General features: G+C 47.4%; 3 protein-coding genes and 1 pseudogene across 5 annotated transcripts; all 4 read left to right on the top strand.

The window, feature by feature from the left end:
• Positions 1-5,030: 5,030 nt before the first annotated feature.
• LOC117073044 (putative uncharacterized protein FLJ44672) lies at positions 5,031-6,782 on the top strand. The gene has a single exon (XM_033193537.1). It carries the CDS (start codon positions 5,537-5,539, stop codon positions 6,761-6,763), a length of 1,227 nt encoding a protein of 408 aa, XP_033049428.1. The 5' UTR covers positions 5,031-5,536; the 3' UTR covers positions 6,764-6,782.
• LOC117072226 (putative uncharacterized protein FLJ44672) lies at positions 6,770-7,972 on the top strand (the record flags this gene model as incomplete). The annotated part of the gene is given in 3 exon segments (XM_033192134.1): positions 6,770-7,192; positions 7,224-7,751; positions 7,753-7,972. Coding segments are annotated over 3 exon segments (1,041 nt in total), but the record flags the coding sequence as incomplete, so codon positions are not given.
• Positions 7,973-17,987: 10,015 nt separating this feature from the next.
• LOC117072225 lies at positions 17,988-18,361 on the top strand (annotated as a pseudogene).
• Positions 18,362-25,110: 6,749 nt separating this feature from the next.
• On the top strand, positions 25,111-64,097 carry TMEM248 (transmembrane protein 248). Of its 3 annotated transcripts, none has more exons than XM_033193372.1 (7): positions 25,111-25,398; positions 46,776-46,952; positions 49,899-50,184; positions 53,724-53,874; positions 56,450-56,633; positions 58,724-58,867; positions 60,996-61,658. In XM_033193372.1, the coding sequence occupies exons 2-7, from the start codon at positions 46,794-46,796 to the stop codon at positions 61,014-61,016; spliced, it is 945 nt and encodes a 314-aa protein (XP_033049263.1). In that variant the 5' UTR covers positions 25,111-25,398; positions 46,776-46,793; the 3' UTR covers positions 61,017-61,658. The 3 variants fall into 3 exon arrangements, with proteins under 3 accessions (XP_033049263.1, XP_033049265.1, XP_033049264.1); XM_033193373.1 differs by lacking the exon at positions 25,111-25,398 and adding an exon at positions 31,598-31,707 and having other exon boundaries at positions 60,996-64,097; XM_033193374.1 differs by lacking the exon at positions 58,724-58,867 and having other exon boundaries at positions 60,996-64,097.
• Positions 64,098-70,288: the final 6,191 nt, after the last annotated feature.

The following is a 70,288-nucleotide window of genomic DNA, read 5'->3' as shown; positions in this document are numbered from 1 at the left end:
CTCGCATCTCAACCTCCTGAGTAGCTGGGAATTATAGGTACATGCCATCATGCCTGGCTAATTTTTATATTTTTTTGCAGTGATGGGGTTTTACCATGTTGCCCAGGCTAGTCTCTTACTCCTGGCCTCAAGTGATCTGCCCACCTCAGCCTCCCAAACTTCTGGAATTACAGGCTGAGCCACTGTTCCTGGTCTTCACCAACATTTGTTATTATCTGTTTTTTTTTTCTTTGTACCTTAAAGTAGTATAAGAGCAAGTGTTTTCAATTATAGTAAACAAAAAATATAATCCCAGGGCATTTGGATGCTGAGACAGGAAGATCTCTTGATCTTTTGTTCGTTTGTTTTTGAAACAGAATCTCACTGTGTTGCCCAGGGTGGAGTGCAGTGGTGCAATCTCAGCAGACTGCAGCCTTCACCTCCTAGGTTCAAGCGATTCTCCTGCCTCAGCCTCTTGAGTAGCTGGGATTACAGGTACACGCCACTACTGCCTGACTAATTTTTGTATTTTTACTAGAGACGGAGTTTTGCTTTGTTGGTCAGGCTGGTCTCAAACTTTTGACTTCAGGTGATCCCCCCACCTCAGCTGTCCAAAGTGCTGGGATTAGAGGCATGAGCCACTATGTCCGGCCTGATGCCAGGAGTTTTAGACCAACCTAGCAAGACCTCATCTCTACAGAATATTTAAAAATTAACCAGATGTGTTGTTGCCTGCCTATAGTCTCTTTTACGTTTTGAGACATGGTCTGGCTCTGTCAGCCAGGCTGGAGTGCCTGGTATGATCATGGCTCACTGCAGACTGAAACTCCTGGGATCAAGTGATCAGTCCTCCCACCTCATCCTACCAAGTAGTAGGGACCACAGGTGTGTGCCACCTGGGTCCTGCTGTGTTGCCCAGGCTGGTTTTGAGCTCCTGGCCCCAAGCAATCCACTCACTTTGGACTCCCGAAGTGCAAGGATTACAGGTATGAGTTACCATGCCTGGCCCTACCCTGCCTATTGAGAACCAAAAGAAGGAACCAAATTCTCCTTAGCTCAACTCGAGCCATTTCACGATTGGTTCATCAGCAAGGAGCTGGTTATTGAGCTGTCCAGGCCTCCCAAGCAGCACAGAAATGAGGTGAGGGAGTTTTCCTGTTGCTCCACTCTGTGAGGAGTTAGAGGATGATGTTTACTCGTTTGCAGAGCTCTAGAGATGCCTTGTAGGCATCTTAGGATGGAGGGGACCCTGATTCCAATGTCCTTTTGTTTTTTTCTTTAGAAGCAGGACCTGGCTTTGTCACCCAGGATGGAGTTCAGTGGTCCAATCATGGCTCATTGTAGCCTCAAACTCCCAGGCTCAAGTGGGAGCCTCCTCCCACCTCATCCTTCCCAGTAGCTGGGACTACAGGTTAGCACCATGACACTCGGTGAATTTTAATTTTTTTTTTTTTTGTAGAGATGGGGCCTCGCTATGTTGCCAAGGCTGGCCTTGAACTCCTGCACTCGAGGGATTTTCCTGCCTTGGCCTCCCAAAGTATTGGTAATACAGGCATGAGCCATTGTGCCCACCGTCTCTGGTTCTTAACCTTCTGCCTCCCTCTTCCGCATTTAAAGAACCCTTGTAATTACATGGGCTCACCCAGATACTGCTGGATAATCTTGTTTTAAGGTCGGCTGATTAGCAACATTAATTTCATCTGCACTCTTAATTTCCCCTTCCTATGTAATTGGGCAGTGTAACATAGGACATGAACAGTTGATGGGGGGTGGGTCATTACTTTGGCCACCACAGTGACTATTTTGTGCCAGGTACTGAACTAAGCACTGGTGAATTAAACATGAATAACACACACTCCCTCATCTCCGTTCATTTATGGGAGGAGCACCTCGCTTCCCGTGCTCCTGAGAATCAGGGGAGTCAAGGAAGGCTTCCAGGAGGAGGTGGTGCTAAAGCGGACAAGTGACAGAGGTGCCAAAGCTAGCCAGGAAGAGAGTAGAGGTTGAAGGGGAAGCGTATTCTAAGCAGAGGGCATCACCCACTTCAGAGGCTCCCAGAGGAGTGAGAGTGGGCATTCAGGGGGCAGATAAGGCTCAGCTGGACTCCACAGCAGGTAAAATGGAGAGGGGTAAGCAGTGAGGCTGCCTTGCAAGGCAGGCCAGAGCAGGGGCTGTTAAGGAGTTTGGACTTAATCCCAAAGAGTGATGTACACAGGGGAGTAACGTGATGAGATTCATGTATTAGAGACATGGCTCAGGCTGCTGTATGGAGAAGGCACCAGGGGGAGCAGATGGCTCAGTGGGTATGCTGGACCTAAAGCAGGGGACACACTGAGTTTAGGGAGAGTTTTTTAAAATAGAAGAAATTTGAGTAATCTAAATGCTGGTGGGAAGGAGCTAAAAGCGGGGGATAGGTTAAAGGTACAGGGAGGTGGGAGGAAGAACTGACAAGTGAGGTTCCAGAGAGGGCAGGACAAGAGGAGAGTCTCATAGGGGGATTAGCATTCTCCCCTCCCCTCCCCTCCCTTCACTTCCCCTCCACTCCCCTCCCGTAAGACAGGTTCTCACTCTGTCACCCAGGCTAGTGTGTAGTGGCATGATTTTGGTTCACTGCCGCCTAGACTTCCCAGGTTCAAGGGATCCTCCCACCCTAGACTCCCAGGTAGCTGGAACTACAGGTGTGCACCACCACCACACCTGGCTAATTTTTTTTTTTTTTTTTTTTTTGTAGACACAGGGTCTCACTAAGTTACCCAGCCTGGTCTCCAACTCCTGGCCTCAAGCAGTCCTCCTACCTAGGCTTCCCAAATTGCTGGGATTACAGGCATGAGCCACCATGCCTGGCCTCTGCTAGTTTTGTATTCTCCAGAGTTGTCTGTAGTTTGTGCTAGTGTGTCGCTCATTATGCTGATCCTGTGTTATAATTAATACTTTTTATTTTAAATTTACTTTTTTTTTTTTTTGGTACTGGGTCTCAGTCTGTCACCGAGGCTGGAGTGCAGAGGCACAATCTCTGCTCACTGCGACTTCCACTTCCAAGGCTCAAGCAATTCTCCGTCCTCAGCCTCCCAAGTAACTGGGATTACAGGTATGTGCCACCACGCCTGGCTAATTTTTGTGCTTTTTGTAGAGACAGGGTTTCACCATGTTTCCCAGGCTGGTCTCAACTCCTGAGCTCAAAGCGATCCACTCGCCTTGGCCTCCCAAAGTGCTGGGATTACAGGTGTGAGCCACTGTACCCATTCAGTTTAAACTTTTGAGTGGTTTATATTTTCTGATTGGGCTCCTAGAAATACACAATTGATGCTAGGAAGGGTACCAGGAAATAGACCCACACAGATGGGATTTGAGCATAGGTTTGGTTATCCAAGGAGCACTGCTGAGCTTCTTGCCAATGGGACATGGGATGCTGGTGATTTCCAGGAAGTAACCTCACAGTGACTCAAGCTACCACTTACTTTTGATTGTGATGAAATGCCAGCCAAGGCATGTGCCATGCAAGCTAACAGATGTTATGCTTCACCACTGCGGCAGTAAGATGACTCTAAAGAATGGCATGGGACGGATCCTTTCCAATGCACCTGAGCAGGGGTCTCCACCACAGGGCCACAGAGCTGGAGAGGAGCAGCGGACAAGTGAGGGGAAACTTCATTTGTGTTTACAGCCCCTCCCCATGGCTCACATAACCACTTGAGCACCATGTCCTGACAGGTCCAGATCCGACCTTTCAGTGACCTCTTTAGGCTCATCTCATGCCTTACCACGACCTCACCAAGCCAGGCTCCTGCCTTTCGCCAACCTCTGCAGCAGAGACCCAGCTCTGCGTCCTGATGGCCTCTTTAGACCCAGCTCATTTCTCACAATGGCCTCTTTAGGCCCAGCGTTTCCCTTTTGGTGACCTCTTCAGGCCCAGTCGGCCTCCCGCGGCCCAGCTGCAGCCTCCCGGCCTCCTTTCCAGGCCCAGCTCTCTCTCGCGGTTGTGCCTACAGGCCCAGCCCCTGCCTCCAAACAGCCTCTTTTGACTCGACTCCTGCCCAGCTCCTGGCAGCCTTGGTAGTCCCGAAACCTCCTCCTGTCCAGATCTCCAGGCCTAGCTCTTGCCTCGCAGCGGCCTTCCCAGGCCCAGCTCTTGCCTCATGGCTGCCTTCCCCAGCCAAGTTCTTGCTGGGTTCCCGGCAGCCTCAACAAGCCCAGCTCCTGCCTCACACTGGCCTCTCTAGGCCTGGCTCCTACCTCACAGTGGCCTCTCCAGGCCCAGCTCCTGCCCACCCCGACAGCATCTCCTGGACCAAGGCTTTCTCAAATCGGCCCCTCCAGGCCCAGCTCCTGCCTCCCGCCGATGGCCTGTGCAGGCCCAAAGCATCCTGAAGTTGGCCTCTCCAGGCCCAGCTCCTGCCTGTCGTCGGCCCCTGGAGGCACGGCCTCTGCCTCCTCCCAGTGGACCCCGCAGGCCCAGCTCTTGCCTCAGCGTGGCTACCTCAGGCCAAGCTCCTGCCTCTTGGCAGCCTCCACGGGCTCAGCTCTTGTCTCTCGGCATCCCCTCCAGGCCCAGAACTGTTTTCAGCCGGCCTCTCCGAGCCCAGCTCTCCCTCCTGGCTGCATTCTGGCGGCCCAGCTCCTGCCTCACAACAACCACGTTCGGCCCAGCTACTTCCTAGCTTCTGGCAGTCTTTGTAGGCCCCAGGTTCCTCTAAGTCAGGCCTTCCAGGCCTCACCTTCGGCTCCCCAGCGGCCTGGAGAGGCCCAGCTCCTGCCTGACAATGGCCTCTCCAGGCCAAGCTCTTGCTTTGTGTCGGCCTCCCTGGCCATGTTTCTGCCTGCCTCGTGGCAGCCTCGACACACCCAGCTCCTGCCTCCCGATGGCCTCTTTAGGCTCATCTCATGCCTCACCGTGGCCTCTTGCAGGCCAGGCTCCTGCTCTTCAGGGGCCTCTGCAAGCCCGGGTCCTGCGTCCTGATGCCTCTTTAGGCCCAGCTTGTCCCTCGCAATGGTCTCTTTAGGCCCAGCTTTTCCCCTGTGGCGGCCTCTCCAGGCCTAAATCGGCCTCCTGCGGCCCAGCGGCTGCCTCCCGGCCTCCTCTCCAGGCCCAGCTGTCTCTTGTGGCTGCGCCTACAGGCCCAGCCTCTGTCTCCAGCCTCTTTTGACTCGGCTCCTGCCCAGCTCCTGGCAGCCTTCGTAGGCCCGAAACCTCCTCTGGTGCAGATCTCCAGGCCCAGCGCTTGCCTCGCAGCAGCCTTCCCAGGCACAGCTCTTGCATCACGGTGGCCTTCTTTGGCCACGTTCCTGCTGGCCTCCCGGCAGCCTCAACAAGCCCTTCTCCTGCCTCACACTGGCCTCTCTAGGCCCAGCTCATGCCTCACGGCGGCCTCTCAGGCCCAGCTCCCGCCCACCCTGATGGCGTCTCCTGGCCCAACGCCTCCCGCCAATGGCCTGTGCAGGCCCAAAGTGTCCTGAAGTCGGCCTCGCCAGGCGCAGCTCCTGCCTGTCGTAGTAGGCCCCTGGAGCCTCAGCCTCTGCCTCCTCCCAGTGGACCACCCCCAGGCCCAGCTCTTGCCTCATGGCGGCCTTCCCTGGCCACATTCCTGCCGGCCTCCTGGTAACCTCAACAAGCCCGGCTTCTGCCTCACACTGGCCTCTCCAGGCCCAGCTTCCGCCCACCCCGATGGCGTCTCCCGGCCCAAGGCTTTCTCAAACCAGCCCCACAAGGCCCAGCTCTTGCCTGTCGGCATCCTCTCCAGGCCCAGAACGGTTTCCAGCCAGCCTCTCCCAGCCCAGCTCTCCCTCCCGGCTGCATTTGCTGGCCCAGCTCCTGCCTCACAACAACCATGCTCAGCCCAGCTCCTGCCCAGCTCCTGGCAGTCTTTGTAGGCCCCAGGCTCCTCTAAGTCAGGCCTTCCAGGCCCCACCTTTGGCTCCCTGGCGGCCTGGAGAGGCCCAGCTCCTGCCTGACAACAGCCTCTCCATGCCTAGCTCTTGCCTCACGTCGGCCTCCCCAGGCCATGTTTCCCCCTGCCTGGCGGCAGCCTCGACAAGCCCAGCTCCTGCCTCCCGATGGCCTCTTTCGGCTCATCTCGTGCCTCACTGCGGCCTCGCACAGGCCAGGCTCCTGCCCTTCAGCAGCCTCCGCAGGCCCGGCTCCTGCCTCCCAATGGCCTCCTTAGGTTCATCTCGTGACTCACCGCGGGCTCCTGCAAGCCAGGCTCCTGCCCTTTGGCGGCCTCCGCAGGCCCGGCTCCTGCATTCCGATGGCCTCTTAAGGCCCAGCTCGTCCCTCACAACAGTCTCTTTAGGCCCAACTTTTCCCCTGTGGCGGCCTCCCCAGGCCCCAGTCGGCCTCCTGCGGCCCAGTGGCTGCCTCCCAGCCTCCTCTAGAGGCCCAGCTCTCTCTCGCAGCTGCGCCTACAGGCCCAGCCTCTGTCTCCAAACAGCCTCTTTTGACTCAGCTCCTGTCCAGCTCCTGGTAGCCTTGGTAGGCCCGAAACCTTCTCCGGTCCCGATCTCCAGGCCCAGCTCTTGCCTTGCAGTGGCCTTCCCAGGCCCAGATCTTGCCTCACAGCGGCCTTCCCTGGCCACGTTCCTGCCGGCCTCCCAGCAACCTCAACAAGCCCGGCTCCTGCCTTACACTGGCCTCTCTAGGCCCAGCTTATGCCTCACAGTGGCTTCTCCAGGCCCAGCTCGCACCCACCCCGATGGCATCTCCCGGCCCAAGACTTTCTCAAGTCAGCCCCTGCAGGCCCAGCTCCTGCCTCCCACCAATGGCCTGTGCAGGCCCAAAGTGTCCTGAAGTCGGCCTCGCCAGGCCCAGCTCCTGCCTGTCGTTGGCCCCTGGAGGCATGGCCTCTGCCTCTTCCCAGTGGATGTCCCCCAGGCTCAGCTCTTGCCTCAGTGTGACCACCTCAGGCCAAGCTCCTGCCTCTTGGCAGCCTCTACGGGCCCAGCTCTTGCCTCTCAGCATCCTGTCCAGGCCCAGAACTGTTTTCAGCCAGCCTCTCCGGGCCCAGCTCTCCCTCCTGGCTGCGTCTGCCGGCCCACCTCCTGCCTCACAACAACCACATTCGGCCCAGTTCCTGGCAACCTTTGTAGGCCCCAGGCTCCTCTAAGTCAGGCCTTCCAGTCCCCATCTTCAGCTCCCCAGTGGCCTGGCTTGACAACGGCCTCTCCAGGCCAAGCTCTTGCCTCGTGTCGGCCTCCCCTGGCCACGTTTCCGCCTGCCTGGCAGCAGCCTTGACAGGCCCAGCTCCTGCCTCCTGATGGCCTCTTTAGGCTCATCTTGTGCCTCACCATGGCCTTCCGCAGGCCAGGCTTCTGCCCTTCAGCAGCCTCCGCAGGCTCGGCTCCTGCATTCTGATGGCCTCTTAAGGCCCAGCTTGTCCCTCACAACGGTCTCTTTATGCCCAGCTTTTCCCCTGTGGCGGCCTCTGCAGGCCCAAGTTGGCCTCCCGCGGCCCAGTGGCTGCCTCTCGGCCTCCTCTCCAGGCCCAACTCTCCCTCGCAGGCCCAGTCCCTGTCTCCAAACAGCCTCTTTTGACTCGGCTCCTGCCCAGCTCCTGCCAGCCTTCGTAGGCCCGAAACCTCCTCCAGGCCCAGCTCTTGCCTCACAGCAGCCTTCCCAGCCCCAGCTCTTGCCTCACGGCGGCCTTCCCCGGCCACGTTCCTGCCGGCCTCCTGGCAGCCTCAACAAGCTCGTATCCTGCCTCACACTGGCCTCTCCAGGCCCAGCTCCCGCCCATTATGGCGTCTCCCGGCCCAAGGCTTTCTCAAGTCAGCCCCTCCAGGCCCAGCTCCTGCCTCCCGCCGATGGCCTGTGCAGGCCCAAAGCGTCCTGAAGTCGGCCTCGCCACGCCCAGCTCCTGCCTGTCGTAGGCCCCTGGAGGTATGGCCTCTGCCTCCTCCCAGTGGACCCCCCGGGCCCAGCTCTTGCCTCACATTGGCCTTCCCAGGCCATTTTTGTGCCTTCCTCTTTACAGCGTCTCCAAGCCCTGTTCATGCTTTTCATCAGTTTCTAGAGGCCCAACTCCATTTTTCCAATGTGCTATTTAGGCCCTGCTCTTGCCTTTCAGTTGTCTCTCCAGACCAAGAACTTTCTCATGTCAGTCTCACCAGGCCTAGCTCCTGTGTCTGGTAGGCCTTTAAAATGGCTCTGCTTTTGCCTCATGGCCGCCTTCCAATACTCAGCTCCTATTTAACGGCAGCCTCCCATGTCCCACCTTCTGTCTTCCTCTGGCCACTCCAGGCCCAGCTTCTTCCTTGGTGCCCTTTTTAAGCCCATAGTTTTTTCCAGTCAAGCTCTCCAGGCCCAGCTTGTGCCTCTGAGTGTCCTCTAGGATCTCAGCTTCTGCCTAACAGTGACCTCTTTAGACTCAGCTCATCCTTACTGGGATCTCTTCAAGCTGTGCTCCTGCCTCTTGGCAACCTCTAGTGGCCCAGCTTCTGCCTCACTGCTGCCTCTCCATGCATGCCTAGCGGGGCCCTTACAGGCCTAAAAGTTTCTTAATTTGTCCTTCTCAGGCCCAGCTCCTGCCTTCTGGTGGCCTCTACAGGCCTGGCTTCATCCTTTCAATGGCCTCTTTAGGCCCAGCTCCTTCCTCCCATTGGCCTCTCCAGGACCAAAACGTCCTTAAGTCAACCTTACCAGGCCCAGCTCCTGCCTCCTTGCAGCCTTCAGAGGCCCAGCTTTTGCCTGCCAATGGCCTCTTTAGCCCTACCTCCTGCCTTTCACCAGTCTCTCCAGGCTTAGCTCTTTTCTCTTTACAGCTTCTGCAGGCCTAAAACTTCCTCAATTTGGCATCTCCAGGCTCAGCTCTTGCCTCCTGGCAGCCTCTGCAGGCCTAGCTTAAGCCTTACAACAGCCTCTTTACCCCCAGCTCCTTTCTCCCAGTGGTCTTTCCAGGCCTAGAACTTCTTCATGTTGACCTCACCAGGCCCAGCTCCTGCCTTCCAGCAGCCTCTACAGGTTTAGCTCCTGCCTCCCAGGGATCTCTCCAGGCCCCAGACTTTCTCAAGTCGACCTCATCAGGCCCAGCTTCTGCCTCTCGTCAGCCTTCCAAGGGCCAGCTTTTGCTTCACGTCTGCCTTCCAAGTCCTAGCTCCTGTTTTACGGTGGCCCCCTGAGGCCCAGCTCCTGCTTCCCAGTGGCCTCTTTTGGCCCAGCTCTTGCCTTACCACGGCCTTCCAGACCAAGTTCCTGCCTTTTAGCAACACTACAGGCCCAGCTCTTGCCTCCTTTCAAGAACCAACTCCTGCCTCATGGCGGCCTCCCGAGGGCAACTTTCTGCCTCATGTCAGCCTCTCCATGCCCTGGTCCTGCCTGCTAATGGACTCTGCAGGCCCTGCTTCTGCCTTACATTGGCCCTTTTATAAAGACCCAACTCCTGCCTCACAACAACCTGTTTTTGCCCAGCTCTTGCCTCCTGGCAGTCTCCTTAGGCCCCAATTTTCCTTCAGTTGACCTCTCCCAAGCCCATCTCCAGCCTCTCAGCGCCCTCTTTAGGCCCAGCTCCTGCCTTAATAAATTGGAATAAATTATTATTATGTGATTTTTATGTGAAATCTTTTTTCTGCAAAAAGTAATGAAAATTGAGGTACAGTATAAAAGTCTAACATGTAATTTCCTCCACTGTCACCCCTTGTATTAGTAACAGTTCTCTAAAGGAGCAGAACTATTAGGATGGATGTATATATACAAGGGAGTTTCTTAAGGAGTATTAACTCACAGGATCACAAGGTTCCACAATAGGCTGTCTGCAAGCTGAGGAGCAAGGAAGCCATTCTGAGTCCCAAAGCTGAAGAACTTGGAGTCTGATGTTCTAGGGCAGGAACCATCAAGCATGGGAGAAAGATGTAGGCTCGGAGGCTAAGCCAGTCTGACCTCTTTATGTTCCTCTGCCTCATTTTTGTTTTTGCCACACCGGCAGCTGATTAGATTGTGCCCACCTAGTTTAAGGGTGGGTCTGCCTTTTCCAGTCCCCTGACTCAAAGGTTAATCTCCTCTGGCAACAGCCTCACACACACACCCAGGAACAATACTTTGCATCCTTCAATCACGTTGACAATATCAACCATCACAAGTTCACCCCTTGTCAACTTTAACCCATACACATCTTCTGAGATTATACATAATCTTCAAATAAAGACATAATAATGTCATAATTATGCCTAACATAATACCAAGTATCCTTCATACAACTGGAAACGCACCAATCCTCAACTCAAATGCTATTATATAAAGCTAACACTTAAATGCTTATATGAAGTCAATAAATTTTATTCATACGATAAAGGAGAAAGGAAATAAAATGAAGATATTTCTTAGTACAATCATATATGTGCACAAACATGTTTTTAACAAAAGAAGGAGGAAATACACTTGACAATTACAGTACTTGTTTCTGCAACTGGTCACATGGTCATAGCTGTTATTGATGACTACCTTCTTCTACTACCCATTCTGTATTCTTTTTGCCTTCAGCAAGCATCTCAGCAGGTTTTTTCTGGAGTGACCCAAGCCTTCATTCCTGAAGGGTCTGGGCCATTTGTAGTCCTGCCTGGGTTAGGCTGTTATAGTTTCCTATTGACCTTAATCACAGGGCATGGTAATACTAAGAGACACCCTAAAGGATCTCCTGTGTTGCACACATTCTCTTCCTTACCTCCATTGTGGAGTAGTAGACTGATTTCATCTTGATAGTCCAGGTGAATCATCTCAGAAGGTTGTAACTCCCTTCTTAGCCTGTTTACTTAAAGGTGGCAGGACTCCAAAGTGGTGGCAGCATTCTTCCCTCTGGAACTAAGACCTCTAAGCCAGCAGAACGTTATGTTGTGGGAACAGGAAGCCAAAATTTTCTAGTGGATCACTAGGGGTGATGGTGAGTGATGCCACTTCCACTTCCACCCTTTGATTCCTGGACCATGAATCCTGGCTATGGGATACACAGTACCATGTATTGGATGCTGATTCCGAGCAGACATGACCTTCTGGAGAATTTTGCCCCAGCCCTGCAGAGTATTATCACCTAGTTGGCATTGTAATTGTAACTTCAAAAGGCCATTCCACCTTTCTATCCAACTGCTTCAGGATGATGGGGAGCATGGTAGGATCAGTGAATTCCAAGAGCATAAGCCCACAGTCGCACTTCTTTAGCCGTAAAGTGAGTGCCTTGGTCAGAGGCAGTGCTGTGTGGAATACCATGACGGTGGATAAGGCATTTCGTGAATCCACAGATGGTAGTCTTAGCAGAAGCATTGTCTGTAGAATAGACAAACTCAAATCTGGAGTGTTTATTCCAGGGAGGACAAACCTCTGCCCTTTCTGTGAGGAAGAGGTCCAGTATAATCAACCTGCCACCAAGTAGATGGGTGATCACCCAAGGAATGATGCCATATCAGGGCTTAGTGTTGGGCACTGCTGCTGGCAACTTGGGCACTCAGCAGTGGCTGTAGCCTGGTCTGCCTTGGTGAGTGAAGTCCATGTTGCTGAGAAAGTCCATCCCTGCCACCATGGCCACTTCGTTTATGGGCCCATTGGGCAGTGGCAGAGGTGGCTGGGGAAAGAGGCTGAGTGGTGTCTACAGAATGAGTCACCCTATCCACTTGATTATTAAAATCCTCCTCTGCTGAGGTCACCCTTTGGTGAGCACTCACATGAGATACAGATATCTTCACAGTAAGTATCTTCACAGTTTTTGACCACTCAGAGAGGTCCATCCACATACTTACCCAAATTTCTTTGTCACCAGTTGTCCAATCATGCTTCTTCCAAGTCCCTGGCCATCGAGCCAAACGATTGGCTACAGCCCATGAATCAGTAAATAATCACACACCTGGCCATTTCTCCTTCCATGCAAAGTGCACAGCCAGGTGCACTGCTTGGAGTTCTGCCGACTGGAAAGGTTTTTCTTCACTGCTGTCCATAAGGGGTGTCCCAGAAAGGGGCTGTGGTGCTGCAGCTGTCCACTTTTGGGTGGTGCCCGCATATCATGCAGAACCACCTGTGAACCAGCCCCTAGTCTTCTCTTCCTCTGTCCACTGATCATAGGGAACTCCCCATGAGGCCATTGGTGCAGGCTGGGGAAGAGAAGGCAGGGTGGCAGGAGTGGAGACCATGAGCATTTGAGCCACTTCCTCATGTAACTTACTTATGCCTTCAGGATATGCTGGAGCCCGATCACATATATACCACTTCCATTTGATAATGGAATGCTGCTGTGCACGACCCACTTTATGGCTAGGTGGGTCAGAAAACACCCAGTTCATGACAGATAGTTAAGGTCGCATGGTGACTTGATGACCCATAGTCAAATGTTCAGTTTCCACCGAAGCCCAGTAACAGGCGAAAAGCTGTCTCTCAAAAGGAGAGTGGTTATCTGCAGAAGATGGCAGGGCGTTGCTTTAAAATCCTAGAGGACTATAACACCATCCCTATCTGCCACTGACACCTCAAGCACCATTGGATCCGCTGGGTCATATGGCCTAAGTGTCAGAGCAGCTTGCACAGCAGCCTGGACCCATTGCAAAGCCTTCTCCTGTTCTGGACCCCACTTCTGGTACCAAAATCTGTATTAGGGTCCTCTAAAGTGAAAGAATTAATAGAATATATATATATGTGTGTGTGTGTGTGTGTGTGTGTGTGTGTGTGTGTATGTATGTATGAGTTTATTAAGGAGTATTAACTCACACAATCTCAAGGTCCCATCATAGGCCATCTGCAAGCTGAGGAGCAAGAAAGCCAGTTTGAGTTCCAAAAGAGTCTGATGTTTGAAGGCAGGAACCATCCAGCACAGGAGAAAGATGTAGGCTTGGAGGCTAAGCCAGTCTAATCTCTTCATGTTCTTCTGCCTGCTTGTTGTTCTGGCCTCGCTGGCAGCTGATTAGATGGTGCCCAGCTGGATTGAGAGTGGGTCTGCCTCTCCCAGTCCACTGACTCAAATGTTAATCTCCTTTGGCAGCACCCTCACAGACACACCCAAGAACAATACTTTGCATCCTTCAATCAAGTTGACACTCACTATTAACCATCACACCCCTCCTCCCTTTCCCAGTTCCCATCACAAAAGCATAATAATTTGTCCAAAGAGTCCTACACTTAGTCCCTCTCTAAACAAAATGCCGGGTGGTTGTAGGCTGAATGTCACTCCTTTGTCACGTCTCCTCATTTTTTTTTTTATTTTCGAGACAAGGTTTCCCTCTGTTGCCCAGGCTGGAGTGCAGTGACACAATCCTAGCTCACTCTAGCCTTCAATCCTGGGTTCAAATGATCCTCCCACTTCAGCCTCCTGAGTAGCTGGGACTACAGCTACTTAACCACTATGAACGACTTTTGGCTCATTTTTAAATTATTTATAGATATGGGGTCTCACTAGATTGCTCAGGCTCATGTGGAACTCCTGGCCTCAAGTGATCTGCCTGCCACAGCCTGGTTCAAGCGATTCTCCTGCCTCTGCCTCCCAAGTAGCTGGGATTACAAGCGCGCACCACCATGCCCAGCTAATTTTCGTATTTTTAGTAGAGACGGGGTTTCACCATGTTGGCCAGGATGGTCTCGATCTCCTGACCTTGGCCTCCCAAAGTGCTGAGATTACAGACATGACAGTGTTTTATTTGCCCATTTTAATTTTCTGTTAACCTGAAACTTCACGAGTGATAAAGAATGTGATAAATCCATTGAATGTGCTGGTTCTTTGCTCATTATTGTTCGGCATGGGCTGTGGAGTGAGTGTCTTGATCTGAGAAAATGTCACTGAGAGTGCCAAACAAACCAATATGGCTGTTCAAAGCCAAACAGACCAGGTATGATCACTCATGCCTGTAATCCCAGCACTTTGGGAAGCTGAGGCAGGAAGATCACTTGAGCCCAGGAATTTGAGACCAGTCTGGGCAACATAGTGAGATCCCATTTCTACAAAAAAATTTAAAAACTTAGCCAGACTTGGTGGCATGCACCTGTAGTGCCAGCTACTCAGGAGGCTGAAGTGGGAGGATCACCTGAGCCTCTCAAGTTGAGGCTGCAGTAAGCTGTGATTGCACCTCTGTACTCCAGCCTGGGCAACAGGTGACACCCTGCCTGTAAAAACTAAAAAAAAATAAAAAAATAAAAACAAAGCCAAACTCAGAGTATGCATGCAGACCTGTCAATATCCATTTAATTTTTCTTGGAAAAATGGGTAAAGGGCCAATATCATCTACTTGCCAGCTGTGGGCTGGACTTCCTCCCCAGGAAATACTCTCAGAGCTAACCGCAAACATAATATTTTCTGTTGGTAAACAGAGCAATGTTTAGTAACCAATTGAACTTCTGCAGGGAAAGTACTACATAGTGCTCAGTCCCTCACTTCATGGCATGCGTGCCCCAGGTCCACTCATTTTATTATGGACCCACATTGCTACTTTATGAGATTGAAGTAGGGCAGGTGTAGTGGCTCAAGCCTGTAATCTCAGTACTTTGGGAAGCTGAAAGGCAGTAGAATTGCTTGAGGCCAAGAGTTTGAGACCAGCCTGGGCAACATAGCGATACCTCTTTTTACCAGAAAAACCCCCAAAAATTAGCTGGGTGTGGTGGCACATTCCTGTGGTCCCAGCTACTTGGGAGCCTGAGATGGGAGGATCCAAAGCTGCAGTGAGCTATGATGGTTCTACTGTACTCCAGCTTGGGCAACAGAGCAAGACCCTGTCTCAAAAGTAAATAAATAAATAAAATGAACTAAGGGGCCAGGTGCAGTGGCTCATGCCTGTAATCCCAGTACTTTGGGAGGCCGAGGCAGGTGTGGGTCACTTGAGGTAAGGAGTTTGAGACCAGCCTGGCCAACATGATGAAACCTTGTCTCTAGTAAAATACAAAAATTAGAGGGATGTGGTGGTGCATACCTGCAGTCCCAACTATTCAGGAGGCTGAGCCAGGAGAATCACTTGAACCCAAGAGGCGGAGGTTGCAGTGAGCCAAGATCGCTCCACTGCACTCCAACTAGGTATTTGCTTGTTAATTCTGGCCACCTTCAGACCCTGGCATGAGACTTATTTTGGTGAGCGTTGACATGCCCTGCTTTGATTTGCCTTTTATTTCATTTATTTTATATATATTTTCAGAGACAGGGTTTTGTTCTGTTTCCCAGGCTGGAGTGCAGTGGTGCAATCATAGCTCACTGCAGCCTCAACCTTCTGGACTCAAGCGATTCTCCTCCCTCAGCTCCCCAAGTAGCTGGAACCACAGGCATGTGCCATTGTACCTAGCTAATTTTTTTTTTAATTTTGTAGAGATGGGGTCCTGCTATGTTGCCCAGGCTTGTCTCCAACTCCTGGCCTCAAGCAATCCTCCCACCTTGGCCTCTCCAAATGCTGGGACTATAGGCGTGAGTCACTGCACCTGGTCTCGCTTACCTTTTAAATTCCCTTGGAGGTTTCCCAAGAGCAGTAGTCCACACGGGGATACACTGTATTCTCCAGTAATGTAAGAACCCATTTAAGCCACATTGCAAGTCCATTGACAAAAGTCAGTCTACGGCCAACCAATGCGTCCTTTATCTGTGTCCAGTTCATCAATTACTGCGCTGAATATAGTCCCTGGGTCAGCTTGTGTTTGCCAATCTCCTGGACTCAGGTAGCAGCTCTCCGTGTTGATCTATGGCCTATGATTCTGGAACTGTCATCTGTGGGCCAACCAGTTGCATGGAATCCTCTGGCAATTGGTTGAATAGAGGGGTACATATGGCAATAGTAGCAGGCAGGTCCCTGGACATCTCTAGAGTAAGTCCTAGGAGGAGAGGCTACTTATTCCTGAGTATATTTAATTTTTAAAAATTTTTTTACTTTTTTTTTTTGAGACAGAGTAAACTCACTCTGTGGCCTCAGCTGGAGTGCAGTGGTATGATCTTGGCTCACTGCAGCCTCCGCTTCCTGGGTTCAAGCAATTCTCATGCCTCGGTCTTCTGAGTAGCTGGGATTACAGATGTGCGCCACCATGCCCACCTAACTTCTGTATTTTGTTAGAGATGGGGTTCCACCATGTTGGCCAGGCTGGTCTTAAACTCGTGACCTCAAGTGATCTTCCCGCCTTAGCCTCCCAAAATGCTGAGATTACAGGCATGAGCCACAACACCTGGCCAATGTTTGTTTGTTTATCCATTTATTTGAGACCGAATCTGTCAGCCAGGTTGGAGTGCAGTAGCATGATCTCGGCTCACTGCAACCGTCGTCTCCTGAGTTCAAGCAATTCTCTTGCCTCAGCCTCTCAAGTAGCTGAGATTACAGGTTCATGCCACCGTACCTGGCTAAGTTTTTGTATTTTTAGTAGAGACAGGGTTTCACCATGTTGGCCAGGCTGGTTTCGAACTCCTGACCTCAAGTTATCTGCCAGCCTCAGCCTCCCAAAGTGCTGGGATTACAGGCGTGAGCCAGTGCAACTGGCCAATGTTTATTTATTTCACACCTCCTGGTTGCCTCAAGTGGGATCCTCCTGCCTCAGCCTCCTGAGTAGCTAGGACCACAGACGTGCCACCACGCCTGGCTAAGTTTTTTTATTTCCTTAATTTTCTTATTTTCTTAAAGATGGGGTCTGGCTCTGTTGCCCAAGCTTGTCTCAAACACCTAGCCTCAAACAATCCTCTCATCTCAGCCTCCCAAATTGTTGGGATTACAGGCATGAATCATTGTGCCCAGCAGGCAGCTATAGGCTTTTGCTAGAGAATGAGCTGCCATGAGTGTGGGCGGCCAACACTTCTCATGTTATTTTAGTGGTGGGATCACATTCTAATAGAATACTTTTGGCTACAGTTTTCTGCAACCTAAGAAGGTGTGTTATTATTGTTCCAGCCAATCAAAGATGATCCCTTTTCTGGATGATTTTATATACTGAGGCCAAGTAAGGAATATGAGTCTCCAAAAGCCACATAGGCCCACTAGGCATTTAGCTTCTTGTTTACTCTGAGGGGTGGGGAGTGACAATGTATTCCAAGTTGTCTGCATGTGGTAGGTCATAGGTCATTGAAAGCCATGTAATTCCTCACGAATTGCAGTCTGTGTGGGTCTTGGATTTTTGCAATTCATTAACCATCCCTAATTTGACTATGAGTTTAATAAGTTTGTTTTAGGTTGAGTGAGGTGATTCACGCCTATAATCCCAGCACTTTGGGAGGCTGAGGTGTGAAGATCGCTTGAGCCCAGGAGTTTGACACCAGCCTGGGCAACATAGTGAGACTCCATCTCTAAATAAATAAATAAATAAATATGATTGCTTTTATCTTAACCCATAATCTCCCAGATAATCATATCATCAATATAGCATACCAAAATAACGTCCAGTTATTTTAGCTCTACGTCTTACCTTATCAGCTCATGACAGTATGCGAGAGTTCAAATATCTTTCAAGAGATACAGTACATGTATATTGTAGACTATTGCACATAAATGCAAATTATTATTGGCTCTCTAGCAACTGACATGGAGCAAAATTGACTAGCCAGATCAGCTGTGAAATACCAGTCACTTTCAGTTTGCTGTGTAAGTTGTATAGTCTGCATCATATTCCGGGCTTCTGAGGCTACTTGGGGATGCTGTTTGGTTGACTCCCCTGTAGTCTACCTTGAGTCTCTATGATCTGTCAGCCTCTCCCACTGGCCACACCAGGGTGTCATACAGTGAGTTTGTGCATACTATTTGTATATACATTCTATTCGTAATATACTTGCATTAATATTTCGTTAACGAGGCCAGGCGCAGTGGCTCACGCCTGTAATCCCAGCACTTTGGGAGGCCGAGATGGGCGGATCACAACGTCAGGAGATCAAGACCATCCTGGCTAACACGGTGAAACCCCATCTGTACTAAAAATACAAAAATTAGCCACGCGTGGTGGCGGGCGCCTGTAGTCCCAGCTACTTGGGAGGCTGAGGCAGGAGAATGGTGTGAACCAGGGAGGCGGAGCTTGTAGTGAGTGGAGATCGCGCCACTGCACTCCAGCCTGGGTGACAGAGTGACTCCGTCTCAAAAAAAAAAAAATTTCGTTAACGAGACCCAGCAGAATGGCTTCCGCAAAGAAGGGTGGCGAGAAGAAAAAGGGCCATTCTTCCATCAATGAGGTGGTGACCCGAGAATACACCATCAACACTCACAAGCACATCCATGAAATGGGCTTCAAGAAGCGTGCCCCTCGGGCGCTCAAAGAAATTCTGAAATATGCCATGAAGGAGATGGGAACTCCAGATGTGCACATTGATACCAGGCTGAACAAAGCTGTCTGGGCCAAAGGAATATCCCATACGGTATCTGTGTGCGGTTGTCCAGAAAACGGAATGAGGCTGAAGATTCACCAAATAAGCTCTATACTTTGGCTACCTATGTACCTGCTACTACTTTGAAAAATCTATAGACAGTGTGGATGAGAACTAATCACTGATTGTCAAATACATCATATAAAGTTATAAAATTGCCAAAAAAAATTTCCTTAATTAGGAAAACAATTTCTTGTTGCTCTTCAGGTATCTTTTCTTTTTCTTTTTCTTTTTTTAAGAGACAGGGTCCTGCTCTGTCACTCAGGCTGGAGTGCAGTGGTGCAGTCACGGTTCACTGCAGTCTCGACCTTCCTGGGCTCAAGCAGTCCTCCCGTTGAGTTCTTTTTGTTTTTGAGACAGAGTCTCCCTCTGTCATCCCGGCTGGAGTGCAGTGGCACAATCTCGGCTCACTGCAACCTCCATCTCCCAAGTTCAAGCAATTCTGCTGCCTCAGCCTCCTGAGTAGCTGGGATTACAGGCGTGCACTACCACACCTGGCTAAGTTTTCTATTTTAGTAGAGACGGGGTTTCACCATGTTGGTCAGGCTGGTCTCGGACTCCTGACCTTGTGATCTGCCTGCCTCGGCCTCCCAAAGTGCTGGGATTACAGGTGTGAGCCACCACGCCCAGCCTCACTTCAGCTCTTCAAGTAGCTGGGATTATAGGCGCCCGCCACCACACCTAGCTAATTTTTGTATTTTTTGTAGAGATGGGGTTTTGCCATGTTACCCAGGCTGATCTTGAACTCCTGGCCTCAAGTGACCCTCCCGCCTTGGCCTCCCAAAGCACTGGGATGACAGGCGTGAACCACTGTGCCTGGCCCAGGTCTCTGATACGGCTTCAGACGTACTTTGTGAATTGGCTTGGGTAATGGTAAAGGCTCTCATTTTTGCATGTCCAACTGGGGAAAGATGTACATGTCATTTCTTATTTCATTTTACTCAGCAGGGAAATAAATTTCCATTCAGACGTTATTATCCATACCTTTATTAGCATTCAGGTAAGGGAGACACTGTCACAATATACATTATACATTTTTTAAAATCACACATTCCAACTTTGAACCAGACTTTACCTTTGATCCCTTTCACAGTGGCATCCCCATATGGCCCTGAATCAATTCTGCTGCCCTTTCCTGTCACGGTAAACTTGAAAGAGTTTCTTCTCAATCTTGACCATTTCCCACACACGTTTGTGAAAGGTCTCAGGAACTCCACTGGGAGCTGGCTCAAGAGATTCTGTCCTTCTTGTCGATCTTTCTCTATTACCACCTTGATTCTTTTTTTGATAAGGAATGTCACTTAATTTATTATTATTATTATTATTTTAGATGGAGTTTCACTCTATCATCGATGCTGGAGTGCAGTGGCCCGATCTCGGCTCACTGCAACCTCCCCCTCCCGGGTTCAAGTGATTCTCCTGCCTTAACCTCCCGAGTAGCTGGGATTACAGGCGCCTGCCACCATGTCTGGCTCATTTTAAAATTTGTAGTAGAGACAGGGTTTCACCATGTTGGCCAGACTGGTCTCGAACTCTTGACCTCAAGTGATCCTCTGGCCTCAGCTTCCTTCAGTGCTGAGATTACAGGCATGAGCCACCATGCTCTGCCTTATTTTTTAATTTTGAAACCATCTCAATGTTAAAGAAAAATTTGCAAGTATGGGACAAGGGACTACTGACTTAATATTAAAAGTGGGGGCCTGATGTGATGGCTCACACCTGTAATCCCAGCATTTTGGGAGGCTGAGGTGGGAGGATTGCTTGAGCCTGGGAGTTTGAGACCAGCCTGGGCAATGGAGACTGTTTCTGCAAAGCATAAAATAAAGACATTAGCTGGAAGTGGTGGTACGCATCTGTAGTTCTAGCTACTTGGGAGGCTGAGACAGGAGGATTGCTTGAACCTGAGAGGTTGAGGCTTCACTGAGCTATGATTGTGCCACTGCACTCCAGCCTGGGCAAGAGAACAAGACCCTGTCTCACAATGAACAAACAAACAAATGTGGGTATTTTGGCATTCAGTGCTGTAGGTTCATCGGAAGAATTTTCTGAAATTTCTCAAAGCCTCGGAACTGTATATGCTAAGGAGTTTGAGGAGACTTCACGGTGGGAACCCCAGATTCCTAGAAAATTATCTCAAGATTTTGTTGGCTCTTTGTCAATTTCCTTCTTTTTCATGCCATTAAAAAATTAACTGTCTAAAGATTTCCACGATTAGAGCCCATATTTTTATCCCTTTTTTTGTTTTTGTTTTGTTTCTTTTGTAAAGCCTTAACCTTAAAAAAAAAAAGTTTTGTCTGGATCTAATTAACCTACATAAAATTAACTCAATTAAAAGTGTACACTTCAGTGGTTTTTAGTTTAATCACAGAATTGGGCAACCATCATCACAATTTTTTTTTTTCTTTTTTTTTTTTTTCTTTTTTTTTGTTTTTTGAGACGGAGTCTCGCTCTGTCGCCCAGGCTGGAGTGCTGTGGCCGGATCTCAGCTCACTGCAAGCTCCGCCTCCCGGGTTTAGGCCATTCTCCTGCCTCAGCCTCCCGAGTAGCTGGGACTACAGGCGCCCGCCACCTCACCCGGCTAATTTTTTGTATTTTTAGTAGAGACGGGGTTTCACCGTGTTAGCCAGGATGGTCTCGATCTCCTGACCTCGTGATCCGCCCGTCTCGGCCTCCCAAAGTGCTGGGATTACAGTCTTGAGCCACCGCGCCCGGCCAATTTTTTTTTTTTCTTGAAACAGAGTCTTGCTCTGTCGCTGAGGCTGGAGTGCAATGGCATGAACTTGGCTTACTGCAACCCCTGGCTCCCGGGTTCAAGCGATTCTCATGCCTCAGCCTCTCGAGTAACTGGGATTACAGGCATGCACCACCATGCCCGGCTAATTTTTGTATTTTTAATACAGATGGAGTTTTACCACGTTGGCCAGGCTGGTGTCAAACTCCTGACCTCAAGTGTAATCGCAAAGTGGTGGGATTATAGGTGTGAGCCATGGCGCCCGGCCTATTTTTGAATATTTTCACCACTTCCCAATTGCCTCTCACCCACCCTAGGCAACCCAACCACTAATCTTTCTGTTCCATAGATGTGTCTATTCTGGACATTCATAGATATGCAGTCATCCAATACAGGGCCTTTTGTGACTGTCTTCTTTCACTTGGCATAATATGTTCAACATTCATCTATGCTGTAGTATGCATTATCTCTTCATTCCTTTTCATGGCTGAATACCATTCTGCTGTGTGAATTTGCCACATTTTGTTTATCCATTAATCAGTTGAACATTTGAGTTGCTTCCACTTTTTGGGTATTATGATGCTGCTATGAACACTCCCGTACAACTTTTTGTTTGGAATTTTTGTTTGTAATTCTCTTGGCTCTCCAGGGGTGGAATTGTGAGGTCAAGTGGTAACCTTTTTTTTTTTTTTTTTTTTTGCGACAAGGTCTGGCTCTGTCACCCAGGCTGAAGTGCAGTGGTGTGATCTTGGCTCACTGCAACCTCTGCTTCCTGGGCTCAAGCCACTCTCCCATCTCAGCCTCCCAAGTTGCTGGGATTACAGGCACCCACCACCACATCGGCTAATTTTTTTTATTTTTAGTAGAGATGGGGTTTCACTATGTTGGCAAGGCTGGTCTCAAACTCCTGACCTCAAACTCCTGACCTCAAGTGATCCACCCACCTTGGGCTCCCAAAATGCTGGGATTACAGGCATGAGCCACCACACGTGGCCAGTAACTTTTTTTTTTTTTTTTAAATAAAGCTGTATCTCTTAGAACTTGTTTGTTTGTTTGTTTATTGGAGATGGGGTTTGCTATGTTTTCCAGGCTGGTTTTTTTTTTTTGAGACGGAGTCTCACTCTGTTGCCCAGGCTGGTGTGCAGTGGCACAGTCTCAGCTCACTGCAACCTCTGCCTCCCAGGTTCAAGTGATTCTCCTGCCTCAGCTTCCCAAGTAGCTAGGATTACAGGTGCCCACCACCATGCCCAGCTAATTTTTGTATTTTTATTTTTTAGTAGAGACAGGATTTTATCATGTTGGCCGGGCTGGTCTTGAACTCCTGGGCTCAAGCGATCCTCCTGCCTCAGCCTCCCAAAGTGTTGGGATTACAGGTGCAAGCCACCATGCCTGGCTTCAAATGGTAACTCTATGTTTAACTTTTTGAGAAATTGCCAGATTGTTGTTTAAAAGTGGCTGTACCATGTAATCTTTTTTTAAAAAAAAAGAATTTTACAATCCAGCTGGACACGGTAGCTCACACCTATAATCCCAACACTTTGGGAAACTAAGGAGGATTGCTTGAGGCCAGAAGCTCAAAACCAGCCTGGGCAACACAGTGAGACCTTGTCTGTATTAAAAAAGCTTTTTTTATTTTTTTATTTTTTTTACTGGACTTGGGCTCACGCCTGTAATCCCAACAGTTTGGGAGGCCAAGGTGGGTGGATCACTTGAGGCCAAGAGTTCATGACCAGCCTGACCAATGTGGCAAAACACCTTCTGTACTAAAAATACAAAAATTAGCGGGCATGTGGTGGCATGTGCCTGTAATCCCAGCTACTCGGGAGGCTGAGGCAGGAGAATCCCTTGAACCCGGGAGGCAAGGTTGCAGTGAGCCGAGATCGTGCCACTGCACTCCAGCCTGGGCGACAGAGCGAGACTCCATCTCAAAACAAAAACAAAAAATTTTTTGAAATCCCATACAAGGCAGCTAGGATAAAAGATTTGAGGTTGCGGCCGGGCGCGGTGGCTCAAGCCTGTAATCCCAGCACTTTGGGAGGCCGAGGCGGGCGGATCACAAATTCAGGAGATCGAGACCATCCTGGCTAACACGGTGAAACCCCGTCTCTACTACAAAATACAAAAAACTAGCCGGGCGAGGTGGCGGGCGCCTGTAGTCCCAGCTACTCGGGGAGGCTGAGGCAGGAGAATGGCGTAAACCCGGGAGGCGGAGCTTGCAGTGAGCTGAGATCTGGCCAGTGCACTCCAGCTTGGGTGACAGAGCGAGACTCCATCTCAAAAAAAAAAAAAAAAAAAAAAAAAAGATTTGAGGTTGCTTTTTAACATTCTCCTACGGCCTCAATCACTAAGCCATATATGGTGCCATTGGTGGTGGGGCTCCTTTAATTACACTCAGTCATAGCCTGGTAAGGGACATCTTCTTAGAGAGTTTGGTTCCATCGTTATGTACAGAATTCAATACTGCCTGCACTTGCAGATAATGTGACACCCATTACAACAAGGAAGATAATTCAAATGGTGCAAGATAACAAAAGAGGGCAAGAATCATGGAAATAAGAGGGTATTCAGTGAAGGAACTGAGCCGTTGTGTTGATCATTACAGGCTTTACCTGATAAACTTTTGTTAAAGATGGCTGGGTGTGGTGGCTCATGCCTGTAATCCCAGCACTTTGGGAGGTGGGAGTGAGCGGATCACTTGTGCCCAGGAGTTTGAGACCAGCCTGGGCAATTTGGGAGAAACCCCATTTCTATGAAAAACACGAAAATTAGCTGGGCACGGTGGTGCACATCTGTGGTCCCAGCTACTCAGGAGGCTGAGACAGGAGGATCAGTTCAGCTTGGGAGGCCGAGGCTGGACTGAGCCATGATCACGCTACTGCACTCCAGCTTGGGTGACAGAGCAAGACCTTGTCTCAAAAGTAACAACAAAACTTTGTTTACCTTTAAAGTGCCCTGTGCTCCTCCCCCATCCCATTCCCCTAACACTTAACATGAAGTTTATGCATCTTTTTCTCATGCTTCATGTCAGTTCAACCAACTATGTATGCATCTCTAAACAATATGTTGATTAACTTGCCTGTTTTGAATTTTATATAATGGAAACATGTAGCAGTGTACCATTTTGTGATTTGTTCCCTGCCAATATATTCTGAAATTGACTACCATAATTGTGTGAGTTGTATTAAATAATTTTCACTGGTCTTGTGTATCTAATTAAACATGAAGATGGGCCAGGCGTGGCAGCTCACACCTGTAATCCCAGAACTTTGGGAGGCCGAGGCAGGAGGATCACTTGGGCCGAATAGTTCAAGACCAGCTTGAGTAACATAGGGAGACCCTGTCTCTACAAAAACAAACCAAACCATGAATATGTCAAAGTTGATTTTTACATTTAACTGTATGGACATCTGCTTTTTATATCCAATTTTTAGTGAGCCACACTGCTGCTATAAACATTACTGCTGCTATGAGCATTATTTTGTCTACTTGTGCATAGGTGCAACTGTTTCTCCAGGGTAATATATTCTCAAGAGAGGATGTGTATATCTTTAAGTGTACTGCGTAATACCAAATTATTTTGCAAAGTGATTGCACAAAATTATAGTTTTAAAATTTTCATTTTCATTTTATTTTATCTATAAATAGAGACAGAGTCTCCCTATGTTACCCAGGCTGGTCTGGAACTCCAGGACTCAAGCGATCCTCCTGCCTTGGCCTCCCAAAGTGCTGGGATTACAGGCGTGAGCCACCGCTCCTGGTCCAAAATTATATGTTTATCAGCAGTGATTAATATACAAGCACATCAACAGACACACGCACAGCACACACATGAGCATGCACACACTAACGTGTGCGCACTCCCTACACATCTACGCATGCACACACCCACACACACCTATCACACACCACACACGCACACAGACGCACATGCACCGCACACACCGTTGTACACGATGCACACTACGAGCCACATATACGCACTACGTACACACGCACGCGCACACCAAACCCGCACACAGACCCATAAACGTCCATCACGCACTCCACGCACGTCCGCATGCACGCGACCCATTCCAGAAGCTTGGTCTCCGCCGCCTGCTTCTGACGAAGCTTGTCCCGGCCGCGCCGCCGTCGGACGCCCGGGGTCGGAGGTCACGGCGGCGTTGGAGGTGGCGTTTTTTTTTTTTTTTTTCACCCGGAAACCGCAGCTGTCGGAGCCCGAGCTGAGGCGGCGGCGGGAGCCCGGTTGGCGTCTGGTCCTCGCGTCGGCCCCGCGGAGCCGGACGCTGTCCCCGGCGCGGCGGAGAAGATGGTGCCGAGCGGCCCCGGGCTCGCCACGCGCCGCCACGAGTGAGCCCAGCGCGGCCGCGGGCGTCCGCCGAGCAGCTGGCCCGGCTGGGCCCGGGGCGCGCAGCTGCCCGCCGGGGCGGGGTGAGCCGGGGCTGGAGGGCGGGCTGGGGTCGGGCCCAGTCGGGGCTGCCCGCCGGGCCGGGAGCGGGGGTCGTACTGGTCGGGAGCGGCTTCTCCGCCAGCTTCTTTCCCCGCTTCTCGGAATGCGTCCCCCGACGCAGCTGCTGGCGGGGGTCGCCCAGCATCGGCCGACCTCGGCCGGGTACCCCCACACTGGGGTTGGCCCAGCCACGTCCCCCGAGCCACGGTTCCCTGCCGGCCTTGGAGATGGCGGGACTTCGCACGTCGGGAGCCGAGGCCTGGATAATTCGAATTTGGCACGGGAAACATGTTGGTCTTTGCTGTTTTTCGACTTTGGGGAGTGTTTGTATTTGTTCTCCGTTTGCCAGTGAAACACATCTCAGAAAGGTGGGAGGGAGGGACTCACGTATGTGCACAAAGTTAAATGGCATAGTGGTGGTCCCTATGTCAAGATTGGTAAATATCCAGAATGGGGTGGATTCTTTATTCATATTTTTAATAAAATGAGGAGTGATCGCAAGGTAATCTAGAGGCATGTAGTTTCAGTTCCCGTGATGGGGACCATCAGTAATAAAACCAGGCCTGTGGTGCTGTTTTGAGTCGTCTGAACGCCGTACCCATTGGACAGCTGGTGAGGAGGCCTTTGTGGAAGAATCTAATGTCTGAGTTTGGTTCTCAACTACCAGAGGACAGCCCTCACTGGCTGATGAATGGTGAGCTGCTTTGAAGCCTGCTTTGTGAGGATTGTGGCTTCCCCCTGAACTGCTCCTTTCTTGCCTCAAAGGTGAGCCGCTATGGGAGAGAGTGGGAAGAAAAACTCCGAGGCTGGTGGTGAATATGTGATAAAGTGGTTTGTCTCCATAGCACCGTCAGCTTGGGTCAGCTTAGGGTCTGAGCATGTGTATCTCATTTGTAGATGAATGTTCCATCAGCGCTTGACCTATAAGGGGGTCCACCTACTTCCTCTTTTCATCTAGGGGTTCTGACAGGAAGTAGACTTGTCGCGCACGTAAGTTATACTTACGTGTACATTGACCCCAAGAGCATTTACTCTCTAAGAGTAAGGATGCGGAGTTTCAACTTGTAGTGAAGATTCTGGGAGAATTCCTGTGGCCTGAATCAGGTGGACTGGAATCACTGCTAGCACCGAAGTCTCAATACTGAAATCACCAAACGCTGGTTGACAGGCACCTTCTCCATTTAGGTTCTAGATGCATCTGTTGCAAGGAGGAAAGGTGGAGCTAAGTGCAAATATATATATATAGAGAGAGAGACAGAGTCTTGCTTTTGTCGCCCAGGCTGGAGTGCAGTGGTGCGATCTCTGCTCACTGCAACCTCCGCCTCCCAGGTCCAAGCAATTCTCCTGCCTCAGCCTCCCTAGTAGCTGGGATTACAGGCGCCTGCCACCATGCCCAGCTAGTTTTTGTATTTTTAGTAGAGACAGGGTTTCACCATGTCTCTACTAAAGGCTAGTGTTGAACTCCTGACCTCAGGTGATCCATCCACCTCTGCCTCCCAAAGTACTGGGATTACAGGCTTGAACCACTGCACCCAGCCTAAGTGCAAATATATTAATAGTTTCGGCCTGCAAGGAATGTACTTAGAGGAAGTAATGGGCTAGAAAATGCGGCAGGACTGAATTGCTATAGTGGTATACTAAGTGTTAGGGATTTTGTTATGGTTAGGATCAGAAACTTTTTTTTTTTCTTGAGGTCGAGTCTTCCTCTGTTGCCCAGGCTGGAGTGCAGTGACGTAAAGTTAGCTCACTGCAACCTCTGCCCCTCAGGTTCAAGTGATTCTTCTGCCTCAGCCACCTGAGTAGCTGGGATTATAGACACCCGCCACCAAGCCCAGCTAATTTTTTGTATTTTTGGTAGAGACAAGGTTTCACTGTGTTGGCCAGGCTGGTCTTGAACTCTTGACCTCAGGTGATTCGCCTGCCTTGGCCTCCCAAAGTGCTGGGATTATAGGCGTGAGCCACCTCGCTTGGCCCGAAACTCATGAAGTAACTTTTGAGGTGGACCTAGAAAGATCGGGAGGATTTGGGCCATTCAGAATTAGCTGGGAAATGAAAAAACTGGGGCCAGTTGGTGGACAGGCACCCAGGCTGGGTAGGTGGGCAGTCAGTGCCTAGAAATATTGGCAGAGGCAGCTAGTTAAGGGTTAAATGCTTTTCTAAGAAAGATAAGCATAAGCTATCCAGTCCAGCTTCTGGTAGATTTCTGGGTTTTTGTTTGTTTTGTTTGTTTGTTTGTTTGTTGAGATGGAGTCTTGCTGTGTTGCCCAGCCTGGAGTGCAGTGAGGCAACCTCCACCTTCTGGGTTCAAGCGATTCCTCAGCCTCCTAAGTAGCTGGGACTACAGGTGCATGCTGCCACACCCAGCTAATTTTTGTATTTTTAATGGAGACAGGGTTTCACCATGCTGGCTAGGCTGGTCTCAAACTCTTGACCTCAAGTCATCCACCCGCCTCAGCCTCCCAAAGTGCTGGGATTACAGGTGTGAGCCGCCAGGCCTGGCCTTTGGTTTCTAAATAATTGTTTTCATATGATGGGTTTGTCTTGTTCTGTAAGAGGCCGGTGGCATAAAACAATGCTTAACTTATTAAGGACAATGAAAAAGATGCTGATTGTCATTCCTATCTGGTATTGACAATCAGGAAATTAAATTTGACATCTGTGAATTGTTTCAGTGCCTGTGTTTAGTTTGTAGGAGCACAACTCTAGTCTGGTCTCTGCTCTGGCTATAGCCAAAGGATAAATGGCAAGCCCTTCAGTCCTCTCCAGAGGGTTTTTAATGACATCTGGTCCACGTCACAGAGATGGTGTGTTTCTCTTGCCCAGTCCTGAAGAACCTTTGAAGCCATTCAAACAGGATGCCATGTAATTGCTCTGGATTTTATGACTAATCTCAGGACCTCACTGGCCTCAGCCTTAGACTTTATTTTATTTTATTTTATTATTATTATTTTTTGAGATGGAGTCTTGCTCTGTCATCCAGGCTGGAGTGCAGTGGCGTGATCTCAGCTCACTGCAGCCTCCACCTTCCAGGTTCAAGTGATTCTCTTGCCTCAGCCTCTTGAGTAGCTGGGATTACAGGCACCCGCCAATACGCCTGGCTAATTTTTGTATTTTTAGTAGAGACAGGGTTTCACCATGTTGGTCAGGCTGGTCTCAAACTCCCGACCTCAGGTGATCCACCTGCCTCGGCCTCCCAAAGTGCTGGGATTACAGGCATGAGCCACCACACCTGGCCTTATTTTTATTTATTTATTTTTTTGAGATGGAGTCTCGCCCTATTGTCCAAGCTGGAGTGCAGTGGCATGATCTCGGCTCACTGCAACCTTTGCCTCCCAGGTTCAAACGATTCTCCTGCCTCAGCCTCCCGAGTAGCTGCGACTACAGGCACACACCACCACACCCGGCTGATTTTTTTGTATTTTAGTAGGGACTGGGTTTCGCCATGTTGGTCAGGCTGGTCTTGAACTCCTGACCTTGTGATCCACCTGCCTCAGCTTCTCAAAGTGCTGGGATTACAGGCGTGAGCCACTGGCTCCAGCCTTATTTTTTAATTAAAAAAAATAATTATTATGGGACAAAGTCTTGCTCTGTTGTCCTGGCTGGAGTGCTATGGGTGATCATGGCTCACTGCACCCTCCTCCTCCTGGGCTCAAGTGATACTCCTGCCTCAGTCTCCTGAGTGGCTGGGAGCACAGATGTGCACCACCACACCTGGCTAATTTTTTGATTTTTTGTAGAGGCAGGTTCTCACTTTGTTGCTCAGGCTGGTCTCGCACTCCTGGGCTCAAGTGATCCTCCTGTCTCGGCTTCCCAGAGTGCTGGGATTAAAGGTGTGAGCCACCCCAGAATAACTGTATTAACTATATTTACCAAACTGTGCAGTATAACTCAGAAAAAATATGTTCCTTTTTCTCTAATGGACTTTGTACCCTTTGACCATCATCTCCCTGTTCCCCAACCCCCGCTGCTGTAACCATAGTTCTGCTCTCTGCTGCAGTGAGTTCCATTGTCTTTTAGATTCCATATAAAAGTGGAATCCTATGTTGTGCTTCTGTACCTGGCTTATTTCTCTTAGTATAATGTTCGTTGCTTCTGTCCATGTTGTTGCAAATAGTGCTGCAGTGAACATGGGGGTACAGACATCTCTTTGACAACCTGATTTCAATTTGGGGGTGTTATATATTCAGTAGTGGGATTGTTGGATCATGAAGTAATTCCATTTCTAGTTTTTTCTTTCTTTTTTTTTTTTTTTTTTTGGAGACAATCTCGCTCTGTCGCACAGGTTCAAGTGATCTCCTGCCTCAGCCTCCCGAGTAGCTGAATTACAGGTGCACGCCACTACACCTGGCTAATTTTTTGTATTTTTAGTAGAGACAGGGTTTCACCATGTTGGTCAGGCTGGTCTTGAACTCCTGACCTCGTGATCCACCTGCCTCAGCCTCCCAAAGTGATAGGATTACAGACATGAGTCACCATGCCCAGCCTACTTTTAGTTTTTAAAGGAATTTCTGTACTGTTTTCCATCATGGCTGTACTAATTTACATTCCCACAGTGCATAACGGCTCCTTTAGCTCCACATTCTCACAAGCATTTGTCTTTCTTTGATAACAGTCGTTCTGACAGGTGTGAGATGATATATCATTGTGGTTTTAATTTGCATTTCTCTAGTGATTGTGAATATGTTGGCCAGCTATATCTGTTGGCCATTTGTCGGTCTTTTGAGAAACATCTGTTCATGTCCTTTGCCCATTTTTTAATTCCTAGGGATTTGGAGAAGATACTTGCAAACTATACACCTGAAAAGGGGTTAATATCCAAAATGTATACAAAGCTCAAACAACTCAGTAGCAAGAAAACAAAAAATCCAATTGAAAAATGGGCAGCCAGGCATGGTGGCTCACGCCTGTAATTCTAGCACTTGGGGAGGCCAAGGCCAGTGGATTGCTTGAGGTCAAGAGTTTGAGACTAACCTGGCCAACATGGTGCAACCCCGTCTCTACTAAGAGTACAAAAATTAGCTGGGCATGGTGGCGCATGCTTGTAATCCCAGCTACTCAGGAGGCTGAAGCAGGAGAATCACTTGAACCTGGGATGCGGAGGTTGTGGTGAACCAGGATTGTACCACTGCACTCCAGTCTGGGCAACAGAGCAAGACTCCATCTGAAACAAAAAAAAAAAAAAAAAGAAGGAAAAATGGACAAAGAACCTTGGCTTTTCTTTAAAAAGAAAAATTGGAAAGGAGGAAAGACAGAGGTTTCAGCATACTCACTTTTCATTTAGATTGATTTTGGACGTGGAAATCCTTAAGTTACCTTTCTCATGTACATATCAAATACATTTGACAAGAGGTCTGTAGTGTGTTTTCTGCGTACGATTACATACCTCAGTGTGATCCTGGGGAGTACCTGACATAGCCTTCGAAGCACTGCCATTTGGACTTTTGTGCTGTTTGGTTACAAGTGCTGTTTTTCAAACATGTCCCAGTCTTACACACTGAGTTTCGTTACAGTAAGATTGCATATTGAACCTTTAGCTTTTATTTGATCTTGGCATCCCTCATGACTTGTTTTCTTAAAAATCGATTAAGCCCCAGATTATTAAATTTTAATATGGGAGTACTTTTAATTTTGGTGTTTAAGATGGTCGGCAATTATTTAAAAAACTAAAGAACAAAGATAAATTATTTTCCATCTTGAGACTGTAGTGAATTTTTTTAAGAAGCAGGGGGAATGTCGAATGTTACCATGGTTTTATATCATGATTTTGAAAATGGAACGATGCATTCATTTACTGTAAGTCAGGAGAAATACATGGGAAGTTTGAGTTTTGGAAGTAAGTCTGGTTCCAGACATGTAATTATATCAGCCTACGTTCTTTTCCTTTTGTCTTTATGAGAGTACTGATGTTGCCTAAACTACATGTTTAGCAACTAAAACTATGCTTTCGCTTATAATTTTTCATTTGATCTTTTTTTTTTTTTGAAACGGTCTCTCCCTGTTACCGAGGCTGGAGTACAGTGGTGTGACCATGGCTCACAGTAGCCTTGAACTCTTGGACTCAACTTATCATCCTGCCTTGCCCTCCCAATTAGCTGGGACTATAGGTGAAACCATGCCCAGCTAATTTTTTTTTAATTTGGGTTTTTTTTTTTAAGGGACGGGGTCTCACTGTGTTGTCCAGGCTGGTCTCGAACTCCTGTGCTCAAGCTATCCTCCGACCTTGGCCTCCCAAAGTGTTGGGATTACAGGCGTGAACCATCGCGAGCATCTCTCTTTGGTTCCTTTTAAACGTGAGTTATTGTGAAAGTCTGTTCTGTACTCTGAACTGTATCACATTAAGAAACGAGACACTATTGGCAGAAGACTGTGCTAGTCTTTGCTTCATACTTTTAACTGATGAATGAGTGCTGAGATGGGAGTTACCCTGCTGAAGAAATGGAAAATAGGCCGAGCACGGCAGCTCACGCCTGTAATCCCAGCACTTTGGGAAGCCGAGGCAGGCAGATCATCTGAGGTCAGGAGTTCAAGACCAGCCTGGCCAACATGGTGAAACCCTGTTTCTAAAAATAGAAAAATTAGCTGGGCATGGTGGCAGGTGCCTGTAATCCCAGCTACTCAGGAGGTTGAAGCAGGAGAATCACTTGAACCCAGGAAGCAGAGGTTGCAGTAAGCTGAGATTGCATCATTGCACTCTAGCCTGGGTGATGAGATTGAAACTCAGTCTTCAAAAAAAAAAAGAGTTAAACATTTTAAACTTCAAAAATGTTGATCTCTTAATTGTGCCTTTGTTAAAGTCAATGACTAAAATACACTTAGTATATCTATGGTATGTGAGATTGGGTTTTTTTCCCCTTACTTTGGTATTTGACTTGAAACTGTTTTATCAACCTTGGCATTGTGATTGATGGCATGGCTTTTGGGGTCAGATGAATTAAGTCAGAATGCATTTCTGCCATTTATTTGCAGTGTGACCTAGTACAAATTACTGAAGCTCATTTGCTTCAGTTTTCTCATCCGTAAAGTGGGAATAGTAGTATCTACCTAGCAGTGTTGCAAAGATTAAAAAATATGTTATGTGAAGCACTTTACACGTGCCTGGGAATGGCATGTTCTAAGTGGTAGCTGTTAGGAATGCTCTCTTCTCACTCCTTCATCCTTGTCACCTGGTTTTTACCTCTATCACCCTAGTGAAAGGGGTTTTGCTTACATCAATATTGATGTCTTGATTGCAAAATTATATGGATGCTTTTCTGCCTTTATCTCATTTGATGGGATTGACTCTTCAAAAAGAAATTTTTTTTTCCTTTTTATTTTCTTTTTTTGAGATAGGGTTTAACTCTGTCTCCCAGGCTAGAGTGCAGTGGTGCCGTCACAGTTCACTGCAGCCTCAAACTTCTGGGTTCAGGTGATCCCTCCACATCAGCCTCCCAAGTAGCTGGGACTACAGGTGTGCACCACCCCACCCAGCTAAATTTTGTATTCTTTTTTTTTTTTTTGAGATGGAGTCTCGCTCTGTCGCCCAGGCGAGAGTGCAGTGGCCGGATCTCAGCTCACTGCAAGCTCCGCCTCCCGGGTTTACGCCATTCTCCTGCCTCAGCCTCCCGAGTAGCTGGGACTACAGGCACCCGCCACCTCGCCCGGCTAGTTTTTTGTATTTTTTAGTAGAGACAGGGTTTCACCGTATTAGCCAGGATGGTCTCGATCTCCTGACCTCGTGATCCGCCCGTCTCGGCCTCCCAAAGTGCTGGGATTACAGGCTTGAGCCACCGCGCCCGGCCAAATGTTGTATTCTTTGTAGACCCGGGATCTTCTTGTGTTTCCCAGGCTGGTCTTGAACTCCTGGGCTCAAGTGATCGGCTGGCCTCAGCCTCCCAGAGTGCTAGAATTACAGGCATGAGCCATTGTGCCCTGCCAGATTGACTTCTTTTTGCAAACCTATATCATTTATTGGACTGAAGTAGAACTTAATGGTTAATGCATGGGCTCTGAAGGCCAACTGGATTTGAATCCAGGTTCACTTCCCGTGTGATCATGGACACATTAGCTGACTTCTATATGCCTTAATTTCCCCATCTGTAAAATGTTTTAGGGATCAGAGATGTTTTAGGGATCATACATAATAGGTGCAAAACTCTTAGAGTGGTGCCTCTCTCAAAAAGTAGGCAATGATGGTAGACGTTATTATTGTTAAGCACCTTCCCGGTGTCAGGCACTGTCCAAGGTAGGAGGAATGCAGAAACAATATCATGGAAATGAGAGACAAATTTTTATTTATGTGTTTATTTATTTTTTGAAACAGAGTCTCGCTCTGGTGCCCAGGCTGGAGTTCAGTGGCTCAATCTTGGCTCACTGCAACCTCCGCCTCCCGGGTTCAAGCGATTCTCCTGTCTCAGCCTCCTGAGTAGCTGGGATCATAGGCGTACACCACCACCACGCCCAGCTAAATTTTTGTATTTTTAGTAGAGACGGGGTTTCACCATGTTGGCCAGGATGCTCTCTAACTCCTGTCCTCAGGTGATCCACCTGCCTTGGCCTCCCAAAGTGCTGGAATTACAGCTGCGAGCACGCAGCTCAGACAACAGTTTAACTTGGCTGAGGGAGGCAGTGTCAGTGGGGATGGAGTGAGCACTGCCTTTGAGAAGACACTTAAAATGTGGAAATGATAGGACTTGGTAACTGGTTGTAGGAGAGCCAGAGTATCAAGGATGACTGGCAGGAGCTGGGCGCAGTGGCTCACGTCTGAAATCCCAGCATTTGGGAGGCTGATGCAGGAGGATCGCTTGAGCCCAGGAGTTTGAGACCAGCCTGGGCATTGTGGCAAAATCCTCTCTCTACAAAAAATACAAAAATTAGCCGAGAGTGGTAGCATGTGCTTGTAGTCCGAGCTACTTGGGAGGCCGAGGTGGGAGGATCGCTTGTGCCTGGGAAGTCGAGGTGGCTGCCATGCTCATACCACTGCACTCCGGCCTGGGCACCAGAGCCAGACCCTGTCTCAAAAAAAAAAAAAAAAAAAGAATGGCTGGCAGGGATTACTAGGTAAATCACCGTGTTTTTCCTTATGGGGAGGAGCCAATTTGTTGCCTGGGGATAAGTTTTGGCCTCGTTGGCCTTTGGGTCATCTAAGGAGAGAGCTCTAGTTGGTGAGTGTTTGGATCTAGACGTGAGTAGATAAAATGGGGTTAAGGCATGAATGAGTGTGTCCCCCTTGAGCAGAGGCCCCAGCTGGAACTTGGGAACACCAGCTTTTGAAGGAGCCTGAAAAGGAAGGGGTGGCCAGATGAATGTTAGGAAAACCAGGAGTGGAAGCTGGGAGAGGATCCACCCCACTTCTGTGTCAGATGCTGCAGCAACATGAGTTAGGGACTGTAGCTCCGGCTTTGGACTTGGCAGCCCAGAGATTACTGGAGACCTTGAAGTTCTCCTGTGTCTTCATTGCTTCTCACTTGTCTCTCTGAAGGTTCATTCTGCCTGCACTGCTTTGCGGTGGGGCAGGAAGGTGGTTTCTGCGCAGTGCTCAGGGCAATTGGGTGCTGGACTTGCACAGGGTGTCTTTGATACCAATAAGTGTCTTTAGCTGTAAGTGTTGGATAATCTGGCATCGCGTCGATAACTGTTGCTTACTAGGCTCAGGGTTTGTAACCCCAGCCTTAAAGCTCTTCGAGGGTCTCAGACATCACAGGATATTTGAGAAATGCTACTTTCTGCTACGTGAAGGTGAGTTTCTGTCATTCTCTCTTAGCACAAGTCCAGTGTATTTCCTTTGGTCAGCATAGAGAGTGGGTTTGCCCATCTCTCTTCCTCACCTTTCAGAAACTTCCCATTTAACCTAAGGTAGAAAATCTCATTTAAGATGAATGGTGGGCCTGGTGTGGTGGCTTGCGCTTAGAATCCCAGCACTTTGGGAGGCTGAGGCGGGTAGATCACTTGAAGTCAGGAGTTTGAGACCAGCCTGGCCAACATGGTGAAACCCCGTCTCTACTAAAAATATCAGAATTAGTCAGACGTGGTGACATGCACCTGTAGTCTCAGCTATTTGGGAGGCTGAGGTAGAAGAATCACTTGAACCCGGGAGGCAGAGGTTGAGCAGAGATCACACTGCTGCATGCCAGCCTGGGTGACAACGCGAGACATCTCAAAAAAAAAAAAAAAAAAGAACGTTTTTGAAACTAATAAAAGCTAGTTTAAAACTTGGACAAGTAGCCATGTGGCATACATATGCGGGCTTTGGAGAGGGAGAGACTGAAAGGTTTCCTGTGTCTGTGGCATAATGAATATTAACTTACTTTTTTTCTGATAAAATGTTATTAAGTTGCAAAATTACATTTTTTTTTTTTAATCACTGTGTTAGCCAGGTTGGAGTGCAGTGGCATGATCATAGCTCACTATAGCTTTGACCTCCTGGGCTGAGGCAGTCCTCCCACCTCAGACTCCCAAGTAGCTGGGCCATTGGTGTACGCCACCATGCCTAGCTAATTTATTAAAAAATTATTTTTTGTAGAGACAAGGTCTTGTTGTGTTGGCCAGGCTGGTCTCGAACTCCTGGCCTCAAACAATCCTTCCACCTCAGCCTCCCACAGTGCTGGGATTACAAGTGTGAGTTATTGTGCCCAACCAGGAGGCCTTCCCCCTTTTTATTTTTTTATTTTTTTATTTTTTGAGACGGAGTCTCGCTCTGTCACCCAGGCTGGAGTGCAGTGGTGCTATCTTGGCTCACTGCAAGCTCCACCTCCTGGGTTAACGCCATTTTCCTGCCTCAGCCTCCCAAGTAGCTGGGACTACAGGTGCCCGCCACCATGCCCAGCTAATTTTTTGTATTTTTAATAGAGATGGGGTTTCACCGTATTAGCCAGGATGGTCTCGATCTCCTGACCTCGTGACCGCCCGCCTCGGCCTCCCAAAGTGCTGGGATTGCAGGTGTGAGCCACCGCGCCCAGCCAGCCTTCCTCCTTCACTAGCTCCTTTCCTCCCCTTATATTACGTTGGTACAAAAGTAATTGTGGTTTTTGCCATTACATATTGGCGGAAACCGCAATTCCTTTTGCACCGACCCAATTAACTGTTTTTGTTAACTCATGTAATAAAAAGTCAGCATCTCCTCCTCCACCTCTGTCCCTTTCACCTGAACCAGTAGTGTTTTGAAAGTTTTTAACACAGCCTTCTCCTGGCTACCTGTAAGGAACTGTGTTCTTTTGCAAACTGTGTGTTGACTGCGATGTTAGGGTAACCTTGGTATTGCCTTTTGCTTATGTAAAGCACCATCTGTTGTTTACCTGTTGCCTCAGTTTCTCCATCCCTGTTCTTATCTCCTCACCTCGCCAGATGGAGGATTGTGCAGAGCACAGTTTTCCCTGAGAACTTTTTGTTTTTGAGATGGGGTCTTGCTCTGACACCCAGGCTGGAGTGCAGTGACACAATCATGACTCACTGCAACCTCCGCCTTCTGGGTTCAAGCAATTCTCCTGTCTCAGCCTCCCTATAGCTGGGATTACAGGTGCATGCCACCACTCCCAGGTCATTTTTTGTAGTTTTAGTAGAGACAGGAATTCACTGTGTTGCCCAGACTGGTCTCGAACTCCTGAGCTCAGGCAATCCACCCACCTCGGCCTCCCAACGTCCTAGCATTACAGGCATGAGCCACCGCGCCTGGCCAATTTTTTTATTTTTTTATTTTTTGAGACGGAGTCTCGCTCTGTCACCCAGGCTGGAGTGCAGTGGTGCTATCTTGGCTCACTGCAAGCTCCACCTCCTGGGTTCACGCCATTTTCCTGCCTCAGCCTCCCAAGTAGCTGGGACTACAGGTGCCCGCCACCATGCCCAGCTAATTTTTTGTATTTTTAATAGAGATGGGGTTTCACCGTGTTAGCCAGGATGGTCTCGATCTCCTGACCTCGTGACCGCCCGCCTCGGCCTCCCAAAGTGCTGGGATTGCAGGTGTGAGCCACCGCGCCCAGCCAGCCTTCCTCATTCACTAGCTCCTTTCCTCCCCTTATATTACGTTGGTACAAAAGTAATTGTGGTTTTTGCCATTACATATTGGCGGAAACCGCAATTCCTTTTGCACCGACCCAATTAACTGTTTTTGTTAACTCATGTAATAAAAAGTCAGCATCTCCTCCTCCACCTCTGTCCCTTTCACCTGAACCAGTAGTGTTTTGAAAGTTTTTAACACAGCCTTCTCCTGGCTACCTGTAAGGAACTGTGTTCTTTTGCAAACTGTGTGTTGACTGCGATGTTAGGGTAACCTTGGTATTGCCTTTTGCTTATGTAAAGCACCATCTGTTGTTTACCTGTTGCCTCAGTTTCTCCATCCCTGTTCTTATCTCCTCACCTCGCCAGATGGAGGATTGTGCAGAGCACAGTTTTCCCTGAGAACTTTTTGTTTTTGAGATGGGGTCTTGCTCTGACACCCAGGCTGGAGTGCAGTGACACAATCATGACTCACTGCAACCTCCGCCTTCTGGGTTCAAGCAATTCTCCTGTCTCAGCCTCCCTATAGCTGGGATTACAGGTGCATGCCACCACTCCCAGGTCATTTTTTGTAGTTTTAGTAGAGACAGGAATTCACTGTGTTGCCCAGACTGGTCTCGAACTCCTGAGCTCAGGCAATCCACCCACCTCGGCCTCCCAACGTCCTAGCATTACAGGCATGAGCCACCGCGCCTGGCCAATTTTTTTATTTTTTATGGCAGCTGTATGTGATATTTTAGATCCTGTGGGTGTTTGTTTGTTTGTTTTGAGACAGAGTCTTACTCTGTCACCCAGGCTGGAGTGTAGTGGCACGATCTCAGCTCACTGCAAGGTTCACTCCCAGGTTCAAGCAATTCGTGGGTCAGCCTTCTGTGTAGCTGGGACTACAACCACGTGCCATCACACCCGGCTAATTTTTTGTGTTTTTAGTAGAGACAAGGTTGCACGAAGTTGCCCTGGCTGGTCTCAAACTCCTGACCTCAGGTGATCTGCTTGCCTCGACCTCCCAAAGTGCTGCGATTATAGGCGTGAGCCACTGTGCCTAGCCCCCGCTTTGTTTTGGTGGTTGGGGGGATAGGATCTCACTCTGTTGCTCAGGCTAGAGTGCAGTGGCGTAATCATAGCTCATTGCAGCCTCAGACTCCCAGATTCAAGCCATCCTCCTGCCTCAGCCCCCCACGTAGCTGGGACTATGGACGTGTGCCACCACGCCCAGATCTTGTGTTTTTGATAGGTACAATACTGGGGAGAAATCCTACTTTATTCAGTTGTGCCCTGCTATTGTTGGATATGTAGTTTTCCATTTTTTAACAATTGCGAACACTCCAAAAATAACTGAGTAGTTAAATCTTTGGAGCAATGGGTGTTTCCTTAGTTTTAATTCTTAGAAGTAGAATGTTGGAGATAAAATATGCCAGATTTTAACACTGTTGATATGTATGGTTAAGTTGGTCTCCAGAAAGTTTATAACACAGCCCTATCCACGCCCGTTTTTAAGGAACTTGTGTTCCTTGTAACTTGTGGGTTGCTAGAGATACCTGTGGGATAGTCTTGGTATTGCATTTTGCTTGCTTAAAGTGCCATCTGATGTTTAGCGTCTTCATTGAGTTAGTCTCAGAGATCTAAGGTACTGTGCTGATAGATTTTCATCACATGTTCTCACGTGCTTGTGAAATTGCCTTTTGGCCGTGTTCTGTGTACCCTAAATCCCTGGACTTTTCAGTGAGGCAGCTTCCCAGTGGTCATTTCTTTCTTTATCTTGGTCAATACCAGGACGCCCTAATTGGAGTTGGAATGAATTTAGGGGGAGGGGTCAGATAGTGTGCTTTCTTTTATCTCTGTTTTTTTCCCTAAACAGAACTTAATTTATTCATTAATTAAAACTAACATTTGTCACTGTGACGCTCACAGAAACTTTCTTGTAACTCTTTGCAGAAGGAATACATTTATTTAGTCTTCATTGATTTCCTATTTGAAAACACTTGTGAATGGTAGAAAGGAATTTTATGTTTGTAAAATGTTTGGAATCTTAATAGTTTAATTCAAACATTCTTCTATTATTATTATTTTGAGGTGGAGTTTTGCTCTTGTTGCCCAGGCTGGAGTGCAGTGGCACAAAGTCAGCTCACTGCAACCTCTGCCTCCTGGGTTCAAGTGATTCTGCTGTCTCAGACTCCTGAGTAGCTGGGATTACAGGCGCACACCACCATGCCCAGCTAATTTTTGTATTTTTAGTAGAAACGGGGTTTCACCATGTTGGTCAGTGGGTGATGCACCCACTTTGGCCTTCCAAAGTGTTGGGATTACAGGCATGGGCCACTGTGCCTGACTCATTCATTTGCTTTTTTAGTGACTGTAATTGTCACTATAATTGCTTGTGCTGGAAGTTTCCCTAAATTAAATTGGCTTATGTTGACAATATTTGCCGTTTTTTGGGTATTTGTGTTGATGTAACTGTTTAAATTCTGGTGTAATGTGCTTTTAATGACTATTAGTTTTCCTTGAAGTGAATTCTGATTCAGATTTTTCTACTGTTTTTCTGAATGTTTCATAATTGTAGTTCCAAGAGGTAAATGGTTCCTATTCATTTTTATGTGACATTAAGGTTTTGGGCCAGGTGTAGTGGTTCACACCTGCAATCCCAACTCTTTGGGAGGCCAAGGCGGGCATATCTCTTGAGGACAGGAGTTCAAGACCAGTCTGGTCAACATGGTGAAACCCTGTCTCTACTAAAAAAAATAAATAAATTAGCCATGCGTGGTGGCATGCGCCTGTAATCTCAGCTACTCAGGAGGCTGAGGCAGGAGAATCACTTGAACCCAGAAGGCGGAGGTTGCAGTGAGCTGAGATTGTGCCCCTGCACACTAGCCTGGGCAACAGAGTGAGACTCTTGTGTCCAAAAAAACAAAACAAAAAAAATTAAGTTTTTGTTCTAGTTCAATAAATTGAACTCTGATTTAGTTGACGTTTTTATTTATGAATCCTATTAATCTAAACCTAACTAGTCTTGTTTCTATGTTATTATTGTTATTATTATTTTTGAGATGGAGTCTTGCTCTGTCACCCAGGCTGGAGTGCAGTGGCGTGATCTCAACTCACTGCAACCTCCGCCTCCCGGGTTCCAGCAGCTCTCCTGCCTCAGCCTCCCAAGTAGCTGGGATTACAGGTGCATGCCACCACACCTGGCTGACGTTTGTGTTTTTAGTAGAGATGGGGTTTCACCATGTTGGCCAGGCTAGCCTCGAACTCCTGACCTCAGGTAATCCACCCACCTTGGCCTCCCAAAGTGTTGGGATTACAGGTGTGAGCCACCACGTCTGGCCCCCATTTACTTTAAATCATCTCTAGATTACTTACAGTACCTAATGTAATACAAGTACTATGTAAGTACTTTTTATACTTTTTTTTGAAATGGAGTCTTACTCTGTTGTCCAGGCTGGAGTACAGTGGCACGATGTTGGCTCACTGCAACCTCCACTTCCCAGATTCAAGGGATTCTCATGCCTCAGCCTCACGAGTAACTGGGATTGTAGATGCACACCATCATGCCCAGCTAATTTTTATTTTTTATTTTTTGTAGAGATGGGATTTCACCATGTTGGCCAGGCTGGTCTCAAACTCCTGGCCTCAAACGATCCACCTGCCTCAGCCTTCCAAAGTACTGGGATTACAGGCATGAGCCATCATGGCTGACCTCTTGATTTCTTTTTTAGATTGCTCTCTATTGGCACATAGAAATGCTACTGATTTTTATAGGTTGATTTTGTATTCTGCAGCTTTACTGAAATTTGGTCTATCAGTTCTAGTTTTTTGATGGAGTATTTAGGTTTTTCCAAATATAAGATCATACCGTCTGCAAACAAGGATAATTTACCTCCTTCCTTTCCAGTTTGGATGCCATTTATTTCTTGTCTGATTGCTCTAGCTAGGACTTCTGGTGCTCTGTTGAATTACAGTGGTGAAAGTGGGCATCCTTTTCGTGTTCCAGATCTTAGAGGAAACATTTTCAGTTTTTCCCCATTCAGTATGATACTAGTTGTGGTCCTGTTGTATATGGCTTTTATTGTGTGAGGTATGTTCCTTCTAAGCCCAGTTTTTTGAGGGTTTAGTATTGTGAAGAGATGTTTAATTTTATCAAATGCTTTTTCAGCATCAGTTGAATTCATCATGTGGTTTTTGTCCTTTATTCTGCTGATATGATGTATCTCTTTGATTTATTTGCATATGTTGAACCATCCTTGCTTCCAAGGGATAAATCCCACTTGGTCATGACGAATGATCTTTTTAATGTTTTGTTGAATTTGGTTTGCCAGTATATTTTGGAGATTTACAACAATCTTCATCAGGGATATCTGCCTGTAGTTTTCCCTTTTTTTGATATATCTTTGGTTTTGATATCAGGGTGATACTGGCCTCCTATAATGAGTTTGGAAGTACTTACTCCTTTTTCTTCTGCTTTTTGAGATAGTTTGCGTAGGATTGGTATTAGTACTTCTTTTAGCGTTTGGTAGAATTCAGCAGTGAAGCCATCAGGTCTTGGTAGGTTGTGTGTATAGGAATTCATCCATTTCTTCTAGGTTTTCTAGGCGGTATGAAGTTGCTCGTAGTAGCCTGGAATGATCCTTTGAATTCCTGTAATGTTGGTTTAGTGTCTCCTTTTTCATATCTGATACTATTTATTTGAATCTTGTCTCTCTTTTTTCTGAGTTCATCTGGTTCAAAACACCAACTCTTTGTTTCATTGATTTTTTGTATTTTTTTGTTTCAAATTCGTTTATTTCTGCTGTGAGCTTTATTATTTTTCTACTAATTTTGTGTTTGGTTTGCTCTTGCTTTTCTAATCCTTAAGATGTGTTGTTAGGTTGCTTGTTTGATGTTTTTCTACTTTTTTTTTGTAGGTGCTTATAGCTATAAACTTTCCTCTTAATACTGCTTTCACTGGATCACAGAGTTGGGGTTTCTCCATGTTGGTGAGGCTGGTCTGGAATGCCTGACCTCAGGTGATCCGCCCGCCTCAGCCTCCCAAAATGCTGAGATTACAGGTGTGAGCCACCATGCCCAGCTATTTCTTTATTTTCATTTGATGTGTGTCTTTATAGGTGAGGTGTGTTTCTTGTAGGCAACACATCGTTGGGTCTGGCTTTTTTATTTATTCAGCCACTGTGTCTTTTGACTGGAGAGTTTAGTCCATTTATATTCAGTGTTGTTACTGATAAGTAAGGATTTACTCCTGCCATTTTGTTATTTGTTTTTGGCTGTTTTGTGATCTTTTCTTCTTTCTTTCCTTCCTTCCTGTCTTCATTTTAGTGAAAGTGATTTTTCTCTGGTGGTATGTTTTAATTTCTTTTTATTTTTTATGTATCTATGTTGGACTTTCTTTATAGGGCAATGAAAACATTTGAAAATTGATTGTGGAGATTGTTGTTCAATTCGGTGAATATACCAAAAATCATTGAATTGTGTATTTTAAATGGGTGAATTGTATGGTATGTGAATTATTTATTAATAATACCATTAAAAATATCAAGAACCATGGCCGGGCACGGTGGCTCAAGCCTGTAATCCCAGCACTTTGGGAGGCCGAGACGGGTGGATCACGAGGTCAGGAGATCGAGACCATCCTGGCTAACACGGTGAAACCCCGTCTTTACTAAAAAATACAAAAAAAACTAGCCGGGCAAGGTGGTGGGCGCCTGTAGTCCCAGCTACTCTGGAGGCTGAGGCAGGAGAATAGCGTGAACCCGGGAGGCGGAGCTTGCAGTGAGCTGAGATCCGGCCACTGCACTCCAGGCTGGGCAACAGAGCAAGACTCCGTCTCAAAAAAAAAAAAAAAAAAAGAACCTTTGTTTTTCTTTTTCTTTTTCTTTCTTTTTTTTTTGGAGACAGAGTGTTGCTCTGTCACCCAGGCTAAAGTGCAGTGGTGTGATCTCAGCTCGCTGCAACCTCCGCCTTCTGGCTTCAAGTGATTCTCCTGCCTCAGCCTTCTGAGTAGCTGGGACTGCAGGCACACGCCACCATGCCCAGCTACTTTTTGTATTTTTAATAGAGACGGGGTTTCACCATATTGGCCAGGCTGGTCTTGAACTCCTGACCTCGTGATCCGCCTGCCTCAGCCTCCCAAAGTGCTGGGATTACAGACATGAGCCACTGTGCCCGGCTTCTGAAGAACCTTTCATATGTCAAAAGATACCATAAACCATATTAAAGAAAACCCAGACTTGGATGAATTATATGTAACATATAAAACTGTTAAAGGCTTAGTACCCGAAACACAAAAGGAATTTCTAAACATCAATAAGAAATAGACTAACACCCTATTAGTAAATTACCAGAGGATTCAGGCAGTTCACTTAAGAATGGGCCTAAATGGCTGGTTAAAAAAATGGAAAGATGCTCTGTTTCATAAAGATACAATTTAAAATAATAGAGATATCATTTCACATCTGTCTTTTTGGACCAAATTAATACGCCTTAGAAAATCAAGTGTCGGCACAAATCGCATGGAATGGAGCAGGCTCCTTCATTGCTGGGGAAGTGTAAACTGGTTGATCTCCTTGGAGAGTGGTCTGACAATATCAGGTTGAAGACAGGCCCTACCCTGTGACCTTGTTGTACTACAGCCACTCTTGTACCTGCTGCAATGCCCTTTGTGGGTGAAACAGTAACAGGAACCCAGCTGGGCCCCTCAGACTGGGATAACTCAACCACAGAACAATTTTTACATATATACATCAGTGAAATTCAGTGAACTAGATCAACAGAGATCAACAGAGATGTCAGGAAAACAGAATGCTGAGTGACAATGGCATGGAAAATGTGTTACTGTTGATTTTTTGGGGCTGTTGATGCATCCCTTAGTCTCTAAAATGTAAACGCTGATACAGACTTTTTAAAAAATTGCTTCTTGCTCATGTTGTTGCAGTCTGCTCATATTTATAAGTGCTCATTGTGTGCTAGCTACTGTTCTAGGGGTCAGGGGCCAGGGCTGTAGCCGTGAACAAGACAGGCAAAATGTCTGCTCTCATTGGGCTCATAAATGAGGGATGACAGACAGTAAACAAGTAGGAAAATAATTGTGCTCTTGGTTGATGCTAAACAATATGAAGGAAATAAAGCAGGGGCTGAGGGTGACCAGGGAAGGCGTGGTCTGAGGAGCTGACTGTTAAACAGAGACTTGCATTTTTTTTTTTTTTTGAGACAGAGTCTCACTCTGTCGCTCAGGCTGGAGTGCAGTGGTGTGATCTTGGCTCACTACAACCTCTGCCTCCCAGGTTCAAGCAATTCTCCTGCCTTAGCCTCCCGAGTAGCTGGGATTACAGGTGTGCACCACTACATCTGGCTAATTTTTGAATTTTTAATAGAGGCGGGATTTTGCTGTGTTGGCCAGGCTGGTCTTGAACTCCTGACCTCAAGTGATCCACTCGCCTCAGCCTCCCAAAGGGCTGGGATTACAAGTGTGAGCCCCTGCGCCCAGCCATAGACATGCGTTTTAAGAAGAGCAAATGTGAAAATGTTTGGGAAAAGCATCCAGGCAGATGCAAAAGTCTTCAGCTAGATCATGGTCAAAAATGGCAAGAAGCTTTAAATACTTAGGAATAAACTTAATAAAAGAAGTGCAAACTTAACACTGTGAAAACAGAAAACATTGTTGAAATAAAGAAGCCAAATAGACGGAAAGGCATCCGAGGCTCTCGGACTAGCAGACAACATTGTTAAGAGAGCAGTACTCACCAAACCCATCACAGATTCAGTGCAATCCCTGTCAGTGTCCCAGCCGATTTCCTTGCAGAAATTGACAAGACGATCCTGAAGAATAGCAAGTCCAGCGTGGCCAAAGCCCAGGAGGGAGAAGGGGAAGTGGATGGCGATGCAGTCAGGGAGATTGGCAGGGCTTCTGAGTCCTGAAAACCCTGTGGGCCATGGCAGGGAGCTATCACCGACTTCTTCTAGGTCTGGTGAAAGCCTTGGGAGCTTTTAAGCAGGGCTGGGATGGCTATGAGCGATATGGCAATGAACAGGACAGAATGTTGAATAAATAGAATTCAACTTTTCAGTGGCAGGAAATGAGAGCATCCTTAGTTTCTTTCTGTACATGTTGTTGTGTATTTGTGTCATATTACTGACCCACCTAAACCTTTTCTTAGGTGATACGGAAGTAATAGTATTTATTATAGAATATTTAGAAGATCGAGGCTGGGTCTGGTGACTCACACTTGTAATCCAGAACTTTGGGAGGCTGAGGCAGGAGGATTGCTTGAGGCCAGGAGTTCAAGACCAGCCTGGGCAACATAGCGAGACCGCATCTCTTTTTTTTTTTTTTTTTTGAGACGGAGTCTTCCTCTGTGGCCCAGGCTGGAGTGCAGTGGCATGACCTCGACTCACTGCAAACTCCGCCTTCCGGGTTCATGCCATTCTCCTCCCTCAGCCTCCCTAGTAGCTGGGACTACAGGCACCTGCCACCATGCCCGGCTAATTTTTTGTATTTTTAGTAGAGATGGGGTTTCACCATGTTAGCCAGGATGGTCTCAATCTCCTGACCTCGTGATCCGCCCACCTTGGCCTCCCAAAGTGCTAGGATTACAGGGTGAGCCACCGCGCCCATCCGTGAGACCCCATCTCTTAAAAAGTGATAAATTAGCTGGGTATGGTGGTTCACGCCTGTAATCCCAGCACTTTTGGGGGCCAAAGCGGGCAGATTATGAGGTCAGGAGTTCGAGAGTAGCCTGGCCAATATGGTGAAATCCCGTCTCTACTAAAAATACAAAAATTAGCTGGGTGTGGCGGCACACACCTGTAGTCCCAGCTACTTGGGAGGCTGAGGTGGGAGAATCGCTTGAACCCAGGAGGTAGAGATTGCAGCGAGCCAAGACTACACCATTGCTCCAGCCTGGGTGACAGAGTGAGACTCTGTCTCAAAAAAAAAAAAAAAGGAATAAATTAGTCGGGCATAGTGATACACACCTTCAGTCCTAGCTACTCAGGAGGCTGAGGTGGGAGGATAGCTCGAGCCTAGGAGTTCAAGGCTGCAGTGAGCTGTGATCGCACCACTGCACTCCAGCCTGGGTGACAGAGCGAGAGACCCTGTTTTTTAAAACACACACACACACACACACACACCACACACACACACACACACACACAATATTTAGAAGATTCAAACTGAAAGATAATATGTATTCAGGATCCTGCCACTTTGAGGTAATGGCAGTTAACATTTAGCATTTTTTCCTTCTAGTCTTTTGAATGAAGTTATGATGAGACATTTCTCAAATTGAGTAATGAGTGCCCATCCCGCCGAGCTCACCCCCTCAAGACCTCAAAAGAAAACAAAAGAATCATAGCTTTCCTGTTGGCAAGTCAGTCCTTAAGCCTTCTGATTAATTTCTTTCAGGTGGAGCTGATCAGAATAATGTTCAGCATCAACCCCCTGGAGAACCTGAAGGTGTACATCAGCAGTCGGCCTCCCCTGGTGGTCTTCATGATCAGCGTGAGCGCCATGGCCATAGCTTTTCTGACCCTGGGCTACTTCTTCAAAATCAAGGAGATTAAATCACCAGAAATGGCAGAGGTACAGTATGTTCTGACTTCTCCTGGGCTGGCTGGCCCTTATGGAGTGGGGCAACACTCTGTGGCTTGTCATATAGCTTTCTTGGGTTTTGGCCTTTCTCTCCTAGTGAGAAAGGTCAGTATTTATTCAGAATTTTCTCTTTTCCATCTCCCCAGGACTCAGCTTTGTTAGGAAATACCTAGATAGGTATTGTTCAATTTAAATATGCTACCAGTTTCAGGTAGACTATTTCAGCAGTGAAACAGATGCATTTTGGAGAGTACATTTGTAAAATGATCTGTGTCAAAAAGCTGGAGAACTCACCTCAATATTCCATCTCAAATGGGTTCATTGCTGTTTTAGAAAACTGAACATTTGGTATTTAAAAACCACATATCATCATGGAGTTTTATCAGCTGTACTAATCGTTTTTTTTCATGAGATAAGGAATCTTAAAGAAATTCAAAAACAGGATCTAATTACCAAATATTTTTGTTTTTTGAGATGGAGTCTCGTTCTGTCACCCAGTCTGGAGTGCAGTGGCGTCTCAGCTCACTGCAACCCCCACCTCCCGGGTCAAGCGATTTTCCTGCCTCAGCCTCCTGAGTAGCTGGGATTACAGGTGCCCACCACCATGTCTGGCTAATTGTCTTTTTAGTAGAGATGGGGTTTCGCCGTGTTGGCTAGGCTGGTCTTGAACTCCTGACCTCAGGTGATCCACCAATCTCAGCCTTCCCAAGTGCTGAGATTACCGGCGTGAGCCACCACACCCAGCCTAATTCCTGTCTTTTAATAGATTCCTTGGGTGCCTTCTCTTACTCTTTTTCCTTCTTGGGTTTGTTGTTGGGTGGAGGTGGGGGTGGGGGTGGGGCTGGGAGTGCGTGGTTGCCACATTGAGTGTGCCTTGCAATGGAGAGGAGAGTTCTGTTCCATGTAATTGAGATCATAGCTTTCTCTTGTGCTCTAGGGCATTCTAGATCTTAAGTGATCTTGGCAAAAGGAACCGCCTACACATGTGAACTCTTTCTAGCACAGTTCAAGTAATGAGTTTTAGCTATTTCTACCTTGTAACCCTTTCAAAGAGTTTCTTACTAAGAGACATACTGGCTGGCTTAATTCTCCCTCTTTGCTGACCCTGCCTCAATCTTTAAAGGTTGTGAAAACAGGCTGCCCCCACATCAGGGCTGAAAATGAATATTCTACTCAAAACTAAAGCTTTGCAGCCTCCTGCCATTTCTTTCCTGCACATCTTGAGTCCATGTTGAGCACTTGGCCGAGGCCAGTGGTTACAATGAAGCCTGGATAATTAGCCCTTAATAATCCAAATTAGGCCTGGCATTGGCTTTAGCTGGCTGTTCAACGTGGACTCCAGCTCTGTAGCAACGCGTTGTTGAGATGCTGCAGAACTTTGGTTATGATTAGTTTCGTGATTTTTATTTTCAAATGAGGATCTTAAGTTGTAGGAAAGGCAGTGGTGTATGGGAAACATTTGGGGCTGTGAATCAGAACTTAAAGCCGATTCTACCTTGAACTAGAATTGGAGAGTCCCTAATTTGCCCTGGGCCTCAGTTTCTTCATGTCTAGGACTATGAAGGACTGAAACTAGAATGTTCATTTTCAGCCCTAATGTACTAGAATGGTCGTTGAGTTTGTAGGTGTTAGGGAAATGTAATTTAATAGATCCAGTTGCAGTCTTACTAAATGTCACATACAGTTAAACTGATGCTGTAAGGGTAGACTTACTGGGCTGGTTAAGGGTTGCTCAGATGACTTTTTTTTGTTGTTTTATTGAGATGGAGTGTCACTCTGACACCCAGGCTGAGGCTGGAGTTCAGTGGCGCGATCTTGGCTTACTGTAGCCTCTGCCCCACTTCAAATGATTTTCGTGCCTCAGCCTTCCAAGTAGCTGGGATTACAGGAATGCGCCACCATGCCCAGCTGATATTTTTATTTTAGTAGAAACATGGTTTCACCATGTTGCCTATGCTGGTCTCGAACTCCTGGCCTCAAGTGATCCACCCTGCCTGACCTCCCAAAGTGCTGGGATTATAGGCGTGAGCTACCGTACCTGGCCTCAAGTGGCATTTTTAAATTTTTTTTTATTTTTGAGACAGAGTCTCGCTCTGTTGCCCAGGCTGGAGTGCAGTGGCACGATCTCCTCTCACTGCAACCTCCACCTCCCAGGTTCAAGCGATTCTCCTGCCTCGGCCTCCCAAGTAGGTGGGACTACAGGCACACACCACCACACCTGGCTGATTATTGTATTTTTAGTAGAAACGTGGTTTCACCATGTTGCTCAGGCTGGTCTTGAACTCCTGACCTCAAATGATCCACCCGCCTTGGCCTCCCAAAGTGCTGGGATTACAGGTGCAAGCCACTGCACCTGGCCCCTTCCTTTTTGAAATTGTTGCTGCTCTAAGGTGTCATCAAAAGTCCATAAGAAGGGGGGCAATGTCCCTAATGAGTATTAGTATTCACTGCTGTTTTGTGTTCTGGAGAAAGAGAGCAAGATATATGGAACTGATCTTTTGGGACATTATTTTAAGGTGACTTTATTTAAAAAAAAAAAAAGAATTGTAATTGCAAAATGAGTTTGCATTAATGCTTTTATTCAAGCTTTCTTTTCCAGTTTGGTTCTGAGGCTAGATCATTTTCTCCATGTGTAATATGCTGGATTTTTTTAAAAGAAGATTTTCTTGAATAAATTGATTTGATTTCACAGTTTATTGAGTATCTTGTGCCAGTGAAGAGTTCATATTTTAGGTTATGAATATAAAAGTGATTAGGAAAGCCACATTGTGCTGCCTGTGAGGAGGTTGGTGGCCGTGTTGTCATGATCTTAAATGACCAGCTCTGAATTGTAGTTTGCTGATGTGCTGCGGTGCCACACTGGGGTCTTACCTGTGTTCCCGCAGCCGGAGGCAGGCGCTGTTCACACTCATTTCTTTTTCTTTCATTTCCCCAAAGGACTGGAATACTTTTCTGCTACGGTTCAATGATTTGGACCTGTGTGTATCAGAGAATGAAACGTTAAAGCATCTCACAAACGACACCACAACTCCGGAAAGCACAATGACCAGCGGGCAGGCCCGAGCTTCCACCCAGTCCCCCCAGGCCCTGGAGGACTCGGGCCCTGTGAATATCTCAGTTGCAATCACCCTAACCCTGGACCCACTGAAACCCTTCGGAGGGTATTCCCGCAACGTCACCCATCTGTACTCAACCATCTTAGGGCATCAGATTGGACTTTCAGGTATGCAGTAGCCACTCTCCATTCAGGCTTCTCAAGCAACCACTGTTACAAAAAGAGGATGCACCGTGTGTGTTTTTACTGACTATATTGTACTAAATTGTAGTCTTGCACGTGTGTCTTTTTTTGTTGAGTTTGAACTACATGAACCATTTCTACACCATCATTACTTGGTAAAGTACCTGGCTTGAAGTAGTTTCTCAAAAGCCTGTAGGAACAAGAAACTGAAAAAACTATAAGGCCTGTCTAATATTTACAAACATGTAATTTTTATTTAGGCTTACCCTGTTGGAGTTTTCATTATTTACTACACATCTTCTATTGCTATTAGTTTATAGATTTTTTAATGGCCATTTTTTTTTTTTTTTTTTTTTGAGACGGAGTCTCGCTCTGTCGCCCAGGCTGGAGTGCAGTGGCCGGATCTCAGCTCACTGCAAGCTCCGCCTCCCGGGTTCACGCCATTCTCTCGCCTCAGCCTCCCGAGTAGCTGGGACTACAGGCGCCCGCCATCTCGCCCGGCTAATTTTTTGTATATTTTAGTAGAGACGGGGTTTCACCGTATTAGCCAGGATGGTCTCGATCTCCTGACCTCGTGATCCGCCCGTCTCGGCCTCCCAAAGTGCTGGGATTACAGGCTTGAGCCACCGCGCCCGGCCAATGGCCATTGTTAGTCCAACACTGTGCTAAGCTGCTGGGAATAACTAGAAAATGACTAAGATGACTGGGCACAATGGCTCGTGCATGTAATCCCAACACTTTGGGAGGCCAAGGTGGGTGGATTGCCTCAGCTCAGGAGTTTGAGACCAGCCTTGGCAACGTGGTGAAACCCCATTACTACTAAAATACAAAAAATTGGCCAGGCGCGGTGGCTCACACCTGTAATACCAGCACTTTGGGAGGCCAAGGTGGGCAGATCACAAGGTCAGGAGTTCGAGATCAGCCTGGCCAATATGGCAAAACCCCATCTCTACTAAAAATACAAAAATTAGGCAGGCATGGTGGCGGGCACCTGTAGTCCCAGCTACTTGGGAGGCTGAGGCAGGAGAATAGCTTGAACCCAGGAGGCAGAGGTTGCAGTGAGCTAAGAATCACACCACTGCACTCCAGCCTGGGCGACAGAGAGAGACTCTGTCTCCAAAAAAAAAAAAAGCCGGGCATGCGGGCATGGTGGTGCACCGCACTTGTAGTCCCAGCTACTCAGGAGGCTAAGGCAGGAGAATTGTTTGAACCCGAGAGGTGGAGGTTGCAGTGAGCTGAGATCACACCACTGCACTGTACTCCAGCCTGCGCGACAGAGTGAGACTCCATCTCAGAAAAAGAAAAGAAAAGAAAATGCCTAAGATGGGCCCGGGCGCAGTGGCTCATGCCTGTAATCCCAGCACTTTGGGAGGCCGAGGTGGGTGGATCACTTGAGGTCAGGAGTTCAAGACTTGTCTGGCCAACATGGGGAAACCCTATCTCTACTAAATACAAAAAAAACTAGCTGGACATGGTGGCGGGCGCCTGTGATCCCAGCTACTCTGGAGACTGAGGTGGGAGAATCACTTGAACCCTGGATGTGGAGGCTGCAGTGAGCCAAGATCACACCACTGCACTCCAGTCTATGCAACAAGGCGAGACTTCACCTCAAAAAAAAAAAAACAACCTAAGATGTGGTCTCTTCCTTTTGGAATTTTGGGGTTATGGAAGAGACAAAGAGAAACGTGAGTTAATGTTTATCAAGCACTTATAATAGTTCCTGCCACAAAGGAAATGCTATGTAAGTGCTTGATAAGGGATATGAAAAATACATGCTTATAAAACGTGGAGCACTGCCCTGTGACCAGTACTAAACCCATGACAGACTGTAAGTGACGCAAGAGAAGGGCTAGAAGGCAGTGGAAGCTGGAATAATTGGGAAAGGCTTCATATGGGACACCTGGGCCTTGGAAGAATAACCTTTTGTTCTTTGGTTACCAAAAGGCTTTTAAAAAAGTTCTTAGGCTGGGTGCAGTGGGTCATGCCTGTAATCCCAGCACATTGAGAGCCTGAGGCAGGAGGATTGAATGAGCTCAGGTGTTGAAGACCAACCTGGGCACATAGCAAACACCTGTCTTCATGAAGAATATAAAAAATTAGCCAGGTGTCGTGGCATGCACCTCTAGTCCCAGCTACTTGGGAGGGTTGCTTGAACCTGGGAGGTCGAGGCTACAGTGAGCTAAGATTGTACCACTGCACTCCAGCCTGGTCAATAGAGTGAGACCCTGTCTCAAAAAAAAAAAAAAAAAAAAACAAGAAACAAATAAAAAGTCCTTGAAGGAATTTAAGTGCCCACCAGCCTCCTATTGGCGGTTAGAGGTGAGAATGTTCCCATAATAATCAAGGTATGGGTGACTTCTGGGTTTCCCATGTAGCAAGTGGACCTATTTCTTATGGCATGGCATAAGGACATCTTCGGGTTTTTTTTTTTTACTTTTTTAAAATTATTGTTATTTTCAGATGGAGTCTCACTCTGTCACCCAGGTTGGAGTCCAGTGGCACCGTCTTGGCTCACTGCAACCTCTGTCTCCTGGGTTCAGGCGACTCTTCTGCTTCAGACTCCCGAGTAGCTGGGATTACAGGCTCACGCCACCATGCCCAGCTAATTTTATATTTTTAGTGGAGACAGGATTTTACCATGTTGGCCAGGCTGGTCTTGAACTTCTGACTTCAAATGATCCGCCCACCTCAGCCTCCCAAAGTGCTGGGATTACAGGCATGAGCCACCATGCCTGGCTATTCTTTCATTTTAATTTTTAAAATTTATTTTTTGAGACAGTCTTGATCTGTCGCCAGCTAGAGTACAGTAGTGTGATCATAGCTCACTGCAGCCTCAAACTCCTGGGCTCAAGCGATCCTCCCTAGTACCTGGGACCACAGGTGTGCACCAGTATACCTGGCCGATTTTTAAAAGTGTTTTGTAGAGACAGAGTCTTGCTATCACGTTCAGGCTGGTCGTGAATTCCCGGCCTCAAGTAATCCTCCTGCCTCAGCCTTCTAAAGTCAAAGTGCTGGGACTATAGATGTGAACCACTGTGCCTGGCAATACGTTGGTTTTAATTTAAGCTTCATCACTTGCCTTTCTTAACTCTGAAACCCTCTGACCTCTGTTTGTTCATATGTAAAAGGGGGACAATTGCATTTCTTGGTCATGTTCATGGGAGAAGAGTAAATCTTAAGTGAAATAATATGTGTAAAAAATGTTTGAAAATGGCTAGACAGGTGTGCAGAAATGGTGAGGTTAATTCACCCAGCCCAAGTTTTTCACCTCTGATCTGCCCAAGGTCTGGTTTGGCATCTCCAGGCCATGACTGGAAAGCGGCCACTTCCTTCGCTGCTTCGTGGCTCTGAGTTGAGCAGGCCTCATGATCAGGGTCAGGACTGCTCTTGTTCCTCAGATCCCACAAAGGTAGGTTCCTGGGCTGATAGATGATTCCTGTGTGGGTTTGATTTCAGGGTTTATTTGTATGCCGGAGAATAACAAATACGTGGTTCTTTATAAAAAAACGATTTCTCTTTCATAGGCAGGGAAGCCCACGAGGAGATAAACATCACCTTCACCCTGCCTACAGCATGGAGCTCAGACGACTGCGCCCTCCACGGTCACTGTGAGCAGGTGGTGTTCACAGCCTGCATGACCCTCACGGCCAGCCCCGGGGTGTTCCCCGTCACTGTGTAAGTGTACCCGGCGCCCGGTGAACACGCGTAACAAGCCCCACTTGCCTGAGTACAGCTGGGCTGCTTCGGCCTTAAATTCTCAGGATGGCTTGCTTCACATTTCTTTATAGAATTACCTCTACTCAGACCTATCTAAAGGATTATTTAATTTGTCTAAAGGATTCTTTAATTTGGAATTCTAAAGATAGAACTTCCACGAACAAAATCAAAAGTTAGTGTCCCCTCGAGGCAGTAAAAGCACCTGGATATTGCTGGACATTCATAGGCTGTCTTTTCCTGCAGGAGTAGAAGCAGCAAGTTACAGAAAAAAGGCTCACTGTGGCCGGGTGCAGTGGCTGAGGCCTGTGATCCCAGCACTGTGGGAGGATGAGGTGGGAGGATCCCTTGAGCCCCGGAGTTGAAGACCAGCCTGGACAACATATAGGGAGACCCTGTCTCTGTTTAAAAAAAAGAAAAGAGAAAGGAGACTCTCTAAAGATAAAGCTTTTCAACCAGGTGTGGCGTCTCATGCCTATAATCTGAGCACTTTGGGAGGCCAAGGTAGGCAGATCACCTGAGGTCAGGAGTTCAAGACCAGCCTGGCCAACATGGTGAAACCCTATCTCTACTAAAAATACAAAACTTAACCAGGCCTGGTGGCACATGTCTGTAATCCCAGCCATTTGGAGGCTAAGGCAGGAGAATCGCTTGAACCTGGGAGGCAGAGGTTGCAGTGAGCCGAGATCGTGCCACTGCACTCCAGCCTGGGTGACAGCAAGACTCTGTCTCAAAAAAGTAAATAAATAAAATAAAACAAAGATAAAGGTTTGTTCATCTCCATTATCCAGAAAGATAGTTTAAAATTGTTGATCTTAGTTTATCTTGATTTTAGTTTTAAATCAAGTATAAATCAAAACTTATTTTCCGTTAAAGTTACTAATTTTAACATGTAACATTTTAAATCATTTCCCATTAAATAATTACTAATTTTAATTTTACCTACGAATTTGAAAGTTAGTTTTAGGCCGGGCGCGGTGGCTCAAGCCTGTAATCCCAGCACTTTGGGAGGCCGAGACGGGCGGATCACGAGGTCAGGAGATCGAGACCATCCTGGCTAACACGGTGAAACCCCGTCTCTACTAAAAATACAAAAAAAACTAGCCGGGCGAGGTGGTGGGCGCCTGTGTCCCAGCTACTCGGGAGGCTGAGGCAGGAGAATGGCGTGAACCCGGGAGGCGGAGCTTGCAGTGAGCTGAGATCCGGCCACTGCACTCCAGACGGGCGACAGAGCAAGACTCCGTCTCAAAAAAAAAAAAAAAAAAAGAAAGTTAGTTTTAAAATCAATATAAATTGAACTTTATTTTCCATTAAACAATTAAGGTTTTTGAAGCTTTTCCTTCAGTGTTTTGAGCAGCATTCAGTGTTATTGTTTGGCCTTTTAGGTGTTTTTTTTTTTTTTTTTTTTTTTTTGGTCTCTCCTGTCTGTAAAGGAGATAATTATTTATGAATAAATAGGTGAAATACATAAGATACAGCCTATTTAAAAGAATTCTGTGGTGAATTCTTTTTAAATAAGAATTATCCTGGGATTTGTCTATTTTAGACATTTGGAAGTTTGTAGGACAAGATCAGATTAAGTTAAACATTACTTTGTGTTACAGTAACTGATACAGAATTTTGTAGGTAAAGTTTCCAGTTGTAACTAAGTGATATGCTTTGGGCTGGGTGCAATGGCTCATGCCTGTAATCCCAACTACTTGAGAGGCTGAGGCAGGAGAATCAGTTCAACTTGGGAGGTGGAGATTTCAGTGAGCCAAGGTCACACCAGCCTGGGCAACAGAGCGAGACTCTGTCTCAAAAAAAAGAAAAGATGATAAGGTTTGGCTGTCTCCCCACCCAAATCTTGTTTTGAATTGTAGTTCCCATAATCCCCTTGTGTCATGGGAGGGACCCAGTGGGAGGTAATTGAATCATGGAGGTGATTACCCCCATGCTGCTGTTCTCATGATAGTAAGTGAGTTCCCATGAGACATGATGGTTTTATAAGGGATTTTCCACCTTTTATTCGGCACTTCTCTTTGCTGCCGCCATGTGAAGAAGGATGTGTTTGCTTCCCCTTCTGCTGTGATTGTAAGTTTCCTGAGGCTTCCCCAACCATGCTGAACTGTGAGTCAATTAAGCCTCTTGCCTTTATAAATTACCCAGTCCCGGATATGTCTTTATTAGCAGCGTGAGAATGGACTAATACACTAAGAGTTTAGCTAATTTGAGAAGATAGGCTTACAAGGAGCTTATGTCCTTTGCATCACATGTGAGAGGACTGTAGGTTGAATTCTGAAGGCAGAAATCCAACACCCAAACTCCTAAATGTCAGGCACCTATTTATTTTTCTGTTATATTTTTATTTTTTTAAAAAGACCCTCAAACTAAAATATAATGATATTTATGTCAAAGAAGCATGAACATGTAAGTTACATTTTTCCTTTCCACGTGTGTTGCCGTGTTTGGTGTTTTCCCAGCTGCTGTGGGGGTGACACAAGTGAATGACTCAGGCCACTGAGCACGTGTCTTTCCTCCTCCTCTTCCCCTGCAGACAGCCACCGCACTGTGTTCCTGACACATACAGCAACGCCACGCTCTGGTACAAGATCTTCACAACTGCCAGAGATGCCAACACAAAATATGCGCAAGATTACAATCCTTTCTGGTGTTATAAGGGGGCCATTGGAAAAGTCTATCATGCTTTAAATCCCAAGCTTACAGTGATTGTTCCAGATGTAAGTGAGAAAAATCGTGTGTGTGTGTGTACGCGCGTGCGTGCATATGCATGTGTGTGTGCATGTGCTGCAACCATTGGTATAGGCCCTGCTGACTTCCCTGAGTAAGCGTCTCCTCTGCCACTTTAGATTTCCAGGTGAGTTGGGACACTAGGCGGAGTGGTGGATGCTTGGAAAAACATGCCACCTATTGGTTAAGAAAAATCTGGTTCTTCTGTTCATTTTCTCTGTTATTCAGCAGCAGTTATTTCTTGAGCAACTGCGTAATCCCTGGGGGATTACAAGGGATCCTTATATGAATATTATCTTAGAGGATGTTCACAGACATTCATAGAAGACTATCTAGTGTCCATGTGAACAAAAAATGGTACTGCTTAGAGTTCTGAAAGGTAGAAGTAAGTAGTAGATGGAGATGAATCTTCGACTAGAGTGAGGCCTGAATAGGATTTAACTAAACCAAGAGACAAGGAGAAGAAAATACTTATCTATCTCGTCTAGCAGCTGTGTGCTAGCTCAGCTTCCTACTTAGACTTGAGCCCACTTATTTTTTTAGAGACAGGATCTTGCTCTGTCACCCAGTTTGGGCTCTAGTGGCACAATCATGGCTCACTGCAGCTTCCGACTCTTGGTCTGAAGCTTCGTGAGTGGCTGGGACTACAGGTGCATGTCCCATGCTGGGATAATTTTTAAACTTCTTGTAGAGACGGGGTCTTACTATATTGCCCAGGCTGGTCTTGAACCCCTGGCCTCAAGCGATCCTCCTGCCTTGACCTCCGAAATTGCTGGGATGACAGGTATGAGCCGCCGCACCCGGCCCGAGCCCACTTTTTAACATTGCTTTGATATTTTGTAAATGTGTTCCTTTCTGGCAGTGTGTATTAGCTGGATCTCTCTTCTTTTGGCCTGGCCCTTTGTCCTTTTCTTTTTTTCTTTATATTTATTTATTTATTTATTTATTTGAGATGGAGTCACACTCTGTCGTCCAGGCTGGAGTGCAGTGGCACAATCTCGGTTCACTGCAACCTCTGCCTCCTGGGTTGAAGCAATTCTCCTGCCTCAGCCTCCAAAGTAGCTGGGATTATAGGCACCTGCCACCACGCCTGGCTAATTTTTGTATTTTTAGTACAGATGGGGTTTTGCCATGTTGGCCAGGTTGGTGTTGAACTCCTGACCTCAGGTGATCCTCCCACCTCAGCCTCCCAAAGTGCTGGGATTATAGGCATGAGCCATTGCGCCCAGCCTTTGCCCTTTTCTGGGGCTCATTTGTAGGCCAGGATCCTGCAGGAGCCAGCTGTGGAGGTCAGGCTGGATGGTGGGCTGAGGCCCTTCATGCCTGACCAAGGGCACTCGCTGCCTGTGTTTGGGGCTTGGGGGTTGGTAAGGCAATGTGTTGAGAAGACTGAGCTGCCCCGCTATGTTGTAAGTGACCTGCGGGGAGTCCAGGGCTGACCTGAGGCCTGGAGATACTAGAGGGTAAAGGAATGGAAGCATGTCTGGGGTCCCTCTAGTAACTTGCAGGGCCTGGGAATTGACTGCATGTAGGAGGTCAAAGGGCAGTGAATCAAGGATGAACTCAGCATTTTCATCCAGGGACGTAGAGAAAAGCAGGAGGAGGGAGGCGACCCTGGGGAGAGGTGAGGGGCTGAGGCCTTCCTGGTGGTGGCATAGCCAGTAGTTAGGAATGCAGCCTCAGCTGTCAGCCATGCAACCTGAAGGCAGTCCCATGATGAGGATGTGTCCAGAAAGGAGTGGGGCTTAAAGACAGTGTGTCTGCAGCCTTTGCAGGGGAGAAGCCTGCTGGAGGGGCAGGGTTCAGGCAGTGTGGGGGTGCAGAAGACAGGGCAGAGGACAGCCCTAGGGCTAGGAAAGTGTGGGTGCTCTCCAACAGAGGCTCGGGAGCACCATGTCTTCACTTAATGAGATCCAGCTTTGGTCACTTAGGAGACAAAATGAAAAACCTCCTGTTGCAGCTTAAGAAGAAAAGTTGTGGCAAGTCTGGAGGTTGTCAGTCCTGTCTCTCAAAACCCAGCATTAAAACCTTTCAGTCACTCAGAGCAGATGTTTCTGATTTTTTTCTCTTCTTTATTTAGGATGACCGTTCATTAATAAATTTGCATCTCATGCACACCAGTTACTTCCTCTTTGTGATGGTGATAACGATGTTTTGCTATGCTGTTATCAAGGGCAGACCCAGCAAATTGCGTCAGAGCAATCCTGAATTTTGTCCCGAGAAGGTGAGCTGTGGATGGGGTCCAGGCCAGCATTTTGCCAGAGGTCTCTGTATACAGAAAGTCCCAGTTATCCTTACTCCATTTATTGTGGGTGGCACCTTTCATCCAAAGAAATGACAGTTATCCCTCAATATCCGAGGAGGATTGGTTCCAGGACCCTGGTGGATACCAAAATTCATGAATGGCCAAATCCCTTCTGTAAAATGGTACAATATTTGCATATGACCTCTGCACATCCTCTGTAACCTTTTTTTTTTTTTTGAAGATGGAGTCTCGCTTTGTCTCCCAGGCTGGAGTGCAATGACACTATCTCGGCTCACTGCAGCCTCCGCCTCCCGGGCTCAAGCAGTTCTCCTACCCCAGCCTCCTGAGTAGCTGGGATTACAGTCGCATGCCACCACGCCCCACTAATTTTTTGCATTTTTAGTAGAGACAGGGTCTCACCATGTTGGCCAGGTTGGTCTCAAACTCCTGACCTCAAGTGATCCACCCGCCTTGGCCTCCCAAAGTGCTAGAATTATAGGTGTGAGCCACTGGGCCCAGCTCATCCTCTGTAACTTTAATTTCTAGATTACTTTTTTTTTTTTTGAGACAGTTTTGCTCTGTCACCAAGGCTGGAGTGCAGTGGCATGATCTCGGTTTGCTGCAACCTCTGCCTCCTGGGCTCAAGTGATTCTCCTGCCTCAGCCTTGAGAGTAGCTGGGATTACAGGCGTACGCCACCACACTCAGCTAATTTTTGTATTTTTAGTAGAGACAGGGTTTCACCATGTTGGCCAAGGTAGTCTCGAACTGCTGATGTCAAGTGATCCACCTGCCTTGGCATCCCACAATGCTGGGATCACAGGTGTGAGCCACTGTGCCTAGCTTCTTTGTTACTTATAATACCTAATACAATGTAAATACTATGTAAATATTTGTTACAGTGTATTTTAAAAACCTGTATTAATTTTATTGTTGTATTCATATGTATTGGTTTTTTTCTTTTGAGTATTTTTGCTGTTTTTAATTTTTTTTTTTTTTTTTTTTTTGAGGCAGGGTCTCACTTTGTCACCCAGGCTGGAGTGGTGTGGTGCGATCATAGCTCATAACACAATCATAGCTCACTGCAGCCTTGAACTCCCAGGCTCAGGTGATCCTCAGCCTCCTGAGTAGCTGGGACCACAGGCATGCATCACCACACCTGCTTAATTTTTGTATTTTTTGAAAAGATGGAGTTTCGCCACGTTGCCCAGACTGGTCTTGAATTCCTGGGCTCAAGTGATCCACCCACCTTGACCTCTCAAAGATTACAGGTGATTACAGGTGTGAGCCACCATGCCCAGCCCTCTTTTGTGTATTTTTGGTTGAATCTGTGGATATGAAACCCACAATTACAGAAGGCCAACTGTAGTTTCTGTCTTCATTAGAAGTGTCTTTACCCTCAACCTAAATTATGGTGTTGGATTTTTAATCATATACCCAAACCTCCATCACCATTATAGCTCGGAGTGACTTGGCAGTTGTTCTCAGGTCTCCACTGGAGCACTACTGACCCTGTGTAGCTGCCTCCTCTGTAGTTCCATCAGCATAAGAAGTCTTCTAACAGAATGCTTATCAAGGTTTAAAGACAGTTACCTCAGCTGGGTGCACCTGTAATCCCAGGACTTTTGGGAGACTGAGGCAGGAGGATCACTTGAGCCTAGGAGTTCAAGACCAGCTTGGGCAACATGGTGAGACCCCATCTCTACTAAAAGTTAAAAAATTAGCCACATGTAATGGTGCATGCCTGTATTCCAAGCTACCGGGGAGGTTGAGATAGGAGGATTGCTTGAGCCTAGGAGTTGGAAACTGTAGTAACCTATGAGTGTACCACTGCACTCCAGCCTGGACAACAGAGCGAGACTGTGTCTCAAAAAAACAAAAACCAGTTAATTCTGTCTCCGCACAGTGGTTCCAGATGGGCTGCATCTTGCAGGAGACTTTGAGATTTCTAGTAATTTCTTCCTAGGTGAGATTTTCTTCTTAGGGATTTAGTAACTTCACTGCCTGGTTGATACGTGCAATCAGTGTGGCGTCCTGGTCTTTGGGTAGAGGCTGAGTTAACCTGGGCTTCTCTTTTTGACTGATTTCCCTGACTTGGTGTCTTCCAGGTGGCTTTGGCTGAAGCCTAATTCCACAGCTCCTTGTTTTCTGAGAGAGACTGAGAGAACCATAATCCTTGCCTGCTGAACCCAGCCTGGGCCTGGACGCTCTGTGAATACATTATCTTGCGATGTTGGGTTATTCCAGCCAAAGACATTTCAAGTGCCTGTAACTGATTTGTACATATTTATAAAAATCTGTTCAGAAATTGGTCCAATAATGCACGTGCTTTGCCCTGGGTGCAGCCAGAGCCCTTCAGTCCCACCTTGGACTTGAGGACCTACCTGATGGGATGTTTCCACATGTCTCTAGAGAAGGATTTCCTGGATCTAGCTGCGTTGGAGCTGGTCATGACGATGTTTTCACTAAGGTCACGGGCGCGTTGCGTCACTGGTGGGGTTGAAGTTTGGTTTGGTTCTTGTTTCGGCCCAGTATGTAGAGAACGTTTGAAACAGTCTGCACCTTTGATACAGTATTGCATTTCCAAAGCCACCAATCCATTTTGTGGATTTTATGTGTCTGTGGCTTAATAATCGTAGTAACAACAATAATACCTTTTTCTCCATTTTGCTTGCAGGAAACATACCTAAGTTTTTTTTGTTTGTTTGTTTTTTGTTTTTTTGTTTTTTTCCTTTATAAAGAAAAAATAAAATAGTCTCATTTTAATACTACTCTAGTTAGGACAGACTTGTGCTTTTATCCTGAGTAAAATGTTAAACATTTAAGTCACGTACATGATAAAAATCTAAGTTTCATTTTCCACATGGATGACCAGGAACCTGGTCTTGTTGGGAGTTGGCACAGAAGGTTCTACTATCTTCTCAGCCGCTCTTGTCCATCCCTTCTGTTGTCAAAGTTAAAGCAGCCTCTTCACTCAAAAGGGCTTCAAAATGTAAGTGGCTCTAGAGTTAGAGTGGCCGTTTGCTGCTCTGCTTTCTGGAATGCAGATGACAGTATGGAAAGAAAGAATAATGATTTGGTCTAATAGGAAAGGATTTCTTTCTCTCTTTCTTTCTTTTTCTTTCTTTCTTTCCTTCTCTCTCTCTTTCTTTCTTTGAGTGGGTGGATTTCTCCTTTTTTTTTTGCTTTTTATGTGACTCACATATCTTCAGAAGGAAAATGGCAGCTAGTACATTAGGAAGATTATGAAAACAGTGCCTGTGACGTTTGAAGGAATGCAATTCTAATTTGCCATTTATCAGAAAAATACCAAAAGCATTTTTCTTGTAACTTTTTTCTTTTCTTTTTTCTTTTTTTTTGAGACAGGGTCTTGCTCTATCCCTCAGGCTGGAGCATAGCTCAGTGTAGCCTCCAACTCCTGGGCTCAAGCAATCCTCCCACTTTAGCCTCCTGAGTAGCTGGGACTACAGGCGTGTGCCACCACGCCTGGCTAGTTTTTAAATTTTTTTGTAGAGACGGGGTCTCCCTCTGTTGCCCAGGCTGGTCTGGAACTCCTAGCTTCAAATGATCCTCTCACCTTGGCCTCCCCAAATCCTGGGATTCCAGGTGTCAGCCACCACACTTGGCCCTCTTATAACGTTTTGTTTGATTGTCTAGTTCTTCTGTCTCTTTTTCCTTCTAATCCTTATTCATTTAAGCAAAATTGTACATTCTCTTTTTCAGTCCTTTCATGTTGTATTCTTACTGTTTTTCTTAATAACTTTTTGCCTTAATAGCTCATTGTCACTAATAACTTCTGTGTTCTCCCAGGCCATGTTATAACAGAAGGGTACTGAAAACTTTGGACATGACCATGAGTACTTCCTTTCCTTCACTCTAGGTTTGTAGTCTGTTTTAAATTAGGATTAGTTCCTGCATTCTGAAATACATTGACTTAGAACATTTTATCCCAGGCATTTTTGAATGGAAAACAGTTGCGGGCTTTTATTGAAGATTGTTAAAATAATCACCATAGTAACTTGATATGTTAGTATTCCTGTTTTTCCTTTTCGTATGTTTCAAGCGCAGTAATCATACTTGTCTATCCAATTTCTTTGTATGATACGAGTTGCTTACACGATGCATGGCTCACTTATTAATTTAGTTTTCTCCTTAGAGACTTTGAGACCCTTAGGACACAAGATTGAGAAAGAGCCCTGTGGTTTGGCTCTAGAAATGCTGTTATCATTAGGACCATCAGATTTTAGATTAAGCTGCTATTGAATTAATAAAATCCCAATGAAGCAGAGTTATAGGGATAGATTTATAGCTGGCAGAGTGGTATCAAAGGAGAAAGACAGTGAAAAAGCCAATTTCACTGGTTCGTTCAGTCCAGCTCATTGCTAACATTAGTTACCCTTGTTTTAATGACAGAGTGTGGCTGGAATCTGCAGCCAGGGGAGGGGCGACACCGTTAGATGAGAGGAAAGGAAGTGCCAAAAATGCCTGGACATATGGCTTGTCCTGAGCCCAGGACACACACTTTAAAATCCCAGCATTCACCTAAGCAAGTACTTCTCAAAGATCTTACAGAAACACAGAGTCAATCAGTTTTATAAAGGAAGGCTGCAGGGAGAGAGGAGGCCTGGGGGCCGGGGTGAAGAGGCCTAGGACCTGAAGAGACTCCAGCGAGTCTCAGGAAGCCCAGGGGACCTGTCACCATCTGAGCACTTCCCAGGCTCAATGCTCAGCCGGAGTTTGCTGGTGGACCTCAGGATTTGAAGTGTGCGACAGACAGGGTGCTCTTGCTGTTCAGGGCGGCCCCATGCAGGAGCACTAGCTCACCCTCAGGCATCTCGGACTGGAGGGCCAGCAGAAGGTCAGCAACTTACTCTTAAAATGATTGTTTCAGATCATATTGATCTCTTTCCTTTTTCCTTTTGTCCTTTCACTGTATGACTTGAATCAGTTTTGATTCTATTTGTAAGTGTTTCTTGTCATGAGGCACCTGCCATGTCTGTTGCGTTTTCCTCGGCAGCGTGTAGGTCTTCTGCTTCCCGGGTTTTCACCCCTCCTGCAGGCACTGTGGGGTCCTGAGGGCCAGCGGGTCCATTTCACCTCTTGCTGCATGATGGTCAGTAGCTGATCTGTTACGGCATTCACTTCCAGATTAATTTTCCGTGTTTGAAGTATGTGCATATGTGCTTTACAGAATAAAACATCTGAATTTATTTGCTCTGCGTCTTCTTCCTCCAACTGGATGGTGTTTTGTTTTGTTTTGTTTTTGTTTTTGTTTTTGTTTTTGTTTTTTGAGACGGAGTCTGCTCTGTCGCCCAGGCTGGAGTGCAGTGGCGCAATCTCGGCTCACTGCAAGCTCCGCCTCCTGGGTTCATGCCATTCTCCTGCCTCAGCCTCCCGAGTAGCTAGGACTACAAGTGCCCGCCACCATGCCTGGCTAATTTTTTGTATTTTTAGTAGAGACGGGGTTTCACCGTGTTAACCAGGATGGGCTCGATCTCCTGACCTTGTGATCCGCCCGCCTCGGCCTCCCAAAGTGCTGGGATTACAGGCGTGAGCCACCGCGCCCAGCCCGGATGGGTGTTTTCTAAGGGAAGAACATGTGCGGTCAGCAGCTGAGGGTTTTTTGCAAGCTCCTCCTTTGAAATGTCACCTGTCATTTGGATGAGGGGTGGTCATTGTTCCGATGAAGGCAGCCTCACCAAGCACATGCGTCTTCCCCCTGAGGGTACAAAACTTCCTGTAGCTTGCTAGACCAACAAGTGCTTGCAGGCCTGACCCTAATCCTGCCCCAAGGAAGTAAATAATAAATACAGACCAGCAGGGAGCATTGAATAGATGTAGGAGTTCCAGGACACCCTTCCTGGTGACATAAGCCCTCAGTGTGCACTAAGCCTGTATGCCCAACCGCAGGTGCCCCGCCCACTCTGTGGTCTGTTGCAGAGCTCCGGCCTGCTCTAGACCTCCTTTGGCAAGACAGTGCATCCTCCACAGTTTCCATAGCTAAAAGGAGATTAGTGTTCACTAATGCAAATCCTTCCCCTTTCCAGCTGCCAGAGGCTCCATGCCCCTCCCCCTCCCTCCCCAGCAAGTGCTGGGGTCGCGAGGTCATTCTCCTGGTTGAGGAAGGTGATACTCAATGAGCTCTTTGTTCCTTCCACCTCCACCTCTCCCTGCCTCCTGCCTGTAACAGGCAAACTGCTTGGAGCACGGTGTTATTGCCTGTGCTCTTTCCTTGGACTCATGTATTCAATGTGTGTGTGGTGATTCACCTCCCATCTCAGTACAGAATATGCCTTGGAGAAGAAGAGCTCACGTCTCTCTGCTGTCTTGGCCTGGTAAAACCTGATACGTGCCACGTTCTCAAGTCAGATCAGTGGTTTTGCTTTAAAACCATTTCATTTTCCCGGTGGGCCCCCTGTGCTTCCAGTTCCCTCAGACTCAGACGTGCAAGGATTCTCCCAAAAGTGGAATGAACGCACAGATTGTAGCACTCCAGAGTCTACTGAAGGTTATTGTGAACCTAGTTGCTGTCTCAAAGAAAGATATCCTTGCCTGGAGTTCGAGACCAGATTGGCCAACATAGTGAAACCCCGTCTCTACTGATGAAAATATAAAAATTAGCCGGGCGTGGTGGCAGGCGCCTGTAGTCCCAGCTACTCGAGGCTGAGGCAGGAGAATCACTTGAACCCAGGAGGCAGAGGTTGCAGTGAGCTGAGATCGCGCCACTGCACCCCAGCCTGGGAAACAGAGCAAGATTTTGTCTCAAAAAAGTAAAATGAGTGTATCTCTACCCATTTGAGAGGCCACATTCTTTCCACCTATGAAGACCACGCACACTTCACCTATCACGCTAATTGTTGATGATGGGGGAACTAGGGTGGTTTGAAAAATTGCAAGAAGAGGCTGGCCATGGTGCTCACACCTGGAGTCCCAGCACTTGGGGAGGCCAAGGCGGGAGGATCACTTGAGCTAAGGAGTTTGAGACCACCGTGGGCAACCCTGGCTCTGCGAAAAATACAAAAATTAGCCAGGCATAGTGGTGGCATGTGACTATAGTCCCAGCTACTTGGGAGGCTGAAGTGGGAGGACCACTTGAACCTGGGAAGTCAAGGCTGCACTGAGTTATGATCACACTCCGGCACTCGAGCCTCCTGGGTGACAGGGTGAGATCCTGTCTAAAAAAAAAAAAAAAAAAAAAAAAATTGCTAGAAGGCTTGGCAGTAAATCACGCTACATCCAAGGGGAAAGAAGCAGGGGTTGAGTTTTGCTGTTCACATTCAGCCTCTTTTCTCCAAATTCTTTTTTCTTTTCTTTCTTTCCTCTCTCTCTCTCTCTCTCTCTCTCTCACACTCTGTCTCTCTCTCTCTCTCTCCCTCCTCTTCTTTCTTTTTTTGAGACAGGGCCTCACTGTGTCACCCAGGAGGCTGGAATGCAGTGGTTCATTCATGGCTCACTGTAACCTTGAACTGCTGGGTTTAAGCAGTCCTCCCGCCTCTGCCTCCGGAGTAGCTGGGATCACAGGTGCACATCACCATACCTGGATAATTTTTTACGTTTTTTGTAGAGACAGGGTCTTGCTATATTTCCCAGGCTGGTCTTGAACTCCTGTGCTCAAGCGATTCTCCTACCTCGGCCTCCCCAAAGTGCTGGGATTACAGGTGTTCACCACCACACCTGGTGCCTCTGAACTTTTTTGCTTATTCAATAACAAACATTTCCCGGGATCCTCTTATTGCTGGTTGCTGTTCTAAGAGCTGGGTATACAACAGTTCCCAGACAGTGCTTGCCCTCTTGGCACTTAGCTTCTAGTCGTAAGGAAATAAATACAACATCTGATGGCCGATTGTGGGATGATGGAGAGGAGCAGGATAGAGAGGATGGACATGACATTTCAGCTGAGGTGCTCACAGAAGGTGTCTTGGGGCTGGGCATGGTGGCTCACGCCTATCATCCCAGCATTTTGGGAGGCTGAGGCAGGAGGATCACCTGAGGTCAGGAGTTCGAGACCTGCCTGATCAACATGGCGAAACCCCATCTCTACTAAAAATACAACAATTAGCTCGGCATGATGGCTCATGCCTGTAATCCCAGCTACTTCGGAGGCTGAGGCAGGGGGATCACTTGAACCCGGGAGGCGGAGGTTGCGGTGAGCCAAGATAGCGCCACTGTACTCTGTACTCTGCCTGGGTGACAGAGCAGACCTTGCCTGAAAAAAAAAAAAAAAAGACATCTTGAAAGAGGCGCCATTTGTAGACGAACATGGGGAGTTCTAGACCCAGGGACTCCATGTGGAGGCGGCAGGTTGTGCTCCTGGTGCACAGAAGCCATGCTCAGGTGCCCTAGGTCATTACTAAGTGGAGACTAGAAGTCCTATAGGGACGTGTCTCCCCATCTGAGGACAGGATTCTCCCAGGCTGCTGCCAGAGGGACCCCAGGGGGTGGTCAGCAAGAGGCCACACAGGGAGACACTCCTCCAGAGACGGTGCAAGAAGGGCACTCCCAGAGCTGAAGCACAGCGTGGTGGGTGTGAGCTTAGACCGTGACTCCTACATGCCTGTAACTGTTGCCAAGTGGCTGAGCCTTTTGTTTTGTTTTTGAGATGTGTAGTCTTGCTCTGTTGCCTAGGCTGGAGTACAGTGGCACTATCTTGGCTCACCGCGACCTCCTCCCGGGTTCCAGCAGTTCTCCTGCCTCAGCCTCCCACCAAGTAGCTGAGATTACAGGCACCCGCCACCATGCCTGGCTAATTTTTATATTTTCAGTAGAGACAGGATTTCACTGTGATGGCCAAGCTGGTCTCGAACTCCTGACCTCAGGTGATCCACCTGCCTCGGCCTCCCAAAGTGCTGGGATTGCAGGTGTGAGCCACTGCGTTTGGCTGTGGCTGAGCCTCTTGTGCCTCAGTTCCCTCATCTGTAAAACAAGGATGGTGGGACTCTCTTTAATGTGGTGGGGATTCAGCACGTTAACACAGTGGGTGGCACACAGTGAATGTTTATTTACTTATTTTTAGAGATAGCGTTTCATTCTGTTGCCCAGGCTGGAGTGCAGTGGCACGATCATAGCTCACTCCAGCGGCACGATCATAGCTCACTGCAGCCTCGACCTCCCAGCCTCAAGCAGTCTTCCTGCCTCAGCCTTCCGAGTAGCCGAGATTACATCCAGGCACCACCATGTATAGCTAAGTTTTTTATTGTAATTTTTTTTAGAGGCAGGGTCTCTGAAAAACCTGTACCTTTGACCTTGAAAGTTAAAAAAAATTTGGGCCGGCCAGGCACGGTGGCTCAAGCCTGTAATCCCAGCACTTTGGGAGGCCGAGATGGGCGGATCACGAGGTCAGGAGATCGAGACCATCCTGGCTAACACGGTGAAACCCCGTCTCTACTAAAAATACAAAACACTAGCCGGAGTAGGTGGTGGGGGCCTGTAGTCCCAGCTACTCAGGAGCCTGAGGCAGGAGAATGGCGTGAGCCCAGGAGGCAGAGCTTGCAGTGAGCTGAGATCCGGCCACTGCACTCTAGCCTGGGCGACAGAGCGAGACTCCATCTCAAAAAAAAAAAAAAAAATTTGGGCCAGGTGTGGTGGCTCATGCCTGTAATCCCAGCACTTTCAGAGGCCGAGGTAGGTGGATTGCGAGGTCAAGAGATTGAGACCATCCTGGCCAACGTGGTGAAACCCCATCTCTACTAAAAATACAAAAATTAGCTGGGTGATGGTGCACGCCTGTAGTCCCAGCTACTCTGGAGGCTGAGGCAGGAGAATCACTTGAGCCCGGGAGGTGAAGATTGCAGTGAGCCGAGATCACGCCACTGCACTCCAGCCTGGCGACAGAGCAAGACTCTGTCTCAAAAAAAAAAAATCAAAAGATATCATCCCAGCTTGAGCAACATAGCAAGACCCTATCTCCACAAAAAATACAAAAATTAACCGGGTGTGGTGGCATACACCTGTAGTCCCAGCTACTTGGAGGCTGAAGTGGGAGGATCGCTTGAGTCCAGCAGTTTGAGGCTACAGTGAGCTATCTTTTTGGCACCAGGGACTGGTTTTGTGGAAGACACTTTTTCCATGGATCGGGGGTAGTAGGGGATGGTTTTGGGATGAAACTGTTCCACCTAGATCATCAGGCATTAGATTCTCATAAGGACCACACAACCTAGATCCCTCCAATGTGCAGTTCACAATAGGTGCTCTTATGAGAACCTAATGCTGCCAGTGATCTGACAGGGGGTGGAGCTCAGGTGGGAATGCGATCAATGGGGAGTGGTTGTAAATACAGTGCAGCTTCTCTCGCTCACCTGCTGCTCGCCTCCTGCTGTGCAGCCTGGGCATTGGAGACCACTGAGCTATGATCACCCCACTGCACCCAAGCCTGGGGGACAGAGCAAGACCCTGTCCCAAAAAGAAAAAAAGACCGGGCGCGGTGGCTCACGCCTGTAAACCCAACACTTTGGGAGGCCGAGTTTGGTGGATCATCTGAGGTCGGGAGTTTGAGACCAGCCTGGCCAACATGGTGAAAATCTGTCTCTACCAAAAATACAAAAAATAGCCAGGTGTGGTGGGGCATGCCTGTAATCCCAGCTACTCGGGAGGCTGAGGCAGGAGAACTGCTTGAGTCCGGGAGGCAGAGGTCATTCTTGTCTCCCAAGCTGGCGTGCAGTGGCACGATCTCAGCTCACTAAAACCTCTGCCTCCCCGGTTCAGGCAATTCTTCCGCCTCAGCTTCCCGAGTAGCTGGGATTACAGCACCTGCCACCACACATGGCTATATATTTTTTTTGTATTTTTAGTAGAGTCGGGGTTTCATCATGTTGGCCAGGATGGTCTTGAACTCCTGACCTCAGGTGATCCACCTGCCTTAGCCTCCCAAAGTGCTGGGATTACAGGCGTGAGCCTCTGCACCCGGCCCCAAAGTACACTTTGCTTCAATTTAGTTTTATTGCTGGAAAATGCAACGTATGTTAAGACTGTGCAAAAAATCCTTTCTGCAAAATAGAGTTTGCTTCAGGGCTCAAATGAGGATGAACATTTTTCATCTGTGTGAATGTCGAATAAGACACTGGAGTCCCGTGGAACTTGAGATGGATCTTTGCAGAGTCTGTGTCTGTAACCCAGGAGTGGGTTGCTATTATTAATATTATTTTTTAGATAGAGCCTCACTCTGTTGCCCAGGCTGGAGTACAGTGGCATGATCATAGCTCACTGCAGCCTCAATCTCCCCAGCTAAAGTGATCCTCCTGCCCCAGCCTCCCGAGTAGCTGGGACCACAGACGTGAACAACCACCCCCAGCTAGTTTGTTTTCTTTGTGTGTGTGTGTGTGTTGCTATGTTGCCTAGGCTGGTCCTGAACTTCTGGGCTCAAGCAATCCACCTCCCTCAGCCTCCCAAAGTGTTGGGATTACAG

This window comes from Trachypithecus francoisi, unplaced genomic scaffold, assembly GCF_009764315.1.
Source record: "Trachypithecus francoisi isolate TF-2019V2 unplaced genomic scaffold, Tfra_2.0 Lachesis_group4, whole genome shotgun sequence".
Taxonomy (NCBI): domain Eukaryota; kingdom Metazoa; phylum Chordata; class Mammalia; order Primates; family Cercopithecidae; genus Trachypithecus; species Trachypithecus francoisi.
This window is presented reverse-complemented; position numbering and strand designations above follow the sequence as displayed.

Coding starts and splice junctions, on each gene's coding strand:
- LOC117073044 (XM_033193537.1), top strand. CDS start 5,537: ATGGCGGCCTTCCCTGGCCACATTCCTGCCGGCCTCCTGGTAACCTCA.
- TMEM248 (XM_033193373.1), top strand. CDS start 46,794: ATGTTCAGCATCAACCCCCTGGAGAACCTGAAGGTGTACATCAGCAGT. Junction 46,953..49,898: donor AATCACCAGAAATGGCAGAG/GTACAGTATGTT, acceptor ATTTCCCCAAAG/GACTGGAATACTTTTCTGCT. Junction 53,875..56,449: donor GGGGTGTTCCCCGTCACTGT/GTAAGTGTACCC, acceptor CTTCCCCTGCAG/ACAGCCACCGCACTGTGTTC.